The 70,520-nt window shown below is 36.9% G+C and overlaps 5 protein-coding genes and 1 long non-coding RNA gene across 13 annotated transcripts; 5 read left to right on the top strand and 1 right to left on the bottom strand.

Annotated features, from left to right (window-relative positions):
* The first annotated feature begins 4,051 nt into the window (after window positions 1-4,051).
* On the top strand, window positions 4,052-9,486 carry LOC104594889 (E3 ubiquitin-protein ligase WAV3-like). Its single transcript, XM_010255429.3, has 2 exons — window positions 4,052-4,936; window positions 7,090-9,486. Exons 1-2 carry the CDS (start codon window positions 4,691-4,693, stop codon window positions 9,040-9,042), a joined length of 2,199 nt encoding a protein of 732 aa, XP_010253731.1. The 5' UTR covers window positions 4,052-4,690; the 3' UTR covers window positions 9,043-9,486.
* An 8,671-nt stretch (window positions 9,487-18,157) lies between these two features.
* LOC104594887 (receptor-like serine/threonine-protein kinase NCRK) lies at window positions 18,158-35,688 on the top strand. Of its 7 annotated transcripts, XM_088899161.1 has the most exons (13): window positions 18,159-18,326; window positions 18,752-18,858; window positions 25,770-25,829; window positions 28,389-28,474; window positions 28,721-28,817; window positions 29,249-29,368; window positions 31,431-31,556; window positions 32,310-32,582; window positions 32,860-33,101; window positions 33,188-33,487; window positions 33,958-34,194; window positions 34,318-34,545; window positions 35,135-35,688. In XM_088899161.1, exons 5-13 carry the CDS (start codon window positions 28,757-28,759, stop codon window positions 35,444-35,446), a joined length of 1,899 nt encoding a protein of 632 aa, XP_088755287.1. In that variant the 5' UTR covers window positions 18,159-18,326; window positions 18,752-18,858; window positions 25,770-25,829; window positions 28,389-28,474; window positions 28,721-28,756; the 3' UTR covers window positions 35,447-35,688. The 7 variants fall into 7 exon arrangements, with proteins under 7 accessions (XP_088755288.1, XP_088755287.1, XP_088755286.1 ...); XM_088899160.1 differs by lacking the exon at window positions 28,721-28,817 and having other exon boundaries at window positions 18,161-18,326; XM_010255426.3 differs by lacking the exons at window positions 18,159-18,326; window positions 18,752-18,858; window positions 28,721-28,817 and adding exons at window positions 24,227-24,345; window positions 24,457-24,627.
* Window positions 35,689-43,751: 8,063 nt separating this feature from the next.
* Window positions 43,752-44,593, top strand: LOC104594886 (uncharacterized). The gene is made up of 2 exons (XR_016082932.1): window positions 43,752-44,098; window positions 44,189-44,593. It is a non-coding gene; the product is annotated as an uncharacterized LOC104594886 (long non-coding RNA).
* A 1,437-nt stretch (window positions 44,594-46,030) lies between these two features.
* LOC104594885 (cytochrome C oxidase assembly protein) lies at window positions 46,031-47,455 on the bottom strand. The gene is made up of 3 exons (XM_010255424.3): window positions 47,128-47,455; window positions 46,296-46,422; window positions 46,031-46,209 (listed from the first exon to the last, which is right to left on the bottom strand). Exons 1-3 carry the CDS (start codon window positions 47,436-47,438, stop codon window positions 46,126-46,128), a joined length of 522 nt encoding a protein of 173 aa, XP_010253726.1. The 5' UTR covers window positions 47,439-47,455; the 3' UTR covers window positions 46,031-46,125.
* Window positions 47,456-47,588: 133 nt separating this feature from the next.
* On the top strand, window positions 47,589-63,813 carry RRP41L (3'-5'-exoribonuclease family protein). Of its 2 annotated transcripts, XM_010255422.3 has the most exons (7): window positions 47,589-47,948; window positions 49,041-49,119; window positions 53,849-53,951; window positions 54,036-54,156; window positions 55,429-55,517; window positions 57,709-57,858; window positions 63,573-63,813. In XM_010255422.3, the coding sequence occupies exons 1-7, from the start codon at window positions 47,816-47,818 to the stop codon at window positions 63,660-63,662; spliced, it is 765 nt and encodes a 254-aa protein (XP_010253724.1). In that variant the 5' UTR covers window positions 47,589-47,815; the 3' UTR covers window positions 63,663-63,813. The 2 variants fall into 2 exon arrangements, with proteins under 2 accessions (XP_010253724.1, XP_010253725.1); XM_010255423.3 differs by lacking the exon at window positions 57,709-57,858 and having other exon boundaries at window positions 47,592-47,948.
* A 1,094-nt stretch (window positions 63,814-64,907) lies between these two features.
* LOC104594882 (29 kDa ribonucleoprotein A, chloroplastic-like) lies at window positions 64,908-67,718 on the top strand. The gene is made up of 4 exons (XM_010255420.3): window positions 64,908-65,369; window positions 65,613-65,714; window positions 66,548-66,844; window positions 67,452-67,718. The coding sequence occupies exons 1-4, from the start codon at window positions 64,950-64,952 to the stop codon at window positions 67,512-67,514; spliced, it is 882 nt and encodes a 293-aa protein (XP_010253722.1). The 5' UTR covers window positions 64,908-64,949; the 3' UTR covers window positions 67,515-67,718.
* Window positions 67,719-70,520: the final 2,802 nt, after the last annotated feature.

Raw genomic sequence — 70,520 nt, 5'->3', positions numbered from 1 at the left:
TTTCTATGTTTATTTTTTTCGTTTACGGTTTCTACGTTCTTGCATGGCTGTAACCAGGCCGAATTTCAAAGCAGATCCATTCGGACCAATCACATAAGATTCTAATTCATTTTTTATAAACATATTCTAATTCAATTATTGAAATTTCAAATCTAAACCAGGCCGATTTTGGACAATGTGTTTTCCTCATTGCCTTTAAAATAAAGGGAAAAAAAAAAACATTTCTACCATATACATATGAAATAGGTTTTATATAAGATACGTTTGGTTTCTGATCTGAATCACAATCCCTTAAAAACGGAACTGGAATGGCCTATTTTCATGTTTGCTTGTCCATCTAGAAGCTACAATTGAAATCAACCAGTAGTACACTGAAGTTGCATGTGGATTAGTAAAGGTTTGAAGCTTCAACTACTGGAGGAAGAGTGCACCGACAAAAATGGAAGGTGGGATGCTTGGTGTTGACTGTTGAGTAAAGAGAAATAGGGTTAAGGGGTTTTTTAAGTTATTTGTCTTTTTTTTTCTCGGCAACAAGAATAAGATTCTCATTCCCATGAGGAGGTTGGAATGGGCCCAATGGCCATTTTCTCAAATAGGAGAATGCCATCTTATCAAAAAATGAGAATCAAATTTTCATTTCACCCAACCAAAATGGCTGGAATCATAATGGATCGTTTTAATTCCAATTCTAGATCCATATTCCTGTGAATCGAACTGACCCTAATGGTTTGTTTAGTTTTTGAGAAATAGTGAGATGAGATGAAAAAGGATGGGGGTGAGAAAGGAAGAATTTATTTTTCACATTTTTTGGTCCATATGTTTGTTTGCTGAGACCTACTATCCTACGGAATATGCTTCTAGCATTTGGTTGATGAGACGAAAGGATGAAGAAATACAGGTGTCGGGTTTCAACTCGCTGGCGAGGAAAAACTAGTCCAGCTAACCATGGTTGAAGGGGCGATTCAATGAGTTGAGGGCCGACCATGCTATTTAATACTTTGTAGATAAACAACCATCACACGTAACCATCGGAAACGTTACCTTCACTAGAGAAGACGAAGACAATAACCTGTCCTTGCCGTCTTCGTCGGAGATGAAGGATACAGGTGGTTGGAGTTTGGAAAATTTTCTCGTTGTCATCGTACAACTTTCGTTTCTCAGTGGGGTCGCACCTATTTGGTGAGACCCCACATCCCATATTTTGAGAATTTTATTTTCATCGCATCACAACATCTCTCCCAAAACAAACATGAGAAAATAGGAATATTCTAATATTCTTATTTTCTCATCTAGGTTGCGCGAACCAAATGGACTGTAAGGCCCCGTTAGGCATCAATTCTAATATTTTTCATTATCATAATCCATTTAAAAAAGAATGGATTATGGATTTTCTTGATTATAAGAATATATGTGTGAGCATTTGGCACACCTTTTTCTCATAATCAAAATTAAGTCTGGGAACACATCGTTGAGAAGGGCACTCTAGATTTGAAATGATCACTATCTGGAATTCACTCACCATTAGGGGTGAGCAAAAAAAAATCAAATCGACTGAAAAACCGATCGAAACCAAACTGAAAAATCGGTTAACTGAATTAGTCAGTTCGGTGTTTTAAAAAAGCCAAAGGTATTGGTTCGATTTTGGTTAACCAATATAGAAAACTGGTGGTTAACCGAATCTACCGGTATACATATATTTCTATATATTTTATATATTTATGTATATTATATAAATATAGTTGGGGAGGTGATATATGGAACTTTCGACTAGAGTGTTGTGTCAATCGATCTTTTGCATCGGAACTCAAAACTCCAAATGACCAAACCTCAGCTACTAAGAAGAAAATACGCATTAGAAAACAAGAAGAAATAATCGAAGGAAGGGGAAAAAGAAATGCAAGGAAGAAAACGTGGAAAGAACCAAGATTTTACTTGAGATTTTGGCTGGCGCCGGAGGACTGTTACAGAGCTGTTGAGGTTGGAAACTTGGAATAATGGAAGAAGGGGAGGAAGAAAGGAGTCTAGATCTCCTGCCCATGTCTACCCACAACACACATGGAGAACATCTCATCCTCCTGCATAGTATTACTGAGAGGGAGATGTTCCCAATTCACAGGAGTAGTGTGTTGTGGGTAGACGTGGACAGAGTTCTTATTGACAGGAGATTCGAAGTCGGAAGGAAGAAGGGAATGGGGTAGGGTTTCAAGTGCGTGTTTTAAGAATACTGGGAATTACTAAAGTGCCCTCAGTTTCACGTGTGACATAATCACACGTGTTCGTTAATTCAAATTAACAATTAACATGGCAAGAATTGCGTCTCGGAGAAGTGAGAAGTGAACTTTTTTCACTCTGTTTCTAGAGGAATTTTTTTTTTATCTCGTTTCAAATGAGAATTAGTCACCTGATTACACCAAACATGATTCTCATTCTAAGAATCACAAAAATCAGTAGAATCACTCCCAAGGAGTAATGCCAAATGGAGCCTAAATTGATAATTTATATCAAAATGATCATATGGAGGTTAAATTGGCATCAGATCCAATTCTGCACGTATGGGGAGTTCAGATCTCTTCGAGCAAAACCTGAGTCTAGATCTTCTATCAGCAAAAATCGCTTCCAACTTTATTTGTGCCAGTGCATCATGTGTGGAATCCAACCACAAGTTTAAGATTGACCATACAAGTAGGGGTGGATTCGAGCTGAGCCGAGCTAAATAGTACAAGGCTCAAGCTCGAACTCAGCTCGAGTCAAAAACTTATAAGCTTGAGCTCAATTTTAAGAAATTTTTTTTATAAAAATAAAAAATTATATATAAAAATATTTTTATTTAATATTTAAAAATTAAGAATTATAATATTTTATAGTTTATATATATATATATATATATTCGAGCCGGCTCGCGAGCCTCATGAGCCAAGCTCTATACTCGAGCTTGATTCATTTCTTAATCGAACCTATGAATTAGGCTCGAACTCGACTCAAAACTTGGTGAAACCGAGCCAAACTGAGCTTTTCACGAGCCGAACTCGAATAACTCGTGAAGAACTTAGCTTGTTGCCACTCTTAACAAGTAATGTGCTGACGCCAATTACATTAGAAATATTTTGTTGGCAGGAGATCCCATTAACACAGAACACATTTGGACATCTTTATCCCAACTCAGGCTATAGGTATAGAGATGGGCCCTATGGGGAGTAAAAAGAAAATAAAATAAAACACCAACAAATCAACAATAATAAGTTAATAACAACCACCTAAACCAAAAAAAGAAAAAAGGTAAAAAAATGATTACAGTTGGGGGTTCAACCGTTCGATTGGGTCAGGATTGACCGCGTGCTGAGTCTGTTGACTACCCCGGTCCAATCGAGTTCTCACTTCTCACCATGAAAATGGAACCCACCAAAATTGGTGTATGAGATGTGCGGAGCGGGTTGGTGTTGGAACAGTCAGCGTCTTGAAAGGGGGTATTTAGGTCTTTTCGTTTAGATTTTTTTGGCCGTACCTGCGAAGCGCCGCTGGAATACACAATATGCAGATTTAGCGAAGCGGGATCTGCTAGGCACATCACCGTGCATTCGGAACATATTTCGTAAATAATAACTAACAAATACGGAAAATATTATTCTATGTATGGTAAGATGTGCGTGTGAGGCGCCAGGTGTGAGGAGCAGATCTGGTTTCAGATTTAACGACGCAAAGAGATGGACTGTCCTCTGGGCTCGCTCGTATTCAGCATTCAACCTTACACTAACAGCGTTCAGCTCAGCATCTACGACTCCACTTTTCATTTTCAATTATTTATTTTAATTTTTTTCAGCCATTACCGCCTTTACATGTATTATCTGAAATACCCTCTTTGTCTACAACATCTTAGTAGTAATGCAGTGGCATTTTCAATAAATACAGAAGTAATATAGGGGCAATATTGAAATTTGAAGTATTTAGATTAGTTTCAACTTTCAAATCAAAACCCACGCTTTACTAATTCAAGTATTCAACCATAAACATCTGTAGGCTCTATCCTTATATCCTTATCTCAACTCAACGGGTTAAAATAAAAAGGCTGCTGATGTTGCAGTTACCACACTCAGCAAGGTCAAAACCAGAACTCTAATGGCGGCCAAGAGGAAGAGAGGAAAGCATGTGTTCCCCTTACCAACCTGCTAGTCATATTTTTGACGTGGTTAGGGTTTTCATCACTTTTGATATTTCCCTTTCTTCAAAACGTTGAAATAAATCTCTTTTATATATAGACATCCTCTATTCAAGGCTTTTTGGTTTCCGTGTTTCGTTTCTTCTTTTCTCAAAAAGTCTTCATCCATCGTTCCCTCGATTCTTGAATCCAAAACACCATTATACAGACATCTCGTCGTTTTAGAGGATCTCTGGAAGCATTTCGAGATCTGTTTCCTGGATTCCTTCTTCATTTCTCATCTTTTATAGGTTTTCAATCTCAGAACCCCTCGGTTTAAAGGTTATATGCGCAGATAGAGAAGAGCTAAAGGGAGAGAAAGAGTTGCATAGGGTTCTCTGACATTGGTTCCCATTGTTTGGCTCTATAAATGTTTCTCCGCCGCGTTCAATGTCTCATTATCCTTGAAAGGACTCGTATATTTCTTTGATTTGAGAAGAACCGTGCTGAATATTCGATTTTCATATTCTTCTTGGGACAAGGTCAGATCTAACAGAAATGGGAAGTAAATGGAGGAAAGCAAAGGTTGCTCTTGGATTGAATCTCTGCGTTTACGTTCCTAGAACTTTAGATGATGCTTCTCCCTCAGATGATGCTGCAGTAAGATATTCTGAGGTTTCTTCTCTTTCGCCATCGGTTTCACCAGGGGCCAGAAGCTCGGATTCTAGACCAGCAATGCCCACTACCCCCACACCGTCTTCGTCTGGTCTCAGGTTGCCAAAAAGCAACAGCAGGTCTTTGAAGGTTTGCATCTCTTCTTCATTATGTCATACTAGACCCAGAGTTTCACAATTGATTAATACTGCTGATATTTCCCCACCCTAGGATTTCCATGACTACCTAATTTTGAGTTTTGATCAAACATTTTAAGCATTTTTTAGTCATTGATTTTATTGTTTGGACTACCCAAAGAAATTTTTGCTCTTATTGTTTCCATCTCCTTAAGGTTTGAACTGAAACAAACAATGAAACGATATACCTCTTTTAGAAATATAATCAGTCTTGTTTCTTTGTCTGCTTGTATTACTTGTTTTTTTCTTTTTTCTCTTTTTTTTGGGAGGAGGGGAGTAAATGGTGAGCATAAATGAAAAATCTGATCTTATTTAATTTAATTTAACGTTCAGACTTTCATATTTTTCGTTGAATTTTCTGCTTGCTTTTTATATCTGTTCAACTATTAAATAATTTAGTTAACGAAAATAAAATCATTAGCAGCCCCATTTTTGGTCCCTCTGTTGCTTTGTTTTTTTTTTCTTCTTAGAATTTTATCAGAAGATAGTGAGCTGGGTTATCATTGTCAAGTTGTTTTCCCCACTGTGGCTTGTGGGGATAAAGTGCGAAGTAGTCCTTTAAGGACCATTGTCGTTTGGCTTATTACAAAAGCAAAACTCCTGGGTACCATTCCTTTTTTCCCCATCTCTTAAAGGGAAAGTAGCTTCTTTGGTCAGCAATAACAGTCTTCCATATGCATCTCTCTCTCTCTCTCTCTCTCTCTCGTATTTATATTTTATTTTGTAACAGAAGTCCGTAGACCGGTAATTGCCATCTTTTCAGCAGTAGACTTAACCAAAGGAAAAGTGTAAAAGAAAAAAAATGCAGTAACTCATGATTTCCTTCCTCCTTTTGATGAACGAACTGTGTATCTTTTTTTTTGCCTGATCGTCTTAAAGCTCTTAATCATTATTATTCTAAATTGCTCGACTACCCTTTTTCTTAAAAAGTCGCACCTTTGCCTTTGCTTAACTTGCCCAATTTACCCCCATTTGATGTACTAAATACCTGATGCGAGTCTTCTCCTGTTCCTGTCGGTTAGCTGATTTACTTGATGCTCCAGTTTACTTGAAATTAGCTCTATTTAGTTTATGCATAAATTTCTTTTTTTCTTTCTTTTTTTTTTTTTTTTAGTTTATTCAAGGCGAGAGGGAGAATAGTTTTGGTCAATTAAGCTTATTCTCTAAATGAGCCCACCTACTTCAGCCCTTAGCCCCTAGCCCTCTGCCCTCCATTGGACTGGAGTTTGGAGACCCTCTTAATTGCCCATATGTTTACCTCCCAATACCATTTCAGCCCTTTGCTCCAGCATGTTTGGGAGTTATCCTCAATTGATCTTAGCAGTTGGTTGTTTTTCATTTTTTTTTACAAGTTGAAAGCAGTTTCGACTAAAAAAAGGTCCATTGTGACATGTAGTAAAGATAAAGAGTAGAGTGATAGAGTCAGTTTTCAATGCTCTAAGAGAGCTAGGTGACACCAGTAACTAGAAGAATCGGTTCAGATTTTGAAGTATTTGAAGGTTCAAGACAGCATACCAATGTGTGTTGATTGAACCCTAACAAATAAAAAGAAAAGATTAAAAAACTAATATTGTAACTAACCAATAAAATGATATAGCTTAATAATGTCTTATTATAATCTCAGAAAACTTAATAATACAAAAGTATATAAGAGCACTATGTACAAAATAAATAGGCGATTAAGTATATAAGAAATTATTTGAAAGAATTTCTTAATGTTGTTGTAGAACCTTTCTCCTTATGCCCAACGGATCCACTGAAAGAAACAAGTTATTTTATACTGATGCTAAGATCTGTTAATCTTTTTGGCACAGCCAATTTAATTGCATGCCCTGATAGATAGAATAGATTTACACCACATAGAAATGGACAAGAGTTGGGTTTCAACTTGAATTCTGGTCTCTGAATACATTCTTTTCTATTATTTCTTAACATTGCTAAGTTGCACCTCATTGGATTTCCATTTATTTGAATACAAAATTTTCTAGTAACTTCTTTTTTGATCTTTATGTTGTTTTTAATCCAATATGTGTTCAAAATACCCTTCTTTTTGTTTTTTCAATTTAAAGTATCTGCTTTCTCATAAAGTTCCATTTTAACTTGCAGAAGACCTGTGCAATATGTCTGGCCTCCATGAAACCAGGGCAAGGCCATGCCATTTTCACTGCAGAATGTTCACATGCTTTCCATTTTCAGTGTATTGCATCTAATGTGAAGCATGGCAACCAAACTTGTCCAGTTTGTAGAGTGAAATGGAAAGAAATTCCATTCCAAGGTCCAACTTCAGATCACCCCCATGGGAGGGCAAGAATTAGTCCAGTAGATTGGCCCCAAGATGATGCCTGGATGACTGTATTGCGTAGACTCCCTCCCCCACGACCAGACTCTCATCGGCCCATTGCATCACTTTTCCAGGCTCCTGAGCCGAATGTATTTAATGATGATGAGCCCTTGGAGCACCATGCTGATATGGCACAGATAAGATCTTCCACCAGGGATGCATGTGACAACAACTGCGTTAGAACTGTAGAGATGAAAACGTATCCTGAAGTTTCAGATATTCCAAGGTCAAGCTCCAATGAGAACTTCACCATTCTGATCCACCTTAAGGCTCCTGTTACAAGAACAGGCCAAAATTCAGGCGGGGATTTGGCTAACTTGTCAGCAGTTTCTCAACCTTCTCGCGCTCCAGTTGACCTTGTCACGGTGCTTGATGTCAGTGGTAGCATGGCAGGCACGAAGCTTGCATTGCTGAAGCGAGCCATGGGATTTGTGATACAAAACCTTGGTCCCTCTGACCGGTTATCTGTTATTGCTTTCTCGTCCACTGCACGTCGCCTTTTTCCTCTGCGCCAGATGTCTGAAGTTGGACGGCAGCAAGCATTGCAGGCTGTGAACTCTTTGATTTCGAATGGTGGGACAAACATTGCTGAAGGCTTGAGAAAGGGTGCCAAGGTGATGGAAGACCGCAGGGAGAAGAATCCTGTTAGCAGTATAATTTTGTTATCCGATGGGCAGGATACATACACTGTCAGTGTCAGTGGCCCCTTAGGAGCCCGACCCCACCAAGATTATCAGTCACTACTCCCATTGTCGGTACGTGGTGGTGGTAGTACTGGTACAGGGTGCCAGATTCCAGTCCATGCATTTGGGTTTGGTGCAGACCATGATGCTGCCTCAATGCACTCAATCTCAGAGTCATCCGGTGGCACCTTTTCTTTCATAGAGGCAGAGGGTGTAATCCAAGATGCATTTGCTCAATGTATAGGAGGACTCCTAAGTGTTGTGGTTCAAGAATTGCAAGTTAGAGTCGAGTCTATGCACCCAGGTACACGGGTTGGCTCGTTAAAAGCAGGAAGCTATCCAAGTCGGGTGATGGAAGATGCACGTATGGGCTTCATTGATGTTGGGGATTTGTATGCTGATGAAGAGAGGGATTTTCTGGTATCAGTCAATGTACCTGCAGTGGGTGGTTCCAATAAGGAGATATCGTTGGTGAAGGTGGAATGTGCTTATAGAGATCCAGTTTCGAAAGAAACAGTGCATTTAGAATTCAAGGAGGTTAGGATTCAACGGCCTGAGGTTGCCGGACCACGGGTGGTGTCTATTGAGGTGGACAGGCAGCGAAACAGGTTACAGGCAGCTGAAGCAATAGCAGCTGCCCGATCTGCAGCTGAACAGGGTGACCTAACTGGTGCAGTGTCAGTCCTTGATAGGTGCCGTAAAGTATTGTCGGAAACTGTGTCGGCACGAGCCGGTGACGGGCTTTGTGTTGCACTGGATGCAGAGCTCAAGGAGATGCAGGAAAGGATGGCTAGCCGACGTGTGTATGAAACATCTGGGAGAGCATATGTTTTATCCGGGTTGAGCTCACACTCATGGCAGAGAGCAACTGCACGTGGTGACTCAACTGATAGCACAACCCTGCTACAGTCCTATCAGACACCAAACATGGTGGACATGCTCACCCGGTCTCAAACCATGTTTCTCAGGGGTGCATCATCCCAGCCACCAGTGAGGCCAGCTCGGTCATTCACTGCACAGCCGCGGCCAAGGTAAAAAAAAAAAAAAATTACAAGAGATGTGGTGGAATTGGAAGTTATATTGAAATCACGTATGGGTGCCGCTTTGTTTTATTTTAATTTTGCTTTTTCAAGGGTTTAGGGGTATATATGGAGAGACACAGAGGGGGAGGGGGGCTTTACATGGTTGGGTGATTCTTCCTTTTCCTGTAAATGAAATAATATTGGGTGAATGATTGGGAAGCTGGCTGGGGACAAAAGGAGACAAGAGAGAGAAAAGCGGGGGTGGTTTACATACTTTTTTTTTGTTTTTATGTTGTATTGGGGGGGGGGGGATGAATTATGTACATAAAGAGAGGGTGGGTGGAGGAGGAGAAAGAGTGGGGGTATAAGGTCTGTAACTCTGGGGATAAGAGGGGATGCATTCTACATCTACACCTACACTTCTATAAATATTATCTGCTATTGATTCTTTTTCCAAGTTCCTCCTTGTTCTTCATGATACGCTCCTTCTGTCAAATTGGGGGTCCACCGTTCACCTATTGATTGTAGAGGTTGTATGTATTTGGGGGTCGTCGCCTCGTCGGTGTGTCTCTCTTGGGATTTGAATTGGGTGGTTTTACTTTTGCGTTTTTGACTTTGGGTTTGACGTTCTTTGGTCCTGCCTTGGAAGTTGGACCTCACAAAGAGCCTATTTGCAATTTCATTCCATACATCATAATACCACCAAGGTGGTGTTTGATTACGTGTCATAGTCATTTCGTGGTTATGAAAGCCGTATACAGGTGTTTTGACTTACAAAATTATAATTTGTTTGGTAGGGCTGTTTCCATTACAGTTTTTATTTTATTAGAAAATATTCAATTACAATTATTTGCATTAGTACAATTACCTGTAAAATTTTCTAATCTCTTTCTTGGATTATATGAAAGCGGTGCAGTTGAATTAGACTAAGACCTGAAATTCCCCTTGGTTCTCGGTTTTATCGGTTAATTGGGTGGTTTGTTTGGCCCTCCAATCCAGATTAGGCTTACAATGTATGAAAGTTCATTTTGGAGGGAAATATTAGTTGACCATTTCTTAGGAGTGCATGTTCTATGTAGCGTGCAATGGTATTTATGTCAAGGTATCAGGCGAATTAATACTGTTTTTTGTTGTATTTTTTATTTTTTTTTATTTTTTGCAATCGGTTCAGAGGGCCAGTTTAGGGCTCCTCTACCCTCTGAACCGGTCAGACCCCTGATACAGCCACTGTAAGGGTGTATCGGAGGGTCCCAGAACGATACGTATTGGCCGATATGGGCCGATACGTGTCGATAGTTTGAACCTTGGTTTATGTATAATAAACTTCAATAAACAATTGTAAATTGTAACATTATATTTTGTGTCTAAAACTGTTTTTCTTTATGAATTCTAATGCTTAAATCAAGTATAAATGCAATGACTTCACAACATCCCAATATCAAATGCCTCAAGTCTGTGTAATCTACACAGTAAAACAGAAAACTTTGGATGTGTTGAGGACAGCCCATTTTCAGTAGGGGTGATCATAGGTTGGGTGTGAATTGGAATTTTTATATACAATTTATTTATACATTATGTAAGAGTATAATACGAATTTTGGAGCTGGGGTGAAAATTATCACCCCTAATTTTTACAATCAGATGTCTTTTTCAGCCATCACCATTACGTAGGATGGAAATCCATCTTTCAACTTTCCTCTGACTTCTTAATTTTCCAAGCCGTCACACCGTTTTCCAAGTTTTAGAGGCCAAATCATCATCTATAGAAATACGACCACAATCATTATGGAATTCAATTCTGTATTACGTGGGCGCTAGTAGTTGTACAGTGCATAGATTTTGTAGTCTGCTTTCAGGGTGACGGGATCTCCTTCAACTGCAAGCCAAAGGCCCAAAGCTCTTCCACGCACTTTGAATGTATGGTCATATCTAGCCAACAGTGTCACATGTACATGGGTGGTTATATTCCCGGTGTTCTTTTACATTCTCCTTCCTCCTCACTGTATAAACTTAACTGTAACTTCCGATTAACCTAACTGCTCAGTTTGGAGTTCGGCTTCGGTCAGGGCAAGCCTTTACAGCCTTGCATTGAGAAAATCTCCCCCCTTATATGTTTTATTTCATGGGAGATAATCCCAATGCAAGTTTGCAAAAGAAGTTGGAATTTGGAACCGTGTGGGCGTGTTTGCCTAAACGAAGCTGATCTCCTCAGTTCTGTATCATTAAATATCAAAGGTACAAACGGGATCTGCTTCTTACACATGGGCGCCTCACAGGTACATCCACCGTGCATTGAGAATATCTCCTGAGAATAATAATTTATAAATAGGGAAATGTGTCCAATGCATGGGAGGATGTGCATGTGAGGTCGGTGTGAGGCGCCCTGTGTGAGGAACAGATCTGATCTCCAAAAGTAAAATGGGTGGTTAACTGAATTGACCAATAGATTATAATATAATATATTATATGTATTTATAATATTTATATATCTTTATAATATACATTATAAGTTTCAAAAAATTGAAAAACCTACGAACTGGACCTACAGTTAACCAATTGGCTTCCGTTTAGTTTTGATTCATGGTATTCCCAAAACTGGTGGTTTCGGTTCGATTTGAAAAACAGGCCCCCAGTTCAATTAGCCGAATCATGAGCACCCCTCATCAAAATGGTTCTGATTAAACTTGTTAATGGGCCGGGCTCAGGCTTAACTTTTTGCCTTTGAATGGGCCCAGTCCAAACCCACAACGTTGTAAAATGTTCATGGACCACACCGGAAGTCCGATCCGTAAACAGGTGTTAGTTATGGTTATCCTTATGTTTGAGTTGAGATTTTCCGAGTTTCAACTTTTAATTGTTAATTTTCGTTTTGATTCGTGTCCGGAGATTCTCTCTCGCGTCTTCGACTGCGGGCCTCTCTCTCACATCTGTGAGATTTTTTTTTGTGTGTGTTCTGGATATGAGCGTCTGCAGGAGAGTTTTCTGGGAAAACAGTGTCGGTAACTGTTTCTATGGATTTGATGTTGCCATTTCTTCAACGTTATAGTGGCGAACAACTTGTTTCATTTTTCCTTGGAATTGATATGGATTTCTTCTCTCTCTATCATCTCTCATAACATTGATATAGGCTTTTATGGCATATAGGTGGATTTCTTTGTGGTTTGTTATTTTTTGAGTTTTTCTATGGAAGTGGTTCCGGTGCCCGATGATGACAGATGTTGTTCGTCTTACGGTCGTTACCCTACCTACTTGTGCAAACCTGTTGACCAGCAAATTTAATCCGATGGCTCATTCCGGTGGACGAGTAGGTCTTGGATTTGGAGTTGTTTCGTTTTAAAATTTTTATATTCTAAGGTCCATACAGATTACAGAGTGGACAGATGGCATGTCGATTTTAAGTGATTACAGTGTGATTTGTTTTGATGTAAATGACAAATAAAATAAAAAATTCACTGTAGAAGAGACAAACTGAAAATTTCTGCTCCAAAATTCATTACCTATTTTCGTAAACGAGATTGTACATACAACATATAAGATTTTGCGCTTTCTAAATTTATATTTGTGATCCTTTCAAATTGAGCGTGAATGATGCTTGATAGTATCAATGTGGCTCAGGTAGGAGTTTTGACAAAAATTACATGGGCCTGGTTTAGGCCTGGTGCCGAATTAAATTTTCTTAGATACCTGACTTGTTCCCTTTTATGTGGCCAAGTATGTTCGGGCTGAACATTGCCTTTTATACCCTCTGGTGTTGATATTTATGGTATGGATTATGATAAATTGGAACTTGGAAGGTTGTGTGGATCAAATATATTTGGATAAAAATCCATGATATAGTGTAAATTGATTGTAGTGTACTGAAAAATTGAACCATCCACAATTTTGTCCATAATAGTAAATATTACATTGACTCTCACGAAGTGTGCCCCAAATACATTGACTGATTATATCCGGACTGTGCATTGGAAAGTGGAAACATTTTCCCAAGACAAATATGGAAGATATTCCCAAAGCACTAATTGATGTGTCATGGGGTGCTTGTCTGGTGCACACTGCACAGCATGAGGAGTCAATCCAGATTCACCTTTTTAATTTTGGGCTATACTTTTTTTTTTTTTTTGTGAGAAGATTTTGGTGGGATGCAAAAGAATGAGATGAGAAAGAAATAATAGATAGAAAATTTTTACATAAAAGGAAAAGCATCGCAAAAATCAATCCTAATATGATTTTATTAATAATTTTATTTTATATTAATAAATTTTTAAATTATTTAGCATTGTCATAACTTAATTATTTTTATTAATCACGAATTCCTCTTAACATCCTATAAATCGAGTCTGGATCACGTGCAAACAAAATAAATCCCAACAGCTTACCATTATAATTTTGGGTTTTTATAACTCAGTCCATCTCAGAAATCTGAGCCCCATGGTAAAGGTGGGATGAATCCTGACTCTGAATTAATGTCAAATTTATAGGCAGAATGCGGTTTATTGGAGAGCTACTAGTAGATTAGAAGGTGACTGTAATTTCATATTTTTGAGGTGGATTGCAGTCTATTTATCCCTTATAATTTCACACAGCACATCTCATTCAATTTCATGCTGAAATAATATTTGAAAATTAGGAAAAATATTAGGAAGAATGACGGTTCAGCCTAGGGTGGTTCCCTACGTCTAGTTGAACAGTGCAGCACACGAGAGTAGAGTGGTTACTTACGTGTGGTTAGACCTGGCAAAAAGTTGACTCAACCCGTGAACCCGACCCAACCCAAAAAAATAGGGTTAGGGTCTCATAGTTAGCAACCCAAACATGAAAGTGACCCGACCCAAAAAATTGGGTTGGGTTGTGTTGGGTCATGGGTCAACCCGCTGACCCGTTTGTTAAGTTTAATTGAGATTATTTATGCATTGTTAGAAGTTTCCACTCTTTAATTTTTTCTATTTAGTCTTTACTTTTTATTGTTTACTCTTTAAATTGTTAAATGCTCAAGTTTTTATTTTATATTTAGAATTTTAAGGTTAGTTCTTTTAATTTTGACATTTTTCATGTAATTTTTCTTTATTTTTTTTAAATTTAATTATTTTTTGGGATGACTCGAATTGACCCATGGGTCAACCCTAACCCAAACATTTAGGGTTAGGGTGTAGCATTTGACAACACAACCCGAAATTCAATCCGACCCGAATACATTGACACAACCTGAACCCAACCCACCTAACCCCATTGCCAAGTCTACGTGTGGTTGATTATGATTAAATCGGACAAGTGTACATAGAAAAGAGAGAAAGAAAAAGGGTGCAAATGCCATAGGGTCACGTCTGTCGTCTGCCAGATGTCATGTCGACATATCTCTTTAGGCTCTGTTTGTACAAATGTAAATATGTACAACATAAATATATATAAAATATAAGGTTTTGCACTCTACATATTTGCATTTATAATCCTTCCAAACTCGGCCTTAGTTCACGCTTGATTCATTTCTGTGCAAACTTTTACGATTGGATGGGATGCCACGTCGACGTGGCTCAACCTGAAACTCGAGCTTCGTTCAAATTGGAGTATGAGTTTGTATTGGTGGCAGAGTGTAGCTCAACTCAACCATAGTTGATCTTGCATGTGGTAGTGTTTCTCTACCACGTGGGCTCTGGCTTCCTCGATCACCAGTGCTTTCTACCACGTGGAGAAATCTCGTGGTTGAGCCAAACCATCCATTGAATAGACATGGAGTTTATGGTTGACTTACATGATTACTACTCTGTATTCTGTACCATATGAATCTACCCTATCTTTTAAACTTTTATTCAATCATCCAAGTTGTCCTGTGCGGCTGCTTGGGTTTTGATTCATTTTCAAGTTTTTGACATACACGGATTCATGTTTTCCTGTCTCCATTTTAATTGGAATGGGCCCATTGTGTGAACTGTTCATTAAAGATTGGATTGGGCCTTTGGATTTATGATTGGGCTTGTTTTCACCAAACCTCACCAAATTGCGGAGTGTGCACCGACGACACTCGATGCTTCCCTCTCCTCTCTCCTCTACAACTTTTTGAAAACATCAGTTTGAATCAGAGCTTGACATTGTTGGACCTTGGTGTATTAGATAAATCGTGGCCATTGGATACAGCCATACATCAATGCGATTATTTTTTGTGTATATTGACACATAATATAATATATTTTTTTAGGGTAAATTACAAACCCCCCCTGTACTTTGTTTTGCGACAAATACCACATGTACTATGACCATGAGACAAAGACCCCCCTTGACCCTATAGTACAGGGGGGTCTTTGTAATTTACCCTTTTTTATTAATATCGTAATTTATTTTTATATAAATAATTTTTTTTTTGCAAACAAGTTTTTACATTCTTTCACATGTACACATTTGTTGGGCCAAGTCAATCCAACGTCTAACTTTAGGAGTAAAAGAATTGGCAAGAGTGGTTGAAAAAAGTAAGGCTTTAAACCCCACTCTATGAGACACTAGTCTCATCCTGATTGGAGTCCAATTAAAAGCGAGGACAAGTTGCAAGTGTTGAAGTCAAACTGGTTACCTGCATTTTAGGAGGTTTCCAACATACATATTCTTTATGCAGCTGTAAATAAGAAGGAAGACTTTGGGGAACATGCACAATTGAATTGCATTTATTAAGCTCCTACAAACCCAATATAGTGCTCCTTCAAGCTGTTGAATGGTCCAAGGTCTTGTATCCTGAACCGGCGGGTGTTGCAATCCTAACCTTCTCTCATTATCAGCTCCATCTTGTGGATTTTTTAGATATTAGATCAAAATTGAGAAGATTGTAACAGTTGCTCAAAAAATGAACTCACATTTGCCATAAATTGCAATGGCCAAGAATATTAAATAATAGGGAAATTGTCTAAAACTCACCATGAGTTTTCAACATTTCTCTTAAACTCACCACAACTTTTCAAAATGTCTAAAGTTCACCATGTCACTAACTTGACGTTAAAGAGACTAACGAGTCTCAATATATTGCCATTTTAACGTTCACAGAAAAATATAAAATATATACAAAATAAATTAACTGGTGTTAATATATTACTATTTTAATATTTAGGCACTCAAAAAAGGAAAAAGTTCAAAAAAAAAATTCAAATATAAAATACATAAAAACATAGAAATTACAAAAAATATAAAAAATTATAGAAATTGCAAACAAAATAAAAAATTAATTTTCAAATTATAGAAACTATAGAAATTGAAAAACAAAATCAGAAAATAAAAATTGTAGAAAAAACACCAAAAATTATAGAAAAACATAGAAATTGTAAATAAATAACAAAAAATACAGGAAAATTATAGATAGTAGAAAATAGAAAAACGTAAAAAATAGAAATTATAATAAAACACTAAAAATGCAAAAAAAAATGAAATTTGAAAAAGTCCAATTTTCCTCTAACTCACCATTCAAGGGTAATTTGGCCATGAAAATTGTTATTAATGCTGACATGGACACCTCTGTTAAGAAGCATTAACCCTGCACTAACAGAAGGTGAATTTTAGAAAATAAAAAGTTAATGATATGATAAGTTGTAGACATTTTAAAAAGTTGGGATGAATTTAAGAGAAATATTAAAAACTCATGGTAAATTTTAAACCATTTCCCTAAATAATATGGTCCAATTAATGCCCCGTTCTCTGAACGCTGATTGAATCCATGAAACAGCCAACAGCGCCGGTTGGGTTCTTTCTCCTTCGTTATGTAAGGCTTTAGTTTGAGAAAAAAAATAAAAATTTGTAAAATTGGGTTGGTTTTATAAGATGTGAATCGATTTAGACCAATAGGTTGTGTCCCAAGGCTCAGAGTATGGAATTCGATCGGGTCTCCTGCACAGCTGCACTTTCCCAGGGTATGTAGTATGTATCAAGAACAGCTGATAGCCTATGAACCTGAATGAATATGAATGGAGTGTAGTTGATATTTTCTTAGTTTTGTATTTATTTTGTGGAATGGATGCTCCGACTTGTCTTCATTTGTAGTTTTTTTTTTTTTTGTAATTTCAAGGCGTTCCAGCTGCAGTCTGCTGATATTAGAGAATAGACTAATAGAGATGATAAAATGTGTGGAGCCTGGATCTGTTACATTTGTTTGCGCTGCAATTAATGCTGAGAAAAAAGTAATAATAAATAAAAAAGAATGGCGTCGTGCTGCAGTCACAGCACTCCAAGCAAGCAAGCAGCTAACGTGGTCGGTGATCGTGAATCGGTGAAATGTGATTCATGATTGATAGTTGAAGGTGTTAATTTATAATTAATTACTAATACTTAGAAGACTAAATTACTTGAAAAATTGTATCAATGCCCCCAATGCTTGGATAACTTATTTGTACCTTGGACAGTTGAGAGAGGACTCGATCATGACTAAAGGAGATTCGAAGTTGATAATTGATGACTATGGGCGCATCGACTCTTATTTGAACCGTACAATTCGCTATAAGTAAATCAAGCTTGCTTAAGTTGTATTCATTTCTCCTCTTTCGCTTATTTGTGTTGTGCTACTACTTGTGGTTGTATGGCACCTCCTCATTCGAGTAGCAAATTAATTGAATGTGAATCCTCTCCACTCCAAACAAATTTGGAGCGAAAGATTTGAGTGTATGGATTCATCTGACAGATGTGAGGTGACAGAGAGGGAAGGTCAATGCAAAATCCATGTAGTAGATGTTATTGTCCATTTGATTAATGGTGAACCCTAAACCTAAAGTAGCACGTAATCTTCTAATCAAGGTTTGAATTGGATGTTGATGTTTATTTCGAATTCATCGTTCATTCCTTATGTTTCGAATGTAGGGTGGATGTGTATGTGAAGCGCCCATTTGTGAGAAATAGATTCCGTTTCTTCCCATGAATTCTATTCTTATTATCAAAAATAATAATAATACTTTTTAACATGTGAACTGGAAAAAGACAAAACAAGTAATAAATTCAGTAGCCTGACACAGTGACATTCACGGGAGATGCTCCCAATGCACGGTGGATGTGCCTGTGAGGCGTTCATTTATGAGGAACAGATCCCGCTTCTGTTTGAGCGGGGCAAGGTGTCACTACTTTTACTGCAGTTAGTTCACATCTCGAGGATTCCTTACATTTCAATTCCCTCTCATACTCCCAAGTCGTTCTTTCATTCACCGTTAATCAAACTTTATCTCTTTCTTCTTCTTCTTCTCTCTCTAAAACCTTCTTGTGCTTATTTCTATGCGAAAGGTTGAGCATCCAATCTTCTCAAGTGATCTTAACTAGGAGGTGTACATCATGTATAATCGATCAGGTATTTTTCTGAGCAGTGAGCACTGATAATTTCAAGATCACTGTTTTTTTATTATCATTCATTAATCGTTATTCTTTCAGCTATGATCTCGTCCCTGCATTTTCGGTTTTCTGTTAATAATTTAATCCAATGCGCGAGTAGAGAGTGCTAGTTTTGACTTTTGAATGCTATGTAGTCGCTTTGCTCTGTAGTCTCGTGATCTATAGTCTGTACGATTAAAAGGAAGTATTGATTTTTCAGATTGCTCATTTGATTCTTTCATCCTCCAAATTCAAAGTTCTCTCTGAAATGTATTTAGATCTCTTCGCCCTTCAAATTTCTGTCTGAAATTTCGAAATGCATACGAGGCGTTGGATTAATTTGGTGGGAAAAGAAAAAATGAAAAACGACAACTTTTTGATTTATTGTTGTTTTTTCTGAAGCAGAGCGTAATAGAGATAGTATCGTTACGAAGCTACACAACAGTCGGAGGTTTGGTACATGCTTGTTGGCTTGATGAGGAAGACTGAACAGATACAAAGAAGTTTCACGGGTAAGTCGTTTTCCTTTTTATATTGCGTTTACTTGACGAATCCTCGGTCTCTGATTGTGTTGCACTTCCATAGGAAATATGAATCGGGATGAATCCGCTCACCAAAACTCCCCATTAAAAAAATAAAAAATAAAAAGGGTTTATTAGTAGAAGATCCACTCCCGGTAATGTGTCCCAACTATCAAAGCAATGTTGCCATGATCCCATGCTTCACGCATGAATCTTCTAAACGAAGCGGGCGATAACATCCGCCTAAACCTATCTAGCCCTATCTTGAAATTGGGTTTGTCTGTAGGGATGATCACGGGCCGGGCCGGGCCGGGTTTTACAGGATGGTAAGTTGGTAACGGCTTTAAAGCTTAACCGGGTCTGGCTCGGCCCGCACTTTGGGTGTTGTCCCAGTTTTGGTCGGGTTTGTTGGTCTGGGTCAGCTTGCATTTTATGTATGGTTCAAAGTATCAATATGATACGTCCCGTATTGAATGTATCGTATCGTATTTTTTTTTAAAAAGATATAATTCAAAACGCCTGTTTTCATGTATTTCAGATCCCTAACTTTTTTAATAATAAAAAACATCTTATAAGCTTTCCAAAAAACTAAACTTAAAAAAAAAAACTAAAAAAAAAGTATATATTTTTTTAAGTACCTATTTCTAAGTATCGATACGATATAACTGAAATACGTATATACTTTGAACCTTGATACTGTGCAGACTTGATGCGAGTCCGGGCAGGGTTTAAGAGAAATTTTGGCAGGTCGTCCCAAATCATAAATGATCATCCCTATTTTAATGGATAAAATAGTTAAATAACAAAATAATCAAAGGTTTGGTAACATATGAAGCTTCAGCTTCACGCATTCTCCTTAAAATCTTATTTACTAAATCAGCTCAGCAACTTCAGCTTTTATGTTTTATCAAATAGCCCCTTAATTTTTGGTGGGAGCAACAATAGATAGATGGAGATATAAGAAAGCTTACAACAAGTGGATTGGTGTGATCTATGTTTTCAATGTGCGGCTGAGATGTACTGTAAAATTGGTGTGAGAGTGTCCCTCCGAAACCGAATTGAATATGGAAGCGTGGGATCTCATCTCATCCACCTAAGTACAGGCCTTCACTGATAAAACAGTTAACCTCATGATGTGCGACCCCTACCACAGGACTCTACGGCCGTGCATTGAGAATATCTCTTACACGGTGGTAGTGTTTCGTAGGAAATCAGAATTCTGCAACCCGTATTTTTTCGAAGAATTTATTGGCAAGACCAGGAGATTTAGAATGATGACGTGCACCCTGCTGATCTCAATGCTCAACTTCATCCGTAATACGAAGAATTTATTCTCTCACGTTCACGAAGCCAGATTTCCTACTCACTTTTTGTACCCATTTTATAATTGTACGCGAGTGCACGTTCACCACCCTTTTTGCTTCAACCTTGAGGAAATTGAAATTATGTCTGTAACAGCACTCTTTCTCCCTAGTCCCTACCCTCAAATTAAAAGTCAAAACCTCCGGTAGACTTTATCGGGTGGGCAAGCAAGACATGGAATTAATTATGGGTGAGTTCATGAGGAAACCTTCAAATATTCACACTGATCTGGTTGATCCTATTTAAAGAATGCTTAATCCATTTACTTGAGCAAGTGACAGATCTGGTAAACATTTTTGCTTCAATCTGTGGATGTTTCTCATCTGATGTCCTTTGTTATGATTAATAAATCATAAAATTTTGCTTAAAAGAAAAAAAAAAAGAAAACATATCACGATAATGGGAGATCGGCTTCTATCAGGGCAAAGCTGTGTCCATACCGTTCTAACAGCCATTTCCACCTTTGCAGCGATAAAGGATGTTCGAACCGGCTTTTCCCTAACTGAAGCAGAACCTCCACCAGTGGACAGTTCCGTCTCTCTTTTTGTTATGTGTAGAGCTGTCAATCTAATTAATAATTGGATCGAGACCTGCTATTGCTGTTCAGACCCTATTATATAATTAATAACATTTAAAGTTTTTTTTTTCATTTTTTTTGTTATTTTTGTTATATATTTTGTCTAAAAGGTAAATTTTATGAATAATATATAAGATAATTTTGATTTATATCGCTTGTTTTATCAACCTATAAACAGTTTACCATTTACTGTAGTTATATCATAGGTAATTATGGGTGAAAATGAAGTTCCAAGTTGTTATTATGATAGTTAATTATGGGTGACAAGTATAACCGGATTAATTGCTTTGGACCGGTTTATCCCAATTAATAATTAGTTTGGTTTTGGGTCTATTTTATGAACCGATTAAATAATCGGTTCAGTAGTTAGGGGTGTCAATAAATTGGTTTTGGGTTGCACCCCATCCAGATCAAAATCATTTTGGATGAATTAGATGAATCAATAAGACATTAAATTGGATCAGCCCAGATTTAATGGTTGAAAGTATTTTTTGGAATTGATTGGACTTAATCCATCCATAATGGATTTATATTGAATTGAGCCAGATTGAACAAAATTCATTGTAGAAGATAAGAATACAAGTGTCAATTGATCAGGTTTAGATTGGAATAAATGTAAATTAAGACCATTTTGAGCAGATTGAAGGGTCCCAACATTGAATTGAAGCAGTCGAAAATGGTCTAAAATATTCACCTGAATTAAATTGGACGTAGTCCATTTGTAATGAACTTGTATTAGATCGGATTGGACCAATTCCTATACAATTGACACCCCTAGTAATGTCCACGATCCACATTGTCCCGAACCAGACCCATCCATTGATAGCTTTACTTACGTTTGAATCCATTCGGGTTGGGAATTGGGATAGAATCTAAAATACGTATATTTGAATCCGATCCTAATGATTATTGAATTTTCGTTGGACTCGTATTGTATTTGGATATTATATATTGTCAATAAATTGGGCTAAAAAGGTAAATAAAAAATTAAACTAAAAAAATGGCGAAAATGTTGTATTTCATTAGTAAATTAAATTGCAAACAACTTCAATGAGATAATGATACTCGAATTTAGGAGCCATAGGGTATTTAACTTAAACCAATTTTGTTTATAAAAAAATGTTTTAATATTTTAGACATAAACATGCAGTTGCTGTTTGATACATTTTGGGACTCCGATCTTTATAGGATGGCGCTGGGTTGCATTCAGATTCGACGGATTTGATTTTTTTTTTTAATTATTTCTTTTGAGATCGAAATCCGATTTAATCGAATCGAATATTGAATTCGCACTCGGATCATCAGACACCGTTGACAGTGACATAGAGTGAGAAATACAACGCGTCGATGAAGAATCTTCAAGCGAGCAGTTGGGGAACGGTGGAATATGTGAATAGTGACCCCGCCAACTTGGGGTGTCAATCGGATTGGATTTGGTCCAGTTCAATCCGATCCAACGTTGGTCCATTTACAAATGGATCGGATCAAATTCAATCTAAATCTATACAAACTGAATTGGATTCAGTCTATTTGAAATACAAATAGATTGGATTGGGTCAAATTCGGTCCAAACTAAATAAAATTTCAAAAAATACTTGAAAGCCCAGAAAATGTGAAAAAATTACAGAAACGGTTTCTTGAAACAAATAGTTGGCCCTTGGACACATCTTGTTTGCGCAAGCATTCTACTTGGTTCTAGTGATTGATATGAATATCTCAATTTCAAAGCACAGGAGTATAGAAGCAAACGAGCAACAAGCCCATTCTATTTGAAATTTTTAATAGCTGAACGGTCCCACCACCTGTTCCAAAATTCCAATCTGAAGGCTATCAAACGCATTCATTGCCTTGGATGTGCTTTGGTCCAGCAGATCATCCCACTGAGACATAAGAGTCTAACTAAGGCACTGATCATCCTGATCATAAAGGTACATCAGTGCTGCCACCAAAGCATTTTGTTCTTCTTTCAAACCTCTGAAACATACTCTGAAACCCTGTTTGCTTCAAAAGTATTGCAGCTGAAAGCTTGGTTCCTGTAAGGCAATCAACAAGTAAATTCTATGTAAGGGATATCAGTACAACACCTCAATAATGGAGGCATGAATGTCATCATGGTTCAGTTTCTCTGTAACAAAATTTCATAGAGCTAAATTCCAAAATTTCACCCAGCGCCTTCCCTCTTCCGCCCTGATTTGTGATTTGTGAAACAAATTTTGTTGTAAAATCGAAACCCTTGAACATTCAAATCCTTTCGTATGAGCCCGTGCATTGGTTGTAGATGCTGCTCATTCAAATAATTTTCTAATCTCCCAAACTCATCAATGGAGGAGGAGAAGGCCGCTGCATATTATGACGAGCTCACACGGAAAGGCGAGGGCGCTGCTAGATTCAAACAAGGCCTTGAATTCTCCTCACAGTCTTCAAATACCACTAACGATGCCTTTAGAGGTTCTGCTCTCCCATCTTCGTCTTCCTTTCTCAGCAATTTCGTTAGGGCTTCCAGTCCCGATAAAACTGCAGATCTCCAAAGACAAACACAGCTCGAAAGTATTTTCAAATACCACTAACAGTTTCGATTTTGGCTTTGAATCACACCTGTGGGGTTTGGCGAAATGGTGATTCAACTATTAGGTTCTGGTTTTAGACCGATTTAAACCAATAATAATACGGACGGTTTTATTTTGGGTTGGCCCAACCCAATAAATATAATGGATTGTCCAAAATTGATTCGATAAGATTTAAATCGATTTGGATCTAACCCAAAACCGTCCAATTGACAGCCCTACCGCCAACACCATCAGCCTGGTCCCAAAAAAAGGACAATTATTTTTTCATGGATCATCATCCGCCGGCAACGGCTACGGTTCGATGTATTCAAACTTCAATGGGAGGAATTGGATTATTTGGGGTCCACTCCTAATACATTTTTCTCTTTGATTATATACGTGGCTGTTTGGTAGATGATCGTTGATCACCCATTTACAAATTTGCATGGGTGCACTTTAGTCAATAAAAATTACGCTCATTGTCTCCTTATAGTCAATTGTTTCTGTATGCTCCTCACCTTCTTGGAGGATGTGGTTGAACCAATTGATTTTTCGATAGATAGCGTCAAAATTATCCCTACCCTACGTTAGTTAAGATGGGGACGGGTTCTTCTCGTCTAACTCCCTTAGTTGAGACAGTACATTTTATAACTCAGTCATGCATTGAGAACATCTGGGGCGGGTTCCACTCTGGGTCTTAGTAGTGAGATCAGATCTGCTCCTCACAACTGACGTCTTAGACGCACATCTTATCAGAAAATATTTCTCTTGTTAAAAAATATTCACGGGAAATATTTCCAATAGACGGTGGATATGCGTGTGAGGCGCCCATTTATGAGGAGCAGATCCCGTTTCCTTAACAATCACAGCGGAATTGTCATCTGCTCCTCACAGAGGGGCGCCTCATCATGCATTGGGAACATTTCCCATGAGGTCGGTGTGAGGCGCCCTGTGTGAGGAATAGATCCGATCTCGTAGCAGCTGCACAGTAGAGTAAGCCTGTGACTAAAAGATACGTCGAAATTTTTCTCAGATACGTCACACACTCATTAAAAAAGTTTTTCAAGTTTTAAGCCAAATTTTATTATAATCGTTGCTCCACAGGTCTTTTGAATATTTGAATATCTTTGAGATCGATTTGAAACGTTTAACTCCTGAGAAGCCGACTGATATTGCCGATAATGAAAATATGGGTTTTAATCCGTCCTCCTTCATGTCTTCTACCCTGATGGTTGGTGTGTCTCTTTCGGTTGCAAATGGGTTGCTTTCAAATAGGTGGGTAATGAAGATGTTTTCCTTTTGAATATTTCCAAATCTAATCAAGGCCTATCGTCTTATTTGCTGTCAGCTGTCTTTTCTGCGTTCCCTTGTGTATATTTTCTCCCTTCCCTTCTTTTTTCCTCTTGCACCCATTAATGGTAACTGATCTGCTCAGCTTGGGGATAACAAATCTTTGAGATTTTGGGTGATGTTTTGCTTTCAACTTATTTTCTCTGTTAAATATTGAATGGAAACTTTGAGAGTGAGACTGGCTTGATTTAGTTCTCTTCATTACTCAGTCGTCTTGATAGGTAGTTGCACCTTGAGCACTGTGACTGAAATAATGTCACTTTCACCAAAATCTGAGAGCAGTGCATGGTAGTGTTTCAAGTTAGCCCTCTGCCTTTCCTGATATGTCCTTCTATGTCCTCTGTCTGGGATTAGAAAACAGGACAGCTTAAACTTGGTCTTCAGTTTGTCTTTCGTAAATTCTTGAAAATTAGGACAAATTGTGATTTATAGTTATTTTCCCATTCACTAATACCACCTCATATGTGCTTTCCATTTTTGTATGTATTTCTGCATCTTTTTATTTTCCGTGTTCTTTCATGTCAAATTTCCAAACTTTGTTCCTAAGAAATAGAAAAAGGTCAAATACAACCCATTTGAATTTCTGCCTTGGAAAAACAACTTCACATTGAAGTCTCTAGTTATAAGTGTATTGATATAAAGTTGCTTCTAGGTCTTTTATAAGTTTAAAGGGTTTAAGATTGATAAATGCTTGCTAAACATGAATATATATATATATATATATATATATATATATATATATATATATATATATTTTATATTTTCTGGTTTGGTTTTGATATTTGTTAACTTTTTTTTTAATAAACTCCATTACTGGTTTTGTTGCTTAAACAAAACCATGACATGTTTTTTGTCTTCTGTTATCTGAAGTCTCTAGTTATAAGGTGTATTGCTATGAGGTTTCTTTAAGATCTTTTATAAGCTTAAAGGGTTTAAGATTGATGTATACTTGCTTAATGTGAATGCCTTTTTGCTGGTATAGTTGTTGATACTTCTTAATTTATAAACTTCATTGTTTGTTTTGATGATTGGACAAAATCATGTGGTGTTTTTGTCTTCTGTTACAGGTTCAATGATTTTAGACAATGGACTACTTATAAAGTAGATATCTTTTACTCTTCATGAAGGTACGTTAATCACTTAAATTTTCCTTGCATGATTATCCTTTAGGTATTAATCTGCCTATTTAAATATTTATTTGGAGTGTTTCAGAACTATGCAATAGGGAGATTCCATTTTCTGGAATGCTGGCCATGTGAGCCATTGTGTATTCAGGTTTCACACCCATGCTGACTCATATTAGGCTTTGAAAGTCATAGTGCTAGACATCTCATTATCAATGCTGATCACTGGGACCTGTGTTAGATGCTGGACCAGTAGACAAATGGCTAGTGAAATTTCTCTGGAATTCAAAGGTTACGTGTGAATTAATATACAAGGGAAAACAAGGTTGTTTGACTTGGTTTAACATGGAGTTTTAGCCTGAAAGTGCAGACATTGGATGTTGTAAGGAAAAAAGTCCAAGGAGCAAATGTAAGAGTGAAATATAAGGGGAAGTAATGGGTTGAGAAGGATTCATGTCAAGCTGGAAATAGTCCACAAGGTCTTTAGCATGCTTGTTTTGAGATTCAGCTTAAATGTATCTAGCAAAGGGGGCTGAAAAAAACTTAAGAAACAGAAGGAAACTTGTTTAGGTTAAGCTGTGTAAGGACTAAAGAAACTTGATAACAGAAACAAGTAAATAAATGAAGATAGTGAGAGAATAAGTGTGGGAAATGGGGGTTGGAGATGATTTGACAATGGAAAAAGAAAAAAAAACAATTAGAGTATCAATTTTGACAATGGTAACAAAGATTCAATAAACTAACTTTCAGCCAATAGATCCTCATGGAGTTATATACATTAGTAGGGAAGTCTCTTCATTCATCTAGTGAATGAATTGAGCTTGTACATAGAATATTGGGAGAAGTACCAATCAGCCCAGATCAGAATTTACTAGGCCCAAAGTACAGGGGGAATGCATCCTGACCGTGAATTGATGCCAAATTCACGGGCAGGATGTGGTTTATAGGGGGGGAGAGGGCTAGTTGTAGGGGGGGGGGGGCTGGAATTCAGAATTCTGCATCATGTGTTTCCGTACTTTTCCCTAGAATATTTATTATAGAAACACAATGGTCCTTCTAAGATCTAGATACCTGATTTTCCTAAAAGAACTTACATACGACACCTGCAACTAAGAACCTAATCAAATATCATGTGTATGTGAAGTAAATCTTGAGGATCCTTCTATTGTTCAGTGTATATAGAAAATCCAATCAAATATTTGACCACGAAAATCAAATTTATATCATGTTTGGAAACTAATTTGCTGATCTTTCTTGAATTAACCCAATTTTGTGGGTTTTGTGCAGGAGAAATTGTTATAGCTATGGCTTGCTAGTGTAAATTTTTAGACCCATGAACTTGGGTTGGTTGACATGGGGTGTGCTTGACATTGATGCATTTCATGAATGATATAAAAAAATCTGTGTAGTTTTCAGTTGAGCCTTTTTATGGCCGGCTGGCATGGCAAGATAGCGTGGAGCTTCCTACCAGCACAGTGTGGCATTTGGTTAATGTGCAACGAGATGATAGAGTCTCTGGACCACTTGCTGGTACATTGCAGCTTCACGTATGGCATTTGGATGATAGTTTTTATGCTCTTTGCTATTAGGGGATGCTATCTAGCATCTGTGCCCTGTGGAGATGTTTTTGAGGGGAAGGTACCCTCATGGCCTGAGTGAGAAAGGAAAAATCATATGGCAAATGATTCCAGGGGTTGTCTTTTGAGTAATATGGCAGGAGAGGAGCTCTAGGATGTTTCAGAACAAAGGTTGCTCAGCTGAGGATGTTGGCAGAAAATATGGGGAAAATTGCTTTCAAGGGTAGCAGCACATAGAAGTTTTAATAGAGCAGATAACAGTAAATTTTGTGTACAAAAATCTTTTGTAAACACTGGGGGTATAGGATAATAGGAACTTTTTTGTATGTAATGGTTGTGAATTCCCTTTGTACAGCCTCTAGTTGTACAGGGGATTTTTTTCAATGAGAGCATAATTTATCTCTTCTCTATCTCTCTCTCTCTCACAGATGGATTTGTGAAAACCCCGTTGTTGGCTCCATTATGAAAGCCATTCAGAAGGCCATATGATCCTAAGGAAAAAAATATGGGTTTTGCTTCTATTTTCTCTTCCTTTGGGCCCACATCAGTTGGTATTGTTTTTTGCATAGAAAATGGATCATGATTTTGTTCACTTAATGGTTAGCAAGCCTGTCTTGGCAGGACTAAAGTAGGATTATCACTTCAATTATTTTGTTTTTTTCGCAATGATGAAGGCACAATGTAAAAACTAATTGATTCTCAATTTTACTTTTCTATTTACATAATTGATTCTCATGGTTACTAGTTACTTTCTGATTTATCTCCTGTGCAACTTGTTGGAGTACTTGAAGTGGCAAAATAAGTACATATCATATGGCTCCTTATTATATTAAAATTACTTGCTAGTACTTTATAACAGTTGAAAGAAAAATAATTAGATGCAATTTAGTTGCATTCTAGAAACTATTTATTTTGCCACTGATGTAGCTTCAAGGTTATCTAAAACTGAAAGTACTCTGACTTTCTTTATCTGCTTTTTGTTTAGTGTTTGGGACAAGATAATGAAGCTCCAGTTGGAAGTTGCCCTTGCTTATATCATTTACTTACTCTGGTTTCCATATATTTCATGTGGTTAGTATCATTTTCCTCTGCCATTTTTGGTTATTTTGCTCTAACCACTGATCATATATCTGAGTATAAATCTGAGATACCTGTGAGGTAGACTGGATAGGATTGCAAGCCTTCAATCATCTTACTGCTGCATGTGGCCATGACATGACACTGCATTCAAATTTCTAGGTTGGAGATATTTGGGATAAATGTAAATATCTGATTATTCTAAGCTTCTAATCTGTAACATTTTGTTTTTGTTGTCAGATAATATGGTAACAATCTAATAAAGGCCATTACCCAATGTTGATCCCATCTATCTGGGGTCTTGGTAGGGGCAGGCTGGATACAGTCCTAGACTTCGGTAATTTTTTGCACAAAGTAGCCACTCTTGGGTTTGAACTCATGTTCTTACGCTTGCCAGCCCAAGATTTACCATTATACCATGTAATGTCCCCTAAAATATGCTAACAATCTAGGGGTCATAAGTAGGTTTAGTTGTTTATCTTTTGAATCAGAGCTTAATTGCTTGCATTGGAGATCTCCTTGGTATGTCTTACTGAATGTCAAAGGGTCAAGTCTGCAATGTTTACCACTATGCTGCTAAGCGTGCTAGTGTTTCATTGCATATTATCTTAAATGTCTTCTGAGGCTATTGTTGATGTAACTAAATTGTTTATGCTGTTCCTTCCATATCAGTAGGCATTTAGTATTATAAGTTCATCTATACTCATATGTACACACTGTTTCAAGCCATTCTGATATGTACATCCATCTTTAAACTTATGATGACAGATGGGTTCTCTGGAGAGTCTGGCATAAACAAGTGGACTTGTTCATGTGCTTCTGCTCAAGTAGGCAATCAGAGCTATGTTATTGCAGCTAACTGTTCTACATCTTGTGATTGCAGTCCTGGTATGCTTACGATCATTATGGTTTGTGGTAGCTATGTACAGGTTCTCATTGTAAATGGGCTGGTGTACTTTTTCTCTTTATAGTATATCAATACAATACCAGTTCTTTAACCTTTCCCAAGAAAAGGGCTAGTTTCACTTAGCTTCAACAGATGTTGCTGTTTTGTGGGATTGGAATTATTTTCTGAGCCTGAACATAAAATGATGCAGATGTAGAAAAATGGAAAGAAACCGTGGAAGAAAAAAAAAACAAAAGTTTCCATGTTCCTGAACCAGTGACAATTTTGTAAATTTCTGGGTGATTATAGTTTTGGTTATCTTGAGTTTTTTGGTGTCATAGAAATAAGTCCAAGTCTAAAATGACAAATGGTTTTAAAGTCACTTTTCCTGCAACTTATGTTTAAGAGGTCAAAGCCTTTCTGTTTGATTTGCTTTTAATGTCATTAGATAGTTTTTCCAGTAATCTATCAAACAATTAGGGTGGCCCATTGGCTGCAATATTTGGATTCCTTTTCTTCTGTCTCAATGAACGATACCATTTCAAATTGGAAGGAAGTGGCAAATTCTGCCCCAATGAAGAATATCTCTGTTCCTAATTGGTCTCCTCCAGAAAGAGGATTTGTTAAGCTTAACGTTGATGGTAGCAGGCTGGGTAACTGGGGATTATCGGGTATTGGAGTGTTTAGGGATGAAGAGGGCAAAATGCAGGATTTTTATTCTGGTCAATTGGAGTAGATGATTCCTTGACAGCTGAAACGCTAATTGAAGGGGTAAAGAGGGCAATATCTTTAAAAGATTGGAAATTAATTATTGAAGGGGATTCCAAATTGGTTGTGGGATGGCTGGAAGTGAGGAGGCAAATATGTGGTGTTTTAACAATGAAAGTAAGAAATTCAAATGGTTCACACAAAATATGGAAGTGAGAGTTCAGTGGGTCAAAAGAAGTGCAAATTCTTTTGCTGATGCTCTTGCCAAACAAGGGGTGGGAAGAAATCAGTTGTTTTGGGCTCAGTTGTGTTGTAAAGAGAAGTTTCGTTGGGTTGGGGAGAGATAAGAGGGTTTATCTCTCTCTGCATTTCTTTCTTCATTGTATTCTTGTAATCTGTTTCAATTTTTAATGAATTTTCAGTTACTGATAAAAAAAAAAAAAGAACAAGTGCTTGTAAATCCATTATGTTTCGGAGAAGTAGGGAAATAATAGCCATTTTAATGTCAGAGGGATTGTGACTGTACTTTAGTCTTTTTTAGATTATTTTGGAATTTGTTAGATTTAGTAGGATTATTATTAGGTATTTAGAGTTGTATTGAGAATTAGATTCTATATTTGAGTGTCCTAGCGGGTTTGTCTTAGTTTTAAAGCAATGTGGTTTGTTCCCTAGTTAAAATTGGATTGCATAAAGGATATCCAACCCCCTATATTGATGGTATAATATGAGTTATTATATAGTTGAATTTTTAGTAGAAAATAATGAGCTTATTTGAGATTTACCTGCAGGCAAGAGTATTTTCTTTCTTTCTTTATTCTTGTCTCCTTATTCTAGACTTTTTCTTTTTCTTTTATTTTAGCCTCTTATTTGTATATCGGATTTTTTTTCTAGTTTAATGTTTACTCTCTGCTCTCAGCTCTAAACCTCTTTCTCTCATAATTCAGAATTTCAGATCCTTAATATTCCCCTGCCTGTTTTTTCCTTGAAAAAATTCAGCTCCTTTTCTTTTCTTTTGTGTGTGTGTGTGTGAATAGGCATTAATCTTTCAATTTGCAAAGTCGAGATAGTTTTTCAAAATACATTTGAGTTAATTGTCCAAGCAATATTAAGTATTTTCAAGAAGCTTTGCCAGACAGGGGTGATAAAAATATATGGTTTGTGTTTATGTGTGAAACTTGGAATCTTTGTGACTATAATGGCTTCATATATTGAAGGCTTGAAGCTGTTACACCTCTTCGTCTGTGTTTGCAGACATTTTTAACTTAGGTACACTCATTCTGTTTATAACATTTACCTCTGAGGATATATGATCTTCTATGATGTTTAGTCATTCTAATTGTGCATAGTTTCTTATAGAAGAAGACTCTTCCGGAGGAGCAAGTGGAGGAAGGTGGACTTGCGTTTGTGATGCTGGGGGATTTCCCACAGCTGCAGCTGGCATTCATGATTCAAGTTGTTTCACAGCCTGCAACTGCACATCTGGTAAAGTGCCTTTTCAGTGATGAATGTTGCTATTAAACCTTATTATTTCACACCTTTAATGGTATATACTGAATGAATTATATGCTGAATCCGTAATTTTTCATGATTGTACTTATGAAATTTTGAATTAGTGGTTGTGTCTAACATAAAGTTGAAAATTTGGGATACTTGTATAGCAAAATTACAACTTATGGTGATTTCCACACATTGTGTTGTAGTCTTCATGCTAGTAGAGAGGGAAGTAATGTATCAGCTTTTGGGTTAGAACCATTGAGCTTGTTGAGTAATGGGCCTCCATGTTTGTTCTCTTCTATTTTTTGTCAAAATTCAGTACAATGGCATCCATGAGTGTGACTTCTTGCTTTTTCTTCTTTTCGGTGAGCAATTGGATCAAATGGTCAACTTTTAGACAGGATTTGATTGTAGGTTTTGGGAATGTCCCTTCACACTTTACCCACTAGTTAAGCTAAAACTTCAGAATGAATGAATGATGTATGTAGGACAAATGATGAGGCTTATCCCAGGATGTAGACATCCTCATAAACACCTACACAAGAAAAAGAGAGAGAGAGAGAGAGAGAGAGAGGGAATGATGTATGTAGGACAAATGACAAGGCTGGTCCCAACATGTGGACATCCTCATAAACACCTACACGAAAAAAAGAAAAAAAAAAGAAAAAGATGGAATGTTCAGTGTCAGTGCTTCAGAAGCCACAAGCTCATAATGGTTAATTTCAAATGCTTTATATGCAGGTTTTTCTGTTGAGACAAGATCTTCAAGGAAGCACATTTCCAGCAAGGCCATTGTTTACATTCTGTTACTATGTGTTGTTCTCACAACTGTTGCATTTCTTGCTTCATTGGGATGTTATGTGTATCGGAGGGACAAATGTCCTGTTCAACCTCCAGTATTTTCATCAGACAAAGACTCAAGCTGTAATAGTGCTACCAACCTAATAACTCATAGATCTTCTTCAGTACCAGAATTCAAAGTAAATATAAAATCTCCCTTAAACCCCATCACAGGTAAAAGCAGATGCTTTTCATTTTAGTTGTTTAATTCCTTTTTAAGAATTTGAGCTGAAGATTTGCATAAGATTTCACCTGGTGAAATTTTAAAAAACAAGCTAAGGCTTTTTTTGTCATGAAAGTAACAGCATTAAGATGGTCTTTTTCCATTCTGAAAGTAAAACTATGAAGATTTTAATTCTCCCCCCTCCCCTCATTGTGTGGTTATATTAGCGGTAACATTTTTCTTTGGCCCCCAAAAGTCTCAAAACTACAATTTACTGCTTTTCTGCAGGGTGTATACAGAGAACTTCTTTTGTATTTAACAGCAAAAGGAGAGCAATGCCTGGGGCAATTGTCCACTTTACTTACTCTGAGTTGGAGTACACAACCAATAAGTTCTCCCGTTCTAATCTGATAGGGGTTGGAGGAAGCAGCTGTGTTTATCATGGACAGCTCAAAGATGGCAGAACTGTTGCTGTTAAACGTCTAAAGACTCAGGGAGGTCCTGATGTAGATACCGAGTTTTTGACTGAGGTATTGCTCCTCTTATTTGTGGCTTGTTGTTGTTATCTTTGTACTTCACTCCATCCTAAATGATGGTCAACTTTTTGTTTCTGCAGATTGAGCTCATATCAAGGCTCAACCACTGTCATGTGGTGCCTTTGCTTGGATACTGCTTGGAGTCCCAAAGGAAACAAGCTGAGAGGCTACTTGTCTTTGAATACATGTCCAATGGTAACCTGAGAGATTGCTTAGATGGGGCTCCAGGGAAAGAGCCCATGGACTGGGGAACTCGTGTTGGCATTGCTCTTGGAGCTGCAAGGGGCTTGGAATATCTCCATGAAGCTGCTGCTCCAAGGATTTTGCATAGAGATGTCAAATCAACTAATATTCTTCTAGATGAGAACTGGAGTGCTAAAGTAAGGTTCTTGAATTTCTTAAAAACCTAAATATCATAGACAGGAAATGGAGGGGGAAAAGGCAAGTTGACTAGTATATCAATTGAGTCAACTTGGTATGACAGGCAGGCTTTGGCTATATTATGTATACTTGCAATTTCATTTAAAGATGTTAAAGAAAGGCAATAATTATTGTCTCCTATAGCACAATGCTAACCTTATGAGCTTATGGGTTCTTCCATTAGAAGGCACAAGAAAGTGTGTTTGGCTAAGGTATGTATTTGAGTATTTCCTTGTGCTTGGTTACAAGGAATCCATAAGCTTGTAGACTAGCATTTTTCTTTACAAGTTTGGCAAGTTTATTTTTGCACTTATTTCACTTGAAGATCCTGATAATTTTTTTTGTCAATTAAAAATTTTGAAATTGTAATTTACTGATGTTGTATGGATCAAGCATTCCTGCTTTCTTAATGACTCACCCATACATGCAGATAACTGATCTTGGTATGGCCAAACACTTGAGGGCTGATGACCTTCCCAGCTGCTCAAGTTCTCCAGCAAGAATGCAGGGGACTTTTGGATATTTTGCACCAGAGTATGCCATTGTTGGAAGGGCCTCCCTTAAGTCAGATGTTTTCAGTTTTGGGGTTGTTCTTCTGGAGTTGATCAGTGGTCGGCAACCCATCCAAAAATTTCCCAACAAAGGAGAAGAAAGCCTTGTGATTTGGGTAAAACTATGACACCAGTCCTTTTCTTTGATGGGCATAGTTCCGTTCTTTATTTTTTCTTTTGGTCAGGATAAAATTGATAACATACTGATTTAACTTGAATTGTTCTTCATCCTATTGTAGGCTATGCCTCGATTACAGGATAGTAAGCGGGTGATTTTGGAACTGCCTGACCCACATTTGAAAGGGAATTTCCCAGAAGAGGAGATGCAGATAATGGCTTACTTAGCAAAGGAGTGCCTGCTTATGGACCCTGACTCTCGACCAACCATGAGCGAGGTTGTTCAAATCCTTTCCACTATTGCACCAGAGAAAACCAAGAGGCGAAATTTTCCTGGACAACTTTTTCAGGTAAACCATATGGTTTCACCATTACCTTTGTTTTATACTTCTGGCATTGAAATGCCTTTTGTCTCTTTCCATTTTATATATACTTTTGTTCAAAATTAAACATACCGACTGCTATTCAAGATGAAAACATAGATTGTACAACATAATTATCTAGAACTTAAAGTTCTATGGTTTGGATGCTTTGCATCAGGTCTATCATATATATTTTTCATTCAAAAATATTTAATCAATTGTCTATAGATTATTTCCATATATTTTTGAGGTTTGGTTTTTCTTCTGGCGTATGATTTGTACTTTCCAAATCTTTGGCATTGTTCAACAAGGGTGTCATTGTGTCCACCTGTGTCCAAGTAACATAGGCCTAGACTTCTAGATGGAAACCAAGTCATTCTCATTCATTAACTGACGCTCATTTTTAGTATTCCATTTTTGAAAGACTGGAAGTTGGGTTGAATTTCACCGGGATTCCAGACAGATACTGTTGAGTGAATAATGATTTTTTCTTAATCTAGCTCTCCTGTTCTGCCCTGATATCATTTTTTTATCTGCTTGGCTCCTTGATTAATTTGTCACTGCATTCATCATGCAGAGGTTATCCACTCCTAGTGTGAAGTGTGTAGCAGACAAGGAAAGGTGTGAAGAAGTGTCTTCTGTTCCCATTGATGCAGAGGATTTGAGAAGATGCCCTAATAGGTATTCGTTGCCACTCTCTGTAGACCGTAATTTATGTGTCGAAGACAGCAAGAAAGAGGCAGACTCGGTGATGTCAGCTGAGTGCATAGAGAAATTGGTCCTCTTAACTTCGAAAGCTAGGAGTTGGCGTGTGCCAGAGGATGAAACTGTAGACTTAACTGAGCCACGGTTTGAATCATTTTGTATGACAAATATTCAGTCTCTATGATTTTATTAGAACATATGAACAGGTTCTACTATAGAGCCACTGGTATGATATGATCATCTCATATTCACATGCTTGCTGGTTCGGGGGGTGGGGAGGTTGTGCTTAGTTCTCTCACAGGTTATTTTAGTGAAAATTGCTAGGTGTATTCTTTTATTTTTTTTGTTTTGTTTACTACTGTACAGAGAAATTGATAAAAAGTCTTGAGTTATATCATCATCATAAAGCACACATGGTTTAAAGTATGAGTGTTGAAAAGAGTATGGGAATATACTTGGAAAATGCGTGGCTATGGTGGGATAATTAGTAATTTGGATATTGAATATAAGGCTCAAGCGGCTCCAAGTAAGGTATAAATAATATATAAGACATGCATATTTTAATACTTTAGGTAAGAACTTTTGGCTCTGACAATTCATGAACTTTGCGCAAAGGCCAATTTCAACCCTAAAGAATAAAAAAGGGATATTTTGACCCCCAAACTTTGATAAAAAGGCCATTTGCAGGCAAAAATAATCACATTTGAAATAATGTTGACATATCCGTTAGACAAGTTATGTGGCATTGTTAAAGTTTGAGAAAAGGTCACTTTCAATACTAAAGTTTGAAAATAGGCCATTTTAATAAAGTTAATTGAGTAAATTATTTCAGGGCCTAATTAAATGACCCTCCTAAGTATTTAATTTACTTAGTTAAGTTAGTTAAGTAAATTAAAATGTATACTAATTAAGATAATTAAGTAATTAAATAAATTAATTAATTTAATTAAGGAAATGAAGTTAATTGGTTAAATTTAATAAACAGAGCTAATCAATCTAAATAAGTAAATTAAGCTAATCCAGAATGGTACCACTTTGGTCAATGGTTTGATTGTTTAGTTTGAATGGATCAACCCATGATGTTTTGAAAAATAAAAAACAAAATATAATTAACATAAAAAAATGACCCAAAAAATCATTTATCGAATCAAATAGTTTAGCGATTTAACTGTTTTGGGTCACGAATCTGTTTACTAAGTTAAAAATTTTGGGCAATCAAACTATTCGACCCAATAATTTTGGGTCAACAATTGGTCAATTGTTTAGTTCCATTTTATACAAAGGCAATTGAACCATTTGACCTAGGAACCAATCAATTACCTAATTCCATTTTATGCTTGGTCGAAATTTAAAAAAAAAAACATTTGACTTTGTTAACAAACCGTTGGCCCATACGGTTGAATTGCTAAATTGCTCAATCTAGTAATGGTTTTTGAGACATTCTTTATTTTAATTATATTTTATTATTATTTTTGTTTTTTTAAAATGTCATAGGTTGATTCATTTGGGCCGAACGACCAAATTGTTGACCTAGAAACTAGTGGTAAAATGGTTTTGTTTTGGATCGGTTTTTAAATTGCCTTGCTTAATTGGCTTAATTTACTTATTTAGATTGATCAACTTAGTTTGTTTAATTTAACTAATTAACTTTGTTTCCTTAATTAACTTAATTTACTAATTTAATTGCTTAATTTACTTAGCTATCTTAATTATTGTAATTTATTTCATTTAATTATTTAACTTCATTAAATAAATTAAATAACTTAGGGTCATTTAACTAATTAACTATATTAATTTATTGAGTAAATTAAAACTCAATTATACTTTAAGGTCATTTAATTAGACCCTAAAGTAATTTACTTAATTAACTTTATTAAAGTGGCCCGTTTTCAAACATTAAGATTGAAAGTGCACTTTTTTCAAAATTTAGCAGTGCCACATAAAGTCTGGGGGTAAAAAATGACCCTTTTATTCTTTAGGGTTGAAATTGGATTTTTGCAAAGTTCAAGGGTCGTCAGAGCAAAAAATCTCTTAATATCAGTGTAAATATCATCAACACTTAAAAAAAATATTAATTTTAATGACCAATTTTTTTTTTGTTTTCCTTTTTAAATTTAATATGGAACAAGGTCCAAAGTATCGGAAATGCCATGCGTGTTGGAAAGGAAAATTTGATAGATGTATCAAAATACACCTTGGATACACATGGATACAAATGAAAAATTAAAATACACATGGAAATGCTATAAATACTATAATAAATCATAAATAAACATCAATATCACTAAATATAAGACTTTAATAAGTTATTTATACATAAAAATCTCATGTTTTAACGGGTTTTATGAAAAAATATATTATAATCAACAAACGGGAACAAAAACATACTATTTAATAAAGTACTTAATTCAATTTCAATATTCCAACTTCCAACTTCAAATTTTAAATCTATTATAATATACAAATCCAACATTTGAATCCAATATGATTTTTACAACTTTACATGAATCACATAAAAATTCAATTATTATATAAATTATCCAATTTTAAGTGTTAATGTGTTAGTAAACTAATTTTCAATTGTCATTACGAATTTTTTTAAAAAGTTTTTAAATATATATTTTTTCAATTATTATCTAATACAAGTATTCAATTAAACAAATAATAATTGTTTTCATATTTTTGAGGCCACAATTATATTCACATTCAAATTATAGATTATCATATGCAATATATCAGTGCCTTGTATTCTGTATTTTTTTAAATATTTATAAATATTACCGAAAATTCTTTTTAATTGTTTTAAACATTTTGCCAAGTGTTATCTAATCCAGTTAAACAATTAACAATTATTGAATCAAATAATTATGTGAAATTTGTAATTATTGAATCAAAGATTTTTTCTGTATTGTTTAAATAATTATTTATTTTTATTCAAAAATTATTTTACATGTTTTATTCTACAAATTAAACAAATATTTTTTTTGAATGGCTTCATGGACATCTATTATTTTTATTCTAAAATTAATAATTATTTTGCATGTTTCGTTCTAAAAATTAAATAGTTATTTATTTTTATTCAAATAATTATTTTTCATGTTTATTCTGAAAATTAAGTTAAATTAAAAAAGTAAATATGTAACAGAAAAGTTGAATGGATTTAGGACATAATAGATGAAATACTTATTTTTCATGTTTCATTCAAAAAAGTAAATACTTATTTATTTTTATTCAAATAATTATTTTTCATGTTTTGTTCTAAAAATTAAACTAAAATTTAAAAGGTAAATATGTAACAGAAAAATTGAATGGGTTTATGGACATAATATATCATCCATATATTTACTATAAATATTTTTTATTAGAATTTAAATCATAGCAAAAAAAATAGAGAAATAAATAAATATTTATAATCTAAAAATAAAAATTAAAAAAATAAATTAAAATTTTCACATGATAATTCTATATATTGATGTTAGTCTTAGCTCTACAACATACTCAACCTATAGGGTTAGATCACATAAAATTGAAGAAAATTTCTATATATCATATATTATTCCAAAAATTAAAAAAAGTCAATTATTTAGAAGAAATTTCAATTGATCTATGGGCATGGTAGATCATTCATAGATCTACAACATAGTCAATTTTTAGAGGTAGATCACAAGAAAAACCTAAAATTTTCATTTCTTTCAGATATTTTGCTATTCTAGAATTTCTTCAAATATTTACAAAGATCTACATATAGGAGAAAAATAAATGGGATTTTTTGTACAAGAATAACATATCAACATACACAAAGTGACAAAGATGTTTCTAAGCATCTAAACTAAAAGAAACGCAAAAACATTGGCTAAGATTGTAAAAAAATTAAAAAAAAAAACATATTTTCGCTCATTTTTTAACAATCTTGAAAAACTTGTTGGATCATGCAAATTTGTGGATGTTTTGGTGGATTTTGGCTAGGTTTCAATCTCTAGGAATGGTATTAAGGTTTCTAGAGGGTTTGGGGAAAAAAAGAGGGCTTTTGAAATAGGTTCAGAAGCCCTCTTTCGAATGAAGTTTTTTCGTTTTCCGCAACAGTAAAATTGCATTGTATCGGCCGATATGCTAGCAACCTAGCGTATCGGCCAATACAGCATCGAAACAAGCCGATACTCACTGAAATGTTATCGATATGGGCATGATACAGTTCCGGCACAACGGAAAAGAACGGTACTAAGGATTTGGTATCATTCCCTGTGCTAGAACCTCAAAAATACGATACATATATGTATCGGCCAATACGAGCCGATACATAAAGAAGTTTTGAACCTTGATATGGAATGACCATGACCATATCATACCAATACTTGAACCTTGTAAACGATTTTTTTGAGATTCTCTCTCTCTACTTGCAACTCCTGCACTTGTACAAGACCACTGGTTGTTGGGAAACATGGCAACATCACCCATATGCATTTAGAATTCTGCCCTTTGGTAACCTTCCCTCCGAGCTATCAAATCGAGTGATCTGAATTTGCCCAGATTACGTATCAAAAATAAATTTTCCAGCTTGTCCTTAGGTGGATGTTGGAGGTAGGGCTGAAAAAGGATCGAATTGGATACGTTAAGTCCAAATTTGATCCAATTATAAATGGGCCAACTTTTTCTTTCTAGCCATAAATTAATGGATTGAATTTTGGATCAGCCTAAGTAGAGATTGTCTTTAGAGATTTGAGAACAAAAGGGGTTGGCTTGGTTCCGGGGTCACATGGGTGGTATTCTGTAGTCTCATATGATCCTAACAAGTTACCAGGTTTAAGATAACAGATATTTAGAAGATAGGGACCCATTTTCTTTGAAAATACATTTTGGTTAATAATTTACTGATTTTGACTTTAGGAAGCACCCTCAGTAACATACACCAGGTAGTAATATATTCTGATGCAGCTACGATTGCAAAATGTCATGAAGATAATTTACAGGAGCTACACTGGATAGAAATAGAACAGCCTTTGAAGTGAAGGATGCTGTTTGCCTTCCTATCCAATAGATTTTGTGAATGAGAGAAAAATGAAGTTACCCATAGACTTGCTTATGTTGCTTGTAAAAAAAGTGTGTTGTTTGTATACACTTTCCAATATCATGTATAGAATTAATCTTCAAGGTGTGATACATCATACATTGAATTCTGGGTGTTGATCATCCTAAATCTAGGACAGATGGCAAGTTATGGGCCTATCCCCAAACCAGTTGTAGGTCTGTGTTCCTAGCTAGACTCGCAAAGTTCAGGGTTATCAGAGCCAAAAGTCCTAATAAGAATGGAGGGTGGCAGAGGTTGATCTATACAGTTGGTGCTGTCCATTGAAGACGGGCATTCATTTGCTCGTACAAGTATTTGGCTGTCCACAGACTCTCCCCTGTGCATTAGTAACCATGCTGAAGGTATGACTGTATGCAAGGTTCAAAGTATTGACACGTATCAGTCAATGCGTATTGTTTTGGGACTCCATTGATACGTCCCTACAGTGGGTGTATCGGAGGCCTGACCGGTTCAATGGGTAGAGGAGACCTAAACTGGCCCCCCTGAACTGGTTACGAAAAAAAAAAAAACAACCAAAATGTGTATTGATTCACCCAATACGTCCCTACCGGCGTATCAGGCGTATCGATATTTTGAACATTGGTTGTATGAACTAACGTGTCCCATAGTGGGAGCCTATGGACAGCACAGGCTATGGAAAATGAATGGACAAAGCTTTTTCTGTCCATGATTCATTACTGTTATTGTATAAATTAATAAAAGTTTCTTAGGGGAGGATTCTAAAAAAAACCCTATTTTTTGGGTTTTGTCCTACATATTTAAAAACACTAGTAATGTTGTATGTGCTTTGCACATGTCAATTCTAGATGATGATAATGATAGTAATAATATATCCAAATTTTTTTATAAATTTTTATGTTTTTTTTTTTATTTTAATATTTAATATTTTTTATTATTAATCGGATGTAGAATACAAAACCCAAACCTTATTACAAAAACACCTCATCCAAATATGTGATAATCGGATTGAGTTATGAAGTTTCAGATATCATTGACAAGCCTACCTGCTTGGCAAGGATGCAAACAGATTATATCATATTCAAATAATGGAATATCCAATCCAATACTATTAATAATAGATCCGATTGCATCTCATAAACATGGATTTTAATATGAATCCGATCACATCTTTTCAACTATTTCATCATACATATATTTATAAAATAATAAATGATATAAAAAATTTATAAAAATGCAATATATATATATATATATGTATATATATGATCAAATAGGGAGTGATCCAAATTCAGTCCAATTTATGATTGGATCCTATTATCCAACCCAATCCAATATGAAGATCCAGACCGGGGATATCCGAATTCGACAAAAAAGGATTGGATCCAATCCTTTTTGGTGTATCTTTTACACCCCTCTACTACTTTGCTAGATTCTTCATTTTGTAATTTGTTTGGTGTATCTTTTTATTGTTCATTTATTAAAAAATGTAATATTTAAATAGAGTGAATTAAATGTGGTAAAAAATAGTAGTTTAATTTATAATTTAAATATCATAATTAAATAAGGATTAAATTAAAAAAAAGAGTATTTTAGTCAAAAAAAAATTCCACAATCTTATTCATATTTTTAATAGTAGTGTAAGTATAGAATATGTGTTCAATTTTGACTATAGTTTTTTTTTTTTTTTTGTATTTTTGTGTGTAAAACTAAATTTGATATTTTACACTTACTTTTCGTTTAATATGATAAATATATGATATTATACATGTGTCTAAGGGTGTTAATGAATCAGTTTTGGACTGGACCCCATCCAGTCCAAAATCAATTTGGACGGACCAAAAAGACATAGTGGATTGGACCAATCTAGTCCAAAATATTTATGAGATTAAACTGAACCTGGTCCGTCCATAATAAATTTATATTGGATTTGGTTGGATCAAGCCAATATTTGGTCCATTGATATAAGATAAGAATATAGGTGTCAATGGATCGAGTTTGGGTTGAAACCAATCTAAATTAAAATAAATTTGAACAAATTGGACAGTCTGAACATTGAATTGGATCGGTCCAAATTATTCATTGGATTGGATTGGACCTGGTCCATTTGTAATGGAATTGCATTGGACTAGATCGGGTTGGACCAAATCCGTTCCAATTAGGGGTGAGTACTATTTGGTTAAAACCAAAAATTTTAGTTTCGATTTTTTTTGGTTTTTGGTTAATTCGGTTTTGGCTAATTCGGTTTTTGGTTTTGTTTTTTAGAATTAGAATTTCGGCAAACCGAATTAACCGAGCTTTTTATTATTATTTGTAATATATAATATATAATATACTAAAATTTGATTTCACAATATATATTTTATAATATATAATATATATTATATGTTATAATATATAATAGAGTATATATTATTAAAATTCAGTTTTAACCAAAATAATCAAAAACCGAACCGAAAATTTCAGTTTCAGTTATTTCGGTTTTTCTAAATTTCAGTTTCAGTTTGGTTTTTAAAATTTCAATTTATTCGGTTTGGTTTTTAATCAAATAAACTGAATGCTCACCCCTAAGTCCGATTGACACCCCTACATGTGTCTGAATGCTTTTTTTTTTGCAAAATGTATGCATTTTTATTTTATTAATTTTTATTATTTATTTATGACGTTAAAGTTTAATACATTTAACCCATTGAACAATTTATTATTAATTTTTATATTTCACGTTTGACCAATTCTAAATTATGCATTTCGTTTTCATTATTAATAAAAATAATTGTTGTTTATTATGTTTATTTTTAATTTGATTACATAAATATGTCTAATTTTTTCTACATTTTTTGTAATTTTTTATATTTATTTATATTTTAAAATTTTAATTACCTAATTATGACTTCATAGATTGATCAATTTGATTCCGATGGTTAAATTGCTTAACCACCACTTGATAAAGAATGGTTTTGTTTTTAAGTCAATTTTAAAATATATGGATTTATACTGTTAAAAACATTGACATTTATCTAATTAGTGGCATTTATTAGTGAAAAATAACTTAAAGTATAGGATCTAATAAAATAAAATGAGATTTAATACCTTAAATATAAGACTAAATGAGAGGGGATTAAATGAGGTGGAAAGTAATAATTGAAGTTACATTTTCAACCCTTACAATTAGAGATGGATTAAATACACAAATATGACCATTATAGTGGCCAGTAAAACTGACATTAAAGATATAATAAACGGTAATTTTAGTCCAAAAACATTTCACACTATATTCACAATTTTATGTATAGTATAGATTTGTTACAACTAGAAGTGACAAATAATCACCAAATTGCATAAAAAAGCTAGGAGCCTTTGATGTATTTGTGCCTTGTTTCCTTGTATAAAAAGGGCATCCACAAATATGTAAGAATAGTTCGTTCATACCGAGAAACTGATGTGGCAAGCTATTTATTTATTTAACTTCTCCAATTATCCTTTCCCTTCTGACCGTGGAAGATGATTTTAGTTAGAGTGGAACATTATTTGTTAATTGGGTTTCGTTTTATTTACCAATGTTCTTGAAGCATTGAAGTTGAATGGTAGATGGACATAGGAAGAAAGGAAGGTGCACCAAACAGCAAAACATAGATCAGACTTTGTTGAAAGACTTCAACACCAATAGTGCACTCTTTCCTCAATCATCTTCTCCAACTCAGTCATGGATCCACCTCCCCCGCCTGAAGCTCCATTGCTCCCGCCAGCTCCACCTCCACCAAACGGAGGTTCAGGCGGCCTGTTTGATTCTTGGTGAGATATATTTCTTATTTCTTCTTATTCTTCCTGTATCTGATCAAATCTGACATTCTATATCTCTGTTTTGTTTTTCCAAATTTGCAGCTTGTGGTTCCTCTGCTGTTGTGGCTTGTTTGCTAGTTGCTGTCCACCTTTGTTTGAGCCAGGACCTCCACCACCAATGTGATGCAGATTTTCCCTTCTATTTGTCACCATTTCTTTTGGGGTTTGAATGTGTATGTGTGTATGTGTATGAGAGAGAGATAGAGAGAGAGAGGCTGGGCGATTTACCTTGATGACTGTGTAATGGATGTTTTTCTTTATTCATTATGTTGGAGGTATTCCTGAATGCCTTCACTGTTACATTAATATTTTCGACTCGGGAGTCAGGAGGAGCTAACTTTGTTTTCTCCTATCAATCCCTTGTGTATTTGTGTTTTCAACTTTTATATGTATGTCTAGTGGCTTAAGTTGGTGATTATCGCAGATTGATACTGTTATTCTCTTGTACTTCTCATAAGTTGGATCTTGATCCTTGAAATCCCTTCATTCCGATCTTGGTAACATACATTGCCGTTGCCATATAATTGTGGGAATTTGCATTCAACACTATCTAGCGTTTAGCGTTACAGTATCGAACTGATAATCCCGTAAGGTTTTAAGAATACTGTGTACAGTTGCTAGCTTCATCATTGGCAAGTGGATGTGGGCCAAAGAAAACTCCATACACTTGTTCAAAAACTTTGTTGTTTAATCCTTCTAACTCGTAGTGATATAATGAGACGGACAAAACTATAGCTCAAATATCTCAGTCTACCCTTTTTATGGAGTCTAGGCAAACTTGACATTTCAAAAACTTTCTGTGAATGCTATTCCAATATAGGTGGTCCAAATCCCTGTGTCCCGCGAGGAAGCATTACTTCTCTTTTCATTCAAGCCAAGAATAAGACTGATGCAATTTGATTGATCTCAGATTACTTTTTTGTATCCGCTGATCCTCGCATACAGTTCAATCCTTTTAAGGTCAAATCTCAATTTTAGGGGAACCGATCTACGTTGCTATGTAACATTCTTTCCAGCCCTCCAGGGGCACCCCCCAAATTCCAAACATAAACTTCTTTCAAAGTCCTAATTCCTAAATGTTTTTCTAATCCAATCTTGAGTTTCAACTGCAGCCGTAGAAGGGAGAAAAGGGATAGTTAAACAACCAAAAATCTCATTTATCTCCGTACCAAGCTTTTATTTGAGAACTCAGAAACACACAACAATGGCAGTTGGCAGAGACCTGTGGGGGGGGGGGGGGGGGGGGGTGTTAAGGGGATGGGGGATAGGCTACCGTGTAGCCCCATGAAACAAAAAATGCGACACACTACAATTATCTCACCATAATAATACTGTATTACTGTGTATTGACATTCTTTTGAAGAAAACTCCTGAACTGCACCTCTTTTTCTCAAGAATACAAAAGAAAAAGTGTAGTTCTGGTTTCAGTGGGTCTCATTTCATTTGTGTAATGGTATTTGATTGCAGCTATCACTTGGAAAAGATTATTTAAGGGGATGGGGGATGTAGCAAACAAAAAATGAGACTACAATTATCTCACCTTAATAATACTGTATTACTGTGTATTGACATTCTTTTGAAGAAAATTCCTGACCTGCACCTCTTTTTCTCAAAAATACAAAAGAAAAAGTGTGGTTCTGGTTTCAGTGGGTCTCATTTCATTTGTGTAATGGTATTTGATTGCAGTTATCACTTGGAAAATATTATTTTATCTACAACATAACCTCCCAAAATTATAACAAGTTAAGAAAAAGAAAAAGAATATAAGTATATAAGCATGAAGAGGAGGATAAATGATGATTAGTCTAAAAAGTATAGGGATTGAAAATTTTTATTGGGGACTCCAAATGACCACCATTAGATCATTAGAAATGACAAGAAAGATGAAACTCAACGCCAAATAGTATTTATTATATTACTTTTTTGTTAATACAGAAGAGAAGGTGTTACACTGTAACAATCAGATCTATACAGAGGACCTAACTATCGCTTGACTTGCCCTCATTTGGACGAGGAATTCTCTTGTACTCATAGTTATTTATGTCAACTTTCGCTTGCAAAGCCTGTAAAATACAGAAGATCAGTCAGATAGGCTCCTTCCCACATGCATCAAACAGATTTTGGAAACACAGGAGAATTAGAACTCTACCTTGAGTTCCTCTTCCAGTGAAATCTTCTTAGGTTTATAACCTTCTACCGGTCCTGTTCTTGATAGTGCTTTCCTAGCCTCAATAATTTCCCACTCATGGTCGTCTTTCACCTTTGCCACATCTTTACTGAATTACAATCCAACTACACTTTAGAAGACAGCGATTCCTCACAAGGAATTTAAGAGATGCAGTGCAGAGTGAATTTGTGTTCATGCAAAGGTGCAAACCCAATTGAATTTGAATAAATGTGCTTAAATTATACAAGAATAATCTGCAATTCCTACGTCATAGAACATGCAAGAAAGCTCTAAACAGGTGATGTACTCCGGACTCAATCAGCTTTATGATCTAAAAAACAAAGCTTTACTAGATGATCCCAAGACCCAAGCCCATATGAGGAGATATTCGTTTTCTCATCATCAAGATAAATAGATTTACACTTTACATGGGCAAAGGTCTAGCTTGATAAAATCTGAACACTTTAATTTGAACACATTCATCAATTCCTAGAATCCCATCTGCAATAAAATTCTATGTTTAATACTGAGAATTGGGTTATTCATTTTTTTCTTCTTCCAATACTAATCAACGGTTAGGGTTCGTTGTTGGATTTCATGTACTGGTCTTAGAAATAGAAGCTGTGAAGTTAGGGACGTTGTTCAAGTAGTAAAATTCCCACTTTCATCAATTTCAAGCATACCATGCACAGTTGAAAACAATTTCGTATTCTAGGGTTTGGGTTTTCCAAACATTGCTTGACTAGTTGATTCATCACGGAGCCGATGGTAAAAATTTTAAAATTTTAAAACTGTAAATTCAATCAACACTGACCTTCCTTGCAAGAGGTGAGCAAGCCCAGCTGCACCAAAAACGGTGAGTGAAATCATAGGAAGCCCGTATCTGAGAAATGGATATTTCCTACCCCATCTTTTAAACTCCATAGCTGAACGCCGAATCTTATCACTCGTGTCTCCTAGTTTCATTTTCTTAGGAAGGTCCATTGCTGTGTCAGTAGTCATCGTTTCTTCTCCTTCTCTTACCCAGAAGGCCAGAACCCAATCCAGCAAAAATATATTAAAGACCAAGAGGGAGGAAACAGAGTCTGTGCAGAGAGAGACGATCCGAGCCGAGATTGCACTCATCTAGGGTTGTTCATTTTAGAGGGTCTACCGGTCTAGGAGAGTTTGAAAAGACGAAAACACCCTTATACAACCCTTTGCTCTAAGGGTAATTTTGTCTATCTGCTCTTAATTGTTAATACCCCCCTTGGCTTGGTTCCAGCTTTCCAATTCCAGCCTCCTAGGTACCGTGTCTACTCGTCGTAACCAAAAAAATGCTCTTACAAACGAAACTCTCTCCCTTTGAATGGTGAAATCTCTTTGTGATTCGCGGGTCGAGTGAGGTAACAAATCCAACAGGCGCATGTTAACGGGAAATCTTTAGGTGCTGGCTTCTATTTGAACGTCGGGTCGGAAGAGAGTGGAAAGTGTGTTGTGTGCACAAATTTGGAACTCTTGAAATGTCCGGAAAGACTGCGACGGCTCCTACGACGTACTCGCCGTCTCCGACTCAGAAAAAGCGGCAACCCATTTTCAAAGATGTCGACTGGATTCGTCCTGATGGTCGAGGCTTTCATCAGTGCAGGCCTGCATGTTGGTTCTTTCTCCCTCGCAATGTCTTTGCAGTATTTGATTATTTGCATTTGAAGTGTTTGCTTTGATTTTTCTTCTTTATTTCTTTATTTGATTATTTGATCGAATAGGTATCCATTGAGTGGTATTTAGTTTTGTTTTTGACACTGTATTGTGGGTTGTTGATTTTATTCTCTTTCTGTGTGTGTGTGTGTGTGTGTAATGAGTGGTATCAATTCGAATTTCTAGTGCGGTTTTATTGTAGTATTATAGATATTGCGTGACCTTGATTTTTCTATTGCATTTTGGACTATATTGGGGAGGTGCTCCTGTCCCTGTATCTGCCACATTAGATTGGTTGCTTCCCCTCCACCCCCGCCCCCTTATTTTGAGTGTTCCTTCGGTCATAGTGAGGTAGGTTCAGTGCCTCTTTTCATGTTTTGGCATGACGCTCTTGAATGGAGGTTATAAAACCGGGTGGTTTAGTGTCTAACTTTCTTTATTAAAAAATATGGTTTAGTACCTATTGTGACTCTCAAATCTCTCATATGCCTTAACGTCTGAATGTTATGTCAGGATGAAAATGGACTTTCTGGCGATTTTGTTGTCTGGTATAGTTCTTTATGCTAAAGCTTAGAGGAGCATGTATCTGTATCTTGAGTTATCATTTTGTGTTCAGGGTTTTCTTGGTTTCCACCTTGCTATATGTTAGGTATAAATCAAAATCATCTACTATTTTCATTCAATGACTAAATTAATTGGCAGCGACATTCTATACTATCCTTCTTTACGGGTCAAGAAAATGTATGCTTTGATGAAGCCTATGTTTTTTAATGATTTTCAGCTGGCTATAGTTGGATGTATACATCTAATATTTCATTCAATAAACTAAATTAGATAACAGCAAAATTCCACTCTTTGAATACTAAAATCACTTTCATATGTATTTCTTTTTTTCTACAGTTCTACTATCACTTCCACTTGTATGCATGTCTAGGCTTTTAATTCATTTTCATAAGTGTTTAGCTGCCACATTGGATGAATTGTAATGGCATTTAAGGTTCAGTTTAAGATTTATTCAGGAGAATGAATCTAAGTTGTTGGTTCTTGCAGTTTTGAGAACTGGTGCTGTGAATGCTGCCGCAGGATCTGCTTATGCGGAGTTTGGAAATACTAAGGTTATTGTGTCCGTGTAAGTACTTTTGCATCACATTAAGGCCTTTCTCATTTTCTGCACCTTCTTCAAAATCTTAGAGAATGAATAGATGAGAGCTCATGAGCTATGTTCTACTAACATATTTTCTCAGTATTGTTGGCAGTGTTCTTGTATCATTAGATATTCTTTTCCTCACAGTGATGTTTATCGTTTTAGATTGGAAATCTAACATGCTTTAATATTCAGACTTAAAGACCTTTTCTGGTCTCGTCTTGGATATGAGGTTTTTGAGTGGGCAATTAAGAAACATGGGATGCCTGTATATAAATGTGATTAAGTTTCTACTTTTATACAAGTGTATTATGTACTTCTATACAAGAGTATATGATGTACTGAACTGTGTACCAAAGGGATATACATAACCAAGGATTTTTGCACATTGTTACTTAGGTGTCAGACAGGAAAGGTTCTATGTCTTTACTACATTATCCTATTTCAGTATTTCTTGTGATTCATGTTTCAGGCTACAGGGTTCCTACCAGGCCACCACATAACTAAACTCAGTAAGGCCTTAACCAAATTATTATGGGGCTCATCCTATTTCTCCTATTGACTTGCCAAAAGAAAACTTTTTGTTTTTTTCTGGGCGTTACTTTTAATTAAAAGTTGAAGCTTCAATGGCTGGGTTTTCTAGGGGATGATTTTAAAACATGGAATGACAGGGAAATATAGGACTAGGGCATTAAACCTTTGAGCAATCAAGGAAATTGCCTGTTTAATGGGTTGCCTGAGTTAGCCGGTCATTCCCAACATGTTGAGTGGGTGGAGGGGGTATTTTAGTGTATATGGTGTAGGATATTTCTAGTGTATGCTTTATAGCACTAGCACTTGCGAAGTTGAAATATATAAAATAGTATGTTTCAACAAATCATGCATATAATGGCTGGATTCAAAGCCATTGTGCTAACATGCTGCCAGATTTCTTGCTGCTATATATAATATATGTATGTATGTATACAGTATATGTATGAATGCTTTATAGAAGTGCAGTTAAATTTGGCAACACGTAAGTACTGACAAATCATGTCTAGCTTCAAAAAACTAGATATAGAAATGTGATGTTAGCATGATAAATGGGATATCTATACCCATATCTTTGTTAGAAATCTTAATAGAGGGTTGTATAGCAGATCATCATCATCATCCAAGCCTTATCCCAACTATATGGGGTAACATGATGTCAGCATGTTAAATGGGATATCTATACCCATATCTTTGTTAGGAATCTTAATAGAGAGTCGTATAGCAGATCATCATAATCATCCAAGCCTTATCCCAAGTTCCCAACTCTATGGGGTAACATCATGTTAGCATGTTAAATGGGTTATCTATACCTATATCTTTGTTAGGACTCTTAATAGAGGGTCATATAGCAGATCATCATCATCATCCAAGCCTTATCCCAACTCTATGGGGTAACATCATGTTTGCATGTTAAATGGGATATCTATACCCATATCTTTGTTAGGAATCTTAATAGAGGGTTGTATCTGTATTGTGGTATCACAAAGCAGCAGATCATCATGTTATTATCGTTTTTTTTTTTATCAGAAACGATCATGTCATTATCATCATCCAAGCCTTATCCCAACTATATGGGATGAGCTACATGAATCCTGTTTCACCAGTCCATTCCATTTAATGCCACATCCGTTCTTAAATTATTGGTAAACCATTTTTTACTACTTCTACTCATGTCCTTTTTGGTCTACCCCTTGCTCTTCTAGCCCCTTCAACTTGTAACAAATCGCTTCTTCTTATGGGTTCTGTTGGTGGTCTTCTATATGCACACGACCAAGCCATCTTAGTCTGCTTTCTCTCATTTATCACCTAATGACCTGTATCATAAAGTAGGAGATGCACTCAGAAGGGCAAGGGGTAGACCAAAAAGGACATGGGTAGAATTAGTAAGAAATGATTTACCTTGCCTTCCAGAGTGGAAGTAGTGGATGGATACTTATGGAAGTAGTGGATGTACTGACAAAATTATCACCTTTCCTTCCAGAGTGAATATCTCATTTAGATGGATTACTAGGTTGGCTAACTGCCTAGCCAATATTGTTGCCAGGGGAGGTTTGGGGGAACCTGATTTATATTGCAATCCACTATGCTGAGTTCCAACAAAAACCAAACCTCTAATCACAATAGGTTGGGCTAAAAAGAGAAGTTCTGGACCATGGAGGGTTGCCCATTTCTTCCATGAAATACTTGACATTTTGGCTACCTTTTGTTGTTGTTTCAGATGGATTCCTAGGAGTCTTAATTTTTTGGCTGATGCTTTAGCTAAAAGTGGGGTGGAAGGAATATGTTGTACAAATACTTTTCTTCGGGAGGGGACCTTTTGGTTTTTTGTTTTGGAAGCCCTGTCTGTACATCGTCTCATGTATATCTCTCCCTTTTCCTTTTGAATGAAAGTTGCCTTTTCTCAAAAAAGAACAAGAAACAAAAATACAAAAACCAAGCCTCAATTGAATTTTGAGTCTCAAATGGCTTGTAATATGGATCCTTGCAATCAATCTTGCAAGAATATGCTACAGTTGTTAGTTTTTGGTTTGGAAGAAAGAAACTTAAAAATCATGTATGAGATATCCCATTTTAGTTTGGACAACTTTTCTTTTAAAGTCCCAATTTCTTTGATCTTTAAGTCTTACTACAAATTTGGAAAAAAATTTATATGTTCTATTCTAAAATGGTTCTGATGTTTCTATGTCAGCCATATTTGACAATCCATCTCCAGTACTTAGGGATTTTTGGGTTCTCTGTTAACTTTCATTGGCTTCTTTATGCATATATGCACATGCATTAGCATCAGCAATATTTTAGCTATGATTGTCATACATATTTTTATTTCCGATTCCTATGATTCAGTGTTGTCAATGTGGTGAGGTGATGACTAGTTGGTTTGGCCTCCCTAGGTGATGCAGTGACTAGTCTGTGCCTAAGTTCCAAGTAGTTGACCACAAAAGGATATGTTCTAAATTTAAGGTATTAATGCAATCTTATATTTAATGCAAAAGTAATAAGGGAAGCTGCATAGGCTGAGATTGGAAGTGGTAGTCTTTGTTTTTGAAATAAAAAGTGCAACCTTGACTATCTGATGCAGTCTCTTTGTCATACCAGTGCACTACTAATTGTAAGAAGACCTAAATGAACTCCTTCTACACTGTTCCTTTATTTTATGCCTCCTTTCTATTTTATATTGTCATTGCACAACCATGTGCCATCATGAACACTTATAGCAATTAGCATGCATATAAGTATATAACAAAATAAAAATAAAGAATATATATGATTCTATTTTAAATGGTTATACATGGACATGAATGAGTAAAAGCTGAGATAAATTTGAAGGTGCCAACCAGCGGGGGTTGGTAAGGTCTCCTGCTGGTCTTAGCGGAGACTTGGGATCAAATCCTGCCTGCACCTGTGTTGTGGGATGGGATACCCCCCCTCCTGCTATGACCCCTTCAGAAGATATCAAAAATAAATAAACAAATAAATTTGAAGTTGACCAGGTTGACTATATCAATTAGTCATTAGTCAACCTAGTCAATACATAGTCATCCTAGGCAGTTACTTCATGGATATCAAGTGACTAGTTAATGATGCAGCTAGTAAGGCCCTCAACTGACAAGCCAATAAACTTGACACTTTAATAGCATAGTTGTGCATAGTTGTCAAGGCGACGCCTAGGTGGGTGCCTAGGGGACAAGGTGCCCTTTGAGGCTTGCGTCGCCTAATCACCAAGCAGTTTTTTACTTCCTACTATAAAATACTTTTTTGTTCATTCTTTTTTGAGACTATAATTATAAAATAGACATTATTAAACTAAAATGATCATTTTGTGTGTTTATATACTAATTTCTTTTCATTATTTTCTTACTTATTAGGGTTTAATCAACACAAACATTGCTAAATGCTGTATTGAACCGTCAAAGACTTCAAAACCTGAACCAATAAGTAAGGAAGAACTTAAAATTTTATCTATTCAGCACATTTTCTTCTTCCATATATTCTTCTACTACTACTACCAATACTTTTTCTTCTTTTCCTATAACAAAAATAAGGGTTCAGCCCCTATATTTTTTGAATTCTATTTTCCTTCTTCTTTTTCTTCTCATGAATATGTTAATATGAACTTTATACTTTTCTTATGAAAATTATGAATAATTATTAAGGAAATATGGTTATAGTACCTAGCCTTGGCTTGGCGCCTTGAAAACTATGTTTGATAGTAATGGTGTTTTTTAGTTCTTCTATTTTGTCCTTTTATTCTCTACTGTTTATTTTGTAAACTGGTCTTGGCCTTACTCTTTACATGTGCCATATAGGGTATGAGTTAAATACTAAATTCCCAACTGGGAAATCTCAATGGCCAAAGCCTGACTCAATTAGATAGTTGCAGCCATCTTTATAGAAGAATTTTACTTTTCATTTTCCAGATTTATTTCATATTCCTCCAACTGATGTGACACAATAGATTGGTTGGCATCATCATTAGTCTGTTGGCTGGGCCTATATCTCCTAGGTGCGACTCATACCATGAGCAGGCCTATACCTTCATGTGTCTTGCATTCTATTTTTCCCATTCTTATATCTTCTCTTCACATAATAGTTTAATTATTAGATACTTTCCTATCAAAGCATTACCATTTGGTATTTATCAAAAATGACATTAATTACTGTTTTCTTTTTGCTACTTCAGATTTGGTCCAAGAGAAAGTAAGAAAGCAATGATGTACAGTGATATAGGCCGGCTGAATTGCAATGTCAGCTATACAACTTTTGCTACTCCAGTTCGTGGACAGGTGGGCTGAATTTCATATTTATAATTTTGTGACAACTCTTTTATGATTTAGTTCTATATTGATTGTTAAAATTTCTATGTCCAGGGATCAGATCACAAAGAGTTTTCCTCAATGCTTCATAAAGCCTTGGAAGGGGCTATAATCCTTGAGAGTTTCCCAAAGACAACTGTAGATGTTTTTGCATTGGTTTTGGAATCTGGTGGAAGTAAGTTTATAAAATTCATTCCCACATTAATAACTTGTCATTTACTGATAACAAAATTAATAACTTCTCATTTTTTCATTTGAGGTTTGGCAACTGAAGTTGGAACACTTAGGTGGCGTTTGATAAATCTGAAATCTGAAAAGTTAAAAAGGATATTAAAATTTAAAAGGTTCTGAAATCTGAAAAGAGATAGTTGTTTTTTGACTTTTTAGAGGCTCTGAATAAAGAAGGTTGTTTGTATTAAATCAAACCTTCGGCATCTGAAATTCACTAATTTACTATTTTACCCCTAAATTAGACTATTCGGTTGCAGCAACAAGAGAAGAAGAAAAGGGGGGGGGGAGAGAGAGAGGGGCCGGAACTCGCCGCTGCTAGTTCGCCGGAGGAGTTGCAGTGGCAAGAGAAGAAGAAGAAGAAGAAAGGAGAGAGAGAGAGAGAGGCAAGAGTTCAAGGGTATTTTGGACTTTTGGCCAGGTTTGAAACACATCTGAACACGTTCAACGCCTGGCCCATGTCTTATTATTTCAGATCTGAAAATGATTTTCAGACCCAAATTCAGATACACTTCCAAACATGGTTTTCAAAACCGAATCGGACTGGACGGCCGGACCGGAAAAACCGGGAACCAGTCAGGTGACCGGTTCTGTTTTTCCCCAAAACCGAATTTTTGCAAAAAACCGTTGATTTGGTCAGCAAACTGCTGACCCGGGCGGTTGAACCGTTCAATGGTTTTGACCGTTTTTTATTGTTTTGTCAGAATGGGCCGACTGCTCGGTTCGAACGGCCGGACCGCTCGACCCAGGAACCGGACCCCTGACCGGTTCGGTCTCCGGGTCGGTTTTAAAAACCTTGCTTCCAAACACCTCTGACATTTGAAAAGCAACATTTTCAGACTTCAGAGGTCTGAAAAGTGTTATCAAATGTCACCTTAGTTTGCCTAACTGAAACTGAGTTTGCAGATGTTCCTGACAAATTGTTCTTTTCCCCTTATTAAATGCCGGAAGAAGCCAAAAGTTCAATACTTTTGTTACCGGTTACCCTCTTGGGAGGGCTTTCCAGCAGTTGCTTTTTGACTTTCATGAGTTTCAAAGCATGGGAAGCTGAACAGATACACTTGTTAATAGATGTATGCTATACTTGATCATTGATTGCTTCACGATTTACACACAACAAATCGATGCCTTAACTACAATTATCTAATATATTAAAGTTTATATGGTTTACTGCCATCTCTGCCAAGATCATTAATTGTGTTTTATTCTAATTTTGTAGGTGATCTTCCAGTTGTGATATCATGTGCAAGTCTTGCCCTAGCTGATGCAGGGATAATGATGTATGACTTGGTTACTTCTGTTTCTGTGGTATGTGCACAAATACAATTTCCCCATTTGTGCATCTTTTCTTTTAATATCTAGGTAATCCTGGGGTCATAACTGTGAAACCAAAACCTAGATATATGCCTAGAGTTGCCAAATGACAACTGGGGAAAAATTTGCTTCTTGGGGGCTGCTGCTTTTATATCATGCCTTCTTTGCATACATGTTCAATGTCCTCTTAAGTTGGATATGGCATTGAAAGGAGCAGAATGGCAGAACGGTATTGATGTAGCCAATGCTATATAGTTGTGAGAAGACTATTGAGTCGAGTTGAGATGAGTTCAGTTCCTTAATCATATGTTGTATAGTATGCCATCTTTTATTTGTGGTCTATGATGCATAAAATCATATAGTATATGTAGAAGCATATTGTATGTTACTTATTTGCTTGGATTCTTGCTGTAATACTTCCTTGTATCAAGTGTATTGTAATACATGTTTTCTTAGATTCACTATGCTATTGACTTGTTGTTTTGCTTATGTGTTTGGATCATTGTTATATATGATTTCCTGAATTTAGGCATGCTTTGCTACTTAAAATGGAATTGATTCTATTGTATATGGAATATTGGAATCTGTAATTGAAAGTGACATTGCTTTAAGAGTTTAGTGATTGAATTGATTAAATTGATTAAATACAAAATGTTAGATCAACATTGACTTTTTGTTCTTGTATCCCATTTTATTGCAGATGTACATACTGTGGTAATTTTTTTGATTTAATACAAAATGCAAAATATAGATAAATGTTCTTTATCATTTCTAATGTTCCCTTTATTCTTTGGTGCTTTTTATCAATAGTGCTGGTGGAAATAGGTTTAAACAAGCAAAAAAGAACAGAATGATATAGCTGAAGATGCACCGGCATTATGGTCGATGCCCAAACCAACTCAGATTGGTCCTCCTTCACCCCCCTCCCCAAACCAAACAAAAAAGAGCTGGAAGAGTCAACAATGTCATTAGCTGACTTCAGTGTTTGTTCACCTGAACAAGTTATTTAAAAGAAAAATCAAGTTCTTGTGAAGCCCACAGAGCTTTGTGAAATAGGAAATCAAATACTCCAACTGTGCTGCTTTTGATGAATAATACTGATAAAAAGTTCTATGAAAAGGCCGCCTTCTGTTTATTCTTTTTTGGAAAAATTCAATGTTACTGATAAAGAAATTCAGAATTTTAGTATTTTAGTTCCAAAAGATTAAGGCATATTTGCTGTTCATAATGATTGCAAAAATATTTCCACCCTCTTTAGGCAGTTAGATATTGTTGTCAATCATGATCTAACATTGAAATACAATCTTGAAGCAGCTAGATATTTTTCCTGATGGATGGTCACCAAAGTTAAATTTTGGTGCTTGATCTTGCTCAATGTAAATGGAATAAATCCACTTGGCCATGCCCATGCCTGGCCTAAATGAGGAGCTTCTACCAGTGTTTATGCTACTTTCCTCATCAGAATGGTCTGGCCATCATTAGATCAACATTGATGGTCATGAATTATTTTCCAGCACGGCCCATGTTAGATTGGCCGTGATGGTGAGCCACCAGGAAAACTTATCCACCCAAGATGTGGGTTACCTGCCTAGAATACAACAATGCCATTCATCAAAAAGAAACAAAAAGTGAAAATGGTTAGTATCACATTTTATTGATGGCAAATAATGACTAATGAGCAATCTAGTAAAATCTCGGGCTGGCCAGCGTGAGAATGCAGGTTTGAGTCTGAGAACAGCCACTTTGTACCCAAAACACATACACAAAGGTTAGGACCATATCCAGTCTACCCCTCCCAAGACCCCAGATAGCTGGGACCAACATTGGGTAATGACCTTTTTTTGAAGTAATGAACAAACTGAAGGCATTTCTAAACCCAGATGCAAAACCACATAATTTTTTTTATCAATAATAAAAAACCACATATACAAGTGCATACTGCACAAATGTACGTGCATACCATGAATATGTTTGAAGTATGTCAAGTTTTTGCTTGCATGTAACTGAAAATAGCATTTTTCAAGATTTGGCAATTTTAAGATCAAAGTGAGCTTTATCTATTTGGATGATATGATTCCACTTCTACATTTTTATTATCAGATTATAACATATTCTAACAATTGTTTCAAACTGCTATTGCTCCCAATATGTCTTAATTGTGTTGTATTTATTTTTTCTGCCTTAGTCTTGTCTCGGGGCAAATCTTGTCATAGATCCTATATCAGAGGAGGAGAGCTACCAGGATGGAAGCCTTTTGATAACATGTATGCCTTCCCGTAATGAGGTCACTCAGTTGACCCTCACTGGAGAATGGTCCACACCGAAGATTCATGAGGTATACATGGCATCATTACTTTTTAGAGTTTGTCACCTGAAAAAAAAGGTAGACTGGACTTTCCATTTTTTTATCAGGAAAGTGAGTTCATTTATTAATGATCGAAAAAGTTACAAGATTTTAGCTATACAGTAGCCCAAAAACAAAAGATCGGGCTTTCCATTTTGGGGATAGCTGATTGGTATCATTGACCCCATCTCCATTTGTTCTCACCTAGAAGATCTTTTACATCAAAAAGCTAGATTTGATCATTACCAAAAAAAGCTAGATTTGTTTGATATCATCAAAATTGTACATCACATATCTGTTCCTAACTCAGTTCAATGCAAGGTCCTTGTGTAGGAGATATCCTAGTGGGACATGTCAACCCATGCATATCACCTATATGCTCCATATCATTCATATGCTCTATTGTCACGGGGATAATCGTTGGGGCCCCGTGTGGCACTCGAAAGGGGCGAGTAAGCCTACGCAACAAAGCAAACACACACAAAAAGGCAACAAGATGGAACACGAATTAGCAAAAGGCTATTTGTATTGCAATAATCAGTGGCAAGCACAAGCACACAGTATAGTGTCGAGGGGAAATCATACTACAGTATGATTGGCAATAATCAGTGGCAAGCACAAGCACACAACCTCCCCTCAAAGAGTACGTTAAGCTTTTGGGGGAGTGACAATAAGAAACATCAAAAAGGTGGGAAATCATACTACAGTATTACAATAATGCCATTGGCAATCCCCCCATACAAAAGTACATGCATAGCCCACCCATGATACACTTGGACATTGGAGTGGCGGCTGCAGGCATGTTGGTTGGCACTTGATGGCGCGGCGAAGAGAACACTTGTTACAGTCTCCCCCACTCAATTCAGTCTTCGTCCTCGAAGACTAGCTTTTGCTTGAGGCTTGAACTTGTTGGTGAAGGAAGGTTTTTCGACTGCTGCACGAACAGGGTTTCTTCCAAGGCCTAGATAGGAGGTTGGGTAGATGGCTAGTGGATGTTCTGGATGGTGGGAAAACCTATGGCTAGTCCCTAAGTTAAGTCCCTGCCTGGTTGCTTCGAGGTAGGATTTTGGATGGTTCCCGATGGTGGTAGGAAAATTGGTGGCCAAGGCTGGGTCAAAACGGTATTTTGGATTATTAGGGTGTTGGTTCCCATAAATTTGTCTCCAAGGGTGACTCACAGGGCTATTACGAGATTTAGCTTGAGGGATGATGTGAATGTGGTCCCTAAATGGTTTGGGTGGCACTTGCTCTCCCCAGTGGTTGTGGTAGTAGATGTGGGCAAAGTTTGACACGGCCTTGGGTCTTCTATTGGGCCCACCAGTTGTGGGTGTGTGCGGCTTCTACTACAAAGGTGGCTTCCGCTGCTGTTGTTGTGGTGGCATTGGCACTGACGCTGGCGTTGGCACTGACTTCTTCCTGGAGTTGCTATGATCAATTCTGGTTGCACTGGTAGTGGTTGTAGATCTCTCTGCCATCAATGGTTGAGGGTGGTGTTGGAGTTGCAAGGCAGAGACTTGCTTCTTCTTGGTGCTGGCGGTGGCGATTATGTTGACCATGCAAGGTGACTGCTCGTCCAAGATCATCAGGGTGTCGAGGTGAGGCGCCGGTGCCGCTTTTGCCTGTATCATGAAGTCCATTCCAAGGACAATATCAAAATCATCTATGTGGACGACGGAGAGGTCAATCTCTCCATCCCAAGTGCCGAGTTGTAGTCTTACTCGGCGAGCCATGCCTTTAGTAGGTTTGGCACCTGTGTTAACTGCTTTGAGCCAACCAGGCTCTTTGGAAACGGCCAAGTTAAGTCTCTTGGCCTCTACAATGGATATGAAGTTGTGAGTGGCCCCTGTGTCAACTAGGGCCCTAGTTGGCCTCCCGCCAATGGTTACATCAACATACCTCAGTCCTCTCTTGACTGAGGAGGGCTGTTTGGAAGTAGCCCCTTTCTTCATCATGTTATTGAAAAGTTGGAGGGCGCCCACTCTTGGCGCTTGGGTACTCCGTTCCCCATCACTCTGCTCATCATCACTTAGCTTGGCAATGAGGGCATTCAGCTTTGCTCGCTTTGGGCAATTCCTGGTGAAGTGATCCTCCCCACAAATGTAGCAAATGGGAGGACGGCTTGGTCTCCCTTGATATCTGTTGTTGTAGTAGCTTTGACTTCCTTGTGGCTGCTTCCCCTTGTGGTGCTCGACTGGTTTGTGGTTGAAGGGTGGTTTCTCTTTCGGGGGACTTGGTTGTCTATCTCCCCCACTCGAATGTGTGGTACGCGGGCTGGCTGGTCTGCTTCCTTCGTCATCCGACAATCTCTGTTCACTAAGTTGTTCGGCCACGGCCATGGCAGAGGCAAGGTCCTGAACATTGCGTCGTTGGAGCTCGAGCTCGGCCCAAGGCTTTAGACCATCCATGAAGTTGAACAATAAGTCCTTGTCTGACATATCGGTGACTTCTAATGTGAGGGTTGAAAACTCTTTGACATAGTCATGGAGGGAGTCGCCGTGCTTGAGAGTCTTCATCTTGCGACGAGCGAGGTATTCCACGTTCTCTGGGTAGAACTGTCTCTTCAGCTCTTTTTTAAAGTCAGCCCAGGTACGGATAACACACGTACCATGTTCTATATCAACACACCTTCTGCGCCACCACAACATAGCGACATCAGTCAAATACATAGTAACAGTACGTACCTGAGTCATTTCATCAATCACATTGGCGGCGGCAAGGTACTGTTCCATTTGCCACAGGAATTTGTCGAGCTCTCGTGCATTGCGGGTACCCAAATAGGGGGTTGGCTCCCTAATCTTGATGTGGGAGGGAGTATGTGTAAAGGAAGTGCTGGTTGGATTAGCGACGGCCCTCTTTAGGATTGCACATTCTGCTTTGAGCTCCTCTAATTGAGCTTGGGTGTCAGAGGAGGCACATGCGGCGGACTTCATTGAGGCCCACTCCGCTCTCATTTCATCTAGTTGGGCCTAGACGGCCATTGATGTGGAGGTGCTTCTTCTCCACGTTGCCCACTCGTTCTTCATCTCATCGAGCTGGGCTTGAAAACTATCAAGCCTGTCTTGGACCTGCGAGTTGGAGGAGCTTGCTTCTTGTTGGCGCACAATGCTGCAAATTTGCTTGAGCGTGCCATTGATTATGTCTCGGACCTCGTCCACAACTCCTCTCAAGCGACCTTCAATCTCGACCAGTGTGTTGTCCATGGCTTCCATGTTTTGATGCAGCTCGTCTATCGAGTCTCGCATCTCACCTACGGTGGCTTCGCAACGTAGTATGCGCAACTCAACGACTGCATGCTTGTTGGAAGATTTCTCACGTTTGTTGGGCTTCGGTTCCTTGTCCTTGCCGATGTCATCGGTGGGCGCATCATCGGCCTCATGGGCTGTGGAGAGTCCATGCTCGATCTCCTCCACGATGTCCCTGTTGTGCTTCATGCTGTCACTCACGTCGTGGGTCGAATGGCTTAAAAGGAGCTCCCGCTCTGATACCAACTGTCACGGGGATAATCGTTGGGGCCCCGTGCGGCACTCGAAAGGGGCGAGTAAGCCTACGCAACAAAGCAAACACACACAAAAAGGCAACAAGATGGAACACGAATTAACAAAAGGCTATTTGTATTGCAATAATCAGTGGCAAGCACAAGCACACAGTACAGTGTCGAGGGGATCTCGTGCTTAACCTTTACACGCTTATGAGCTCACTCGACTACCTAGAGTACGTTAAGCTTTTGGGGAAGTGACAATAAGAAACATCAAATAGGTGGGAAATCATACTACAGTATTACAATAATGCCATTGGCAATCCCCCCATACAAAAGTACATGCATAGCCCACCCATGACACACTTGGACACTGGAGTGGCGGCTGTAGGCACGTTGGTTGGCACTTGATGGTGTGACGAAGAGAACACTTGTTACACTGTCAAATATTTTTATATCTTTATCGCATCAACTGCCAAACATTAGAACTAGATCATTGTAGTTCCAGTCTTTAAGCATTGAAGATTACATTATGTTGGAATCATATGCTATTTGTTCTTTTACTTGAAGTAATAATTACATAAGATATTTACCATATTGCCTTCATGACTCATTACTCTTACAACACTGATATCCAACTGTCAAGGCGTGTAAACACAAAATGATCAAGCAAGAACCTAATGAGAACTTTACTGACTTGATAACCTGGTGGAGGGCCAAAGTAGCCCAAGTGCTTAATAGGTCCACAGATGAGGATCAAATTAAAATGGTCTTAAAGAGATTAAACCCAGGATACTGTAGTAGGTTGAACTTAAGTTACCACCCTAGCTTCCAAAATGAAAATTGGTGAACTTTGATAATTAAATTCCATTTTCATTATCTCTAGATATGAATCATATGGAACACTTGGGAGCATTTAGACTCAAGGCTGAAAGAATTTATACTCACAAATTCACAATATGCAACAAGCATCTACATGAACCTAAAGGTTTACTCTTGTGAGGTAATGTCTTTAATCTAAGCAAGCATCAAGATATTAGAGCCACACAGGCCTGATGAGTTTTTTTTTTTTTTTTTCTTTTTAGTAGCAGCATGGCCAACCTCAGGTCTCAGACTTTCAGCAAAAGAGCAAGGATCCTATGGAACCTGACTCCTTTTGCTATCTGTTGGAACCTTTGGTGGGAGAGAAACTGTAGAATATTCAAAAGGACATGCAGTCCTGGGAGGAAATAGTATCAAAAGCAGAGGGTCTTCTGATTAATTGGGCATGTATCCTTAAGAGTTTCAGGGTTTTTCCTTTTAAGAATTTCAGGGATCAGTGGAGACAGATTGTTTTTTGCTTGGATCCCTAGTCTGTGTAAATTATCTGTACTGTTTTGGAGGGAATCCTTCCCTCCCTTTATTGAATATACTCACCATTTCTCAAGAAAAAAAGAATATTACATATTTTTAGCCTGGTTAATCTGTGGGAAGTGTGGTCTTGATGCTGCTCTTTAGTATGATGTCCTTCACGCTGACTATGGAGGGTCATCATGTTATCCTCCATTAGGGTTTTTGTCAATTGCATTATAATTTTGCTCCTCCTGAGCCATTTCGTTTGTTTAAATGAAATACTTGTTATCGGGTATCATTAACCCTCTTACTTCAAACAGCAAACAAATAAAGTTATATGGCATTTGAAGAAACGACAAAGTTCCCAAATAGAATTCAAAGAAATGAAATTAAATATATAATAACTATAATTCAAAATCTTTAGCAAGCTAATTCTTTGATGTGTATATTCAATTGGATCAACACCAAGTTGGTATTATTTCTGTATCTCCCAGTCTATGGATACCGGCCCAAACCTCAATTTTGCAAGTTTTTAACTCCTGATTGGAAGCTGACCTTGTTTCAGTCGGGATCTTATATCATTGTTTTGTTAGTAACATTAAGATAGAGTTTTTAAATTTAGTTCATGACTTCTAAGTGTGTTCTCAACTTCTTTTTTTGGCCATCCCATAGAGACAGTTACTCAAAATGTTTGCCCTGGAAGATGTTTTATGTGGGACATACGAAAGGGCTCACATCCTGTGATCTGTGAAAATTATGATACATTTACGTTTCTATTTTATTAGTGTAACCGGTATCTCCCCCAAATTGAAATACTGTGGATGGGATGCCTACCTTTATCCCTATATATATATATATATTCATTTATTTATGTTTCTTCTTTTTCAATCATGAACAGGCAGTGGAGCTGTGTCTTGACGCTTGCTCGAAACTTGGGGATGTCATGAGATCGTGTTTAAAAGAAGCTGCTTCTGCATCACAGGAATAGAGATATATGCTTGTCTTCACATTTTTCTAATTGGTTGTTTTTCTTGAGTAAACAGTCAGTTACAGAAAATCTCTTATTGAAAAAAATTTCTTGTCAAGCTAAATTGACCGGCCAATTTTGATTATTTTATTTATTCAATTTGAATTTTCCACTAGTGCCTTTTACCCATTTCATTTGGAATGAGTACAAATACAAATATGTAGAGTGCAAAACTGTGTATTTTGTATGTGTTTGTACTGTACATATTTGTATTTGTACTAAACTGAGCCTAACTCTTTCCAAATTGAGCCAAAAGGTTTGAGTTTTGAAATGCATTCAACAGTCAAAAGTGGTACTATTCCAGCATGCGAAGAATTTGCTCCTCGTTGTGCTTGCTTTGATGGAAGCCAACATTCTGTTGTGGATGTCATCATGAATGGTAAAATATCAGTTGGTCTATGCATGTTCATGGAGTCACAGTCAATGCACTCTGGTCCTGATATTGGAGGAGCTCTTCTCTTTCAACATTTGGACGGCATTAGCGAGCGCCAAGAGACTTTTGCTGCACCCTCGACTCGTTGTGCTGGGGCTTCAGGATTTTGGCCTCTTCCCCTTCAAACTAACTACAAATTCCGAATTGCTTCCAAGCTTGCATTGGCTTCTGGATTGAAGTTGTGGTAGTAGATAAATGATTGGTTCCAATTATCTTTTTAACTTTTCATAGTCTATCTAGTTTCCATTGATCACCATACTTACTGGATCATATGTATAGGCCCAAAGCACACCCGTTGTCTCATTTGGCAATCCCTCCTGTGTGATTATGGTGGACAGTGAGAAGAGCACATCTGCCATGCAGCATTGCATTTTTCGAACAATTGTTGATACATTTTCCTTCTATTTCATCCATGATTCATTGCACGAAAGTTGAAATAGACCCCCACGGGCTGCTGTTGCTGTAGCCTGTAGAGAAATATCGATTTACGTTTACCTACCGCTACCAGAGAGAGGGCTGGACCCGATTTGGACCATATTGGTGTGCAAACTATAGGCTTGACCACCCCGAGATCAGTGGGTCGGTAGAAGACGATGACATCGCTTGTGGTCTTTTGATGGATTTTAGACCGTCAAAGTTGGGGCTTGATGGACTGATGGTTTAATGGTTCAAGTTCAGCCATTCCTTAATCCTTCACAGTTCACACAAATATCTTTTCCCATAAATATCTCAACTTTTACCTTTTACGTATTTCTGGTAGCAGGGGTTGTTGCCTTGGCTTCTAGCGCAATCCGCTATAAAAAGAAGCTAATCCTATGCTCTTTCTATCCTTGTCTTTCACTCTTTCACTCCTTGTGTGGGAAGAACCTTATCAGGTGAAATTAGCCATGGCCTCTTCTCTCGTCCTCCCATCTCTCTCTCCCAAGGCCCCAGCTTTCTCTATAACCAAAAACCCTTCCATCTGTCTCTTCTCTTCCTCTCTGTCTCTGACCAATTCCCAGAATAAACCCATTTCAGTTTCCTCTTCTTCTCCCTACCAAATTCTGTCGTCTCGTTTCGTCCCCAAGGTAGCTGTTTCGTCGGAATTCGAACAAGAAGAGGAGGTTTTGAGCGATGGAGGCGAAGCTCCTTTCTCTCCTGACTTGAAACTCTTCGTGGGTAACCTCCCCTTCAGCGTTGATAGCGCCGGGCTCGCTGGTTTGTTCGAACAAGCAGGAAATGTTGAGATGGTTGAGGTGGGCTCTGCTTTTTATTTTAGTTTTCTTTTGTTTGTTCTTTGAGATATTGCCAGGGTTTCGGGTTTCCGGCCTAGCGGTATCGTGTAAAGTACAAGGGTTGTTGGATTTTTTTTTATAAGATTTCATCTTTTCTTCCTTTTAATTTGCTCTTTCATACATTGCTATTTTCTGTATAACTTGCAAATGCATATAGGACTGGTTTTTAGAACACGCTTTGCAAACATAAGTGTTATTATGCAGGTAATTTATGACAAGCAAACCGGAAGAAGCCGGGGATTTGGGTTTGTGACCATGTCTACGGTTGAGGAAGTTGAAGCAGCTGTTCAGCAGTTCAATGGTTATGTAAGTTTTTATCTTCCAAACTCTTTATTTGATAATGCAATTGCTTCTTAGTCGTTTCTTTTTCGAAGATTGGAAAAGGGCTATTCTTTTTTGACATTCGTTAATAGGACCATCCATTTTTTGCATATTTATTTGCAGCAGCCAGCAGGTGCCCCAACATTTGCTCCAGTTATGTTTACATTTTCCAGAGAAAAAGATTCAAGAGCATCTCTTTCTCCTAGAAACACATATTTTGTCTAGATTTTGACTCTGTGGCTACTCATCATCTGAGTTGCACATTTACCTCAATTTCATGTAATTGATAAAAACCCGTCACATCATTTAAAGCTTAATCAACAAATGGTCAAAAGGTAAGACCGTTCTTTGTAAGAACTGAAAATTTTAATCTTTCTGGATTCAAAATTTGCCCTGGTTTTATACTCTTGGAAATTCTTAACCATTCTCAAGACCAAATCAACATTCAGATCCTTTGATGTTTTATGTTCCAAGTAACACTGTAACAGGATAGGCCTTATTCTAGTGGGCTACTTGATAATGGATTAAGTGGCTGAACTGAATGACTTTTTGCTTTCCCTTTTAGTGAATAAAATAATAATATAATAAAATATTCAAGGTTATGGCAAATAATCTACCTTCAGCTTCAGCCATTAAGGAGTTCACAACCTCTTCAATAACTTAGTAAAAGACAAAGCAATAAATCATTCAGTTCAGTCAGTCAATTCAGCTGTCATCAATCGTCCCCAAAGTATCTTACAAAAACTTAAGTTCTGTGGCTTTGTAAAGACTGTTAGAGTCCCTGACAACAAAAAAAAAAACCTTTGGTGCTATTGCAGGAACTTGAAGGGAGGGCAATAAGGGTGAATTCTGGACCTCCCCCTCGTAAGGAAGAGTTTTCGTCAAGGGGATCACGAGGCGGGACAAGTTTTGAGGCACCTCATAGGGTCTACGTGGGCAATCTTTCATGGGGTGTGGATGACTTGGCCCTTGAGAGCTTGTTCAGTGAACAAGGAAAAGTGATGGAGGCCAAGGTGGTGTATGATAGGCAGAGTGGTAGGTCAAAGGGTTTTGGATTTGTCACCTATAGCTCTGCTGAGGATGTCGACAATGCAATTTCGTCCTTGGATGGTGCTGTAAGTACCTAAAGCTCCTTGTGTATGATTTATTTATTTTATCTCTAAATTATTTTATGTTTTCTTTGCCAATTAAATATAAGCAAATTGATTTTGTGGAAAAAGTAACAAATCAAAAATCTCTGAAGTTCCAAATAGAATGCATTACAGTATTGGAGATTGTGTATTTTATTCATGTCCATTCATTTTTTACCATGCATGGTGTCATACACAGGTAGAGGCATATGCACATGAGCATCCATCCATATGTATCACCAATACTTTGTTTATAGTATGAGATTTTTCAATTCTACTTCTTAGGCAGTCCCTGTTAATTGTGGGTCTAATAAAAATGGGCAGCCTAGTGCATGAGGCTCCCACCAAGGTCGAAATGGAGTAACCACGGTTGCGCCAAGGCAACCAATTGTGGATCTGTTCACAAAGGGTTCATGATCCATTTAGTTCTTTTTTTCTTTGTTTGTGATGGATAAGTTTACATTTGACTGTTATGATTATTTTCGTAGTAATCATTTTATTCATATTGTAGAAATATAAAATAGTAATTACTTGTATTGTTTCCATCCAATTCTTTTTCTGATTAATTTGCTTCTGGAAACATGTGGTACAGGATTTGAATGGCAGACCAATCCGTGTATCAGTGGCAGAAGCGAGGCCAAGACGACAGTTTTGATTGTTATACCTCTTCAACTTATTTTTAAGTGAAGAAAGTTAAAACGTTAGGTTGATTTTAACCCCCAGTCATTTTAGTTATTTTTTGTTTCATTCCTTTAGTCATAATATGCTTTTGTGACCTGTTTTCTCAACTCATTCACATGGTTGAGCAGTAAAAAACATTCTATTTAGCTGGAATTATTATGTGATCTTTCCTGGATAAGTCACTTGTGTTAGCCTTGCAGTGGTATGAGATGATCAATCCGGATCATCCATCAAATGATGATTGTGTAGCTTGGCTGCTTGTTCCTCCAGGAAACATTTGGAAACCATTTTAAGGAGCCATCTTAGATATCACAAGGAAAATAGGCTTATCGTGTGGACCGTCAGTTATTTAGAAGCCTGATAGTCCATATTTTTGTCTTTTTCCGTTTGGTGGAGAAAAGATCTAACTGTTAAAAGACGCAGCCCTAAAAAGATATGGAAAGCCTGTTTTGGGCTATTTTTGGGAAGTTCCAAATGGAGCTTTTCGACTTGTTTCGTTTCGTCTTCGTGTGGAAAGATGCCCCTCCAACCAGATAGGCTGTGGACTGCCAAGATTTCTATGTAAAAGTTCACTATTGACTATCAAATCTTCCAGAAGATCTTTCAAAAAAGACTTGTCAAATGACACCCTAATCTTATTTGGATTCTCTGCTGCCTCATCTATTGAATTTTCTCCTAGGAACTACTATAAAATCTTTCAAACGGAGTTTTCTCTCTCCACATGTATGTGGGTTAGAACTTTAGAGGTTTACCTAATTAAAGTTTTGAATTGTTTGGGGTTTTACCTCTAAGTAGCTGTTATTAACTAATAATAACTAGGATGGTCATGAGAGCTCCAGGGATCACTCTCATCCTGCTTATGGTTAAGTCGATCAATTATACTGATTCTTTTTGGTTGGCTTAACAATTGCAGTGTGTCTCCTCTAGCCACATTTCTCGTACTGAGAATATTACTTATCATGTGCTGGCTATTTGTTTTCGGAACTGTCTGTAATCACAAATACGTGTGTGACCTGGAGAATGAACCGGTCAGGGGTTTGGCTCTTGGGTCAAACTGTCTGACCATTTGAATCGAACGGTTGGTTTGTTTTGACAAAAAATAAAAAACTTTAAAAAATTTAAAAACGGTCAAAACCATTCAAATAGTTTGAACGGTTAATTGCCCGTGTTAGCAGTTTGCTGACCAAAATTAACAATTTTTGGAAAATTTTCAGTTTTGGGGAAAAACGGAACCAGTCTGACTGTTCAGTCCTGTCTGGTTTTGAAAACCATGGTCAAACTAGAATATTACTTCTCATTTACTTTCTTCGAATTAAATATTAAAGCTCAGTTTGGAAGGAATACAAATACAAATATGTAGAATGCAAAACCTTGTATTTTGTATGTATTTGTATTGCACATATTTGTATTTATACTCTCTCCAAACTGATCCTAACAGTAAAAAAAAAGAAGAGCATCACTGAATTCTTTAAAGAAAATCTACCTTGAAAGACAAATTCCATGGTTTCCTTGTTGCAATGTGTCATGCGTGTCTTGAGAAGATAGGTTCTTTTTTGGATATATAAAGGAGTTAGTTGGGATGTAGTAAGCTACATTCTCTCCACAAGCGTATCTGGGCATCGGTGAGATCCGCATATTTTTGCCGTTAGATGATCAAAAGTGTAAACTCTTCTAATAAGACCTGTTCACGGACCCGGCTTTGGGCTCGGTTCATAAACATTTTATACTGTTTTGGGTTCGGGCTTCAAGTGAATGTAATGAAATTTTGGGAAAATTTAAGTCTGAGTCCTACTTAAGAACAGATTTGCTTGTGATGTATGTGTTTTTTTAATTTTAAATTAAGGGCTAATTACTTGGTGTAATGATAAAATCTCAGAGAAATGTGGGTTTGAGCCAGAGTGGTCACTTTGTGAGAAAAAATGTCAAACGTTAGGATCATATGTTGGCATTTTATGGTTTTAGTGATTCAGATTAAATACTTGAAGCTTGTTTGTTTTCAAATTAAATACAGAGGTGCATTCTCTCCACCTGCATGTATTTATTGTGTTTTACATTTGATTTATGTTTTGAAATTAAATACAGAGGTGCATTCTCTGCACCTGAACCAGTGCACATGGCTGGGCTGGGCTGGGCTGGACTTACACAGATGCCCACCTGCCGCGCTGGATTGTAGGAGCCAAGAAAAGGTAAAAGGTGATGTTTTTCTTTTGCTAGCTCTCCGTTTAGGTTAGTTTTTTCACACATAAACTTGCTTCTTGGTTTTTACCTTCTTATAGTGAACTTGTTTTCTTCTAAATGCTGTTTTGGGCATATGTAGCGTGTTTGTTGGTTCTCTCTTTTGGACTGTGAGGGAACACACACCACGCCAAAACTGAGAGTTATTGTATCATGGAGGCCAACCGCCTAAAGCCTTCTGTAACGACGTATACTTTCTAAGAAGTGGAAAAATTGATTTTAAGGAGAGCGTACATTGCCACAACTCGAACTATTATCGATGAACTTCTCGTTAGTAGACTGAAATATACTCTTATTTGGCATTGGAACTTCATTTGCTTGCTATTGCCGTCATATATCTTTACTATTTGCAACATTATATCCAGTCCACCCCTTTCAAGACCCCGATAGCTGGGATCAACATTGGGTAATAAGCCTTAGTATTTTTATTGTAGACTCCAATGAAGTGCAGAAAGGAAAAAAAAAAAAAAAAAACTTTTAACTGATTGATAGTGTATATTCATCAAATCTGATGGTATTGGGTGCATGTATTAGGATAATCCTAATGATAAAATTGTAGAAAATTCAAGCTAAAGTTGAAGATTTATGGGATCAACTTTAAGTGAAGTGAGACCAACATGTGTTCCACCCCTTTGATCTCTATTATCTGTTCATGCCTTAACGGCCAGTGATGTTGAAAATTAGGGGTGCAATTTGGGCAGGCCCAGCTTGAGCCCGAACCGACCCAGCCCGAAATTTTACATGG

This window comes from Nelumbo nucifera, chromosome 2 (genome assembly GCF_055504915.1).
Source record: "Nelumbo nucifera cultivar China Antique chromosome 2, China Antique-T2T, whole genome shotgun sequence".
Lineage (NCBI taxonomy): Eukaryota > Viridiplantae > Streptophyta > Magnoliopsida > Proteales > Nelumbonaceae > Nelumbo > Nelumbo nucifera.
Note: the sequence above shows the minus strand (reverse complement) of the source record. Positions and strands in the feature narration are given on the sequence as shown.

What these genes read in the sequence shown, in the direction of transcription:
- LOC104594889 (XM_010255429.3), top strand. Translation starts at nt 4,691, where the DNA reads ATGGGAAGTAAATGGAGGAAAGCAAAGGTTGCTCTTGGATTGAATCTC. An exon ending in GCAACAGCAGGTCTTTGAAG is followed by an intron (nt 4,937 to 7,089) that starts GTTTGCATCTCT and finishes TTTAACTTGCAG; the next exon opens with AAGACCTGTGCAATATGTCT.
- LOC104594887 (XM_088899160.1), top strand. Translation starts at nt 28,405, where the DNA reads ATGAAGCTCCAGTTGGAAGTTGCCCTTGCTTATATCATTTACTTACTC. An exon ending in GTTTCCATATATTTCATGTG is followed by an intron (nt 28,475 to 29,248) that starts GTTAGTATCATT and finishes TTATGATGACAG; the next exon opens with ATGGGTTCTCTGGAGAGTCT. An exon ending in ATACCGAGTTTTTGACTGAG is followed by an intron (nt 33,102 to 33,187) that starts GTATTGCTCCTC and finishes TTGTTTCTGCAG; the next exon opens with ATTGAGCTCATATCAAGGCT.
- LOC104594885 (XM_010255424.3), bottom strand. Translation starts at nt 47,438, where the DNA reads ATGAGTGCAATCTCGGCTCGGATCGTCTCTCTCTGCACAGACTCTGTT. An exon ending in GCTCACCTCTTGCAAGGAAG is followed by an intron (nt 46,423 to 47,127) that starts GTCAGTGTTGAT and finishes ATTGTAATTCAG; the next exon opens with TAAAGATGTGGCAAAGGTGA. An exon ending in CACTGGAAGAGGAACTCAAG is followed by an intron (nt 46,210 to 46,295) that starts GTAGAGTTCTAA and finishes TGTATTTTACAG; the next exon opens with GCTTTGCAAGCGAAAGTTGA.
- RRP41L (XM_010255422.3), top strand. Translation starts at nt 47,816, where the DNA reads ATGTCCGGAAAGACTGCGACGGCTCCTACGACGTACTCGCCGTCTCCG. An exon ending in TCATCAGTGCAGGCCTGCAT is followed by an intron (nt 47,949 to 49,040) that starts GTTGGTTCTTTC and finishes TGGTTCTTGCAG; the next exon opens with TTTTGAGAACTGGTGCTGTG. An exon ending in TGGTTACTTCTGTTTCTGTG is followed by an intron (nt 55,518 to 57,708) that starts GTATGTGCACAA and finishes TTTCTGCCTTAG; the next exon opens with TCTTGTCTCGGGGCAAATCT.
- LOC104594882 (XM_010255420.3), top strand. Translation starts at nt 64,950, where the DNA reads ATGCTCTTTCTATCCTTGTCTTTCACTCTTTCACTCCTTGTGTGGGAA. An exon ending in GAAATGTTGAGATGGTTGAG is followed by an intron (nt 65,370 to 65,612) that starts GTGGGCTCTGCT and finishes GTTATTATGCAG; the next exon opens with GTAATTTATGACAAGCAAAC. An exon ending in TTCAGCAGTTCAATGGTTAT is followed by an intron (nt 65,715 to 66,547) that starts GTAAGTTTTTAT and finishes GTGCTATTGCAG; the next exon opens with GAACTTGAAGGGAGGGCAAT.